Source organism: Suricata suricatta, chromosome 5, assembly GCF_006229205.1.
Source record: "Suricata suricatta isolate VVHF042 chromosome 5, meerkat_22Aug2017_6uvM2_HiC, whole genome shotgun sequence".
Lineage (NCBI taxonomy): Eukaryota > Metazoa > Chordata > Mammalia > Carnivora > Herpestidae > Suricata > Suricata suricatta.
Genome location: NC_043704.1, coordinates 67,736,092 through 67,798,788, shown reverse-complemented (window position 1 = coordinate 67,798,788; position 62,697 = coordinate 67,736,092). Strand labels below are relative to the sequence as shown.

General features: G+C 39.7%; 2 protein-coding genes and 1 long non-coding RNA gene across 5 annotated transcripts in view; 1 reads left to right on the top strand and 2 right to left on the bottom strand.

Moving 5' to 3' along the window:
- The first annotated feature begins 4,089 nt into the window (after positions 1 to 4,089).
- On the top strand, positions 4,090 to 18,655 carry LOC115291807. 2 transcript variants are annotated; one of them, XR_003908682.1, is made up of 3 exons: positions 4,090 to 4,200; positions 12,292 to 12,499; positions 18,468 to 18,655. It is a non-coding gene; the product is annotated as an uncharacterized LOC115291807 (long non-coding RNA). The 2 variants fall into 2 exon arrangements; XR_003908681.1 differs by lacking the exon at positions 18,468 to 18,655 and having other exon boundaries at positions 12,292 to 12,530.
- PARP15 (poly(ADP-ribose) polymerase family member 15) lies at positions 4,845 to 33,579 on the bottom strand. Its single transcript, XM_029939434.1, has 12 exons — positions 33,495 to 33,579; positions 31,263 to 31,379; positions 27,614 to 27,853; positions 26,417 to 26,638; positions 25,142 to 25,220; positions 22,519 to 22,668; positions 19,852 to 19,914; positions 16,642 to 16,809; positions 13,668 to 13,874; positions 9,193 to 9,326; positions 5,869 to 6,043; positions 4,845 to 5,558 (listed from the first exon to the last, which is right to left on the bottom strand). The coding sequence occupies exons 1-12, from the start codon at positions 33,528 to 33,530 to the stop codon at positions 5,269 to 5,271; spliced, it is 1,881 nt and encodes a 626-aa protein (XP_029795294.1). The 5' UTR covers positions 33,531 to 33,579; the 3' UTR covers positions 4,845 to 5,268.
- A 22,416-nt stretch (positions 33,580 to 55,995) lies between these two features.
- Positions 55,996 to 62,697, bottom strand: part of DTX3L (deltex E3 ubiquitin ligase 3L) — a 10,056-nt gene continuing 3,354 nt past the window's right edge. The window contains exons 2-5 of one of the 2 annotated variants that reach the window (XM_029939433.1): positions 62,595 to 62,670; positions 60,534 to 62,072; positions 59,899 to 60,116; positions 55,996 to 56,083 (exon numbers count right to left, since the gene is read on the bottom strand). In XM_029939433.1, coding sequence (XP_029795293.1) covers positions 56,014 to 56,083; positions 59,899 to 60,116; positions 60,534 to 62,072; positions 62,595 to 62,670 — 1,903 coding nt within the window. In that variant the 3' untranslated portion in view covers positions 55,996 to 56,013. The remainder of the gene's footprint in view (positions 56,084 to 59,898; positions 60,117 to 60,533; positions 62,073 to 62,594; positions 62,671 to 62,697) is intronic. The other variant, XM_029939431.1, reaches the window with a different exon arrangement.

Genomic DNA, 62,697 nt, shown 5'->3' with positions numbered 1-62,697 from the left:
GATTCTTCGTATGTTTTATTTTCTTCACTCTAGCAGTTCTTTCTTAGTGTTCCTGAAAATTTCCCATGGCATACCTTGGGATTAGTCTTTTTTTTTTTTTTATTTCTGTTGTACTGAGTACTAACTATAGACTTTCAAACTGGAAACTCATATCCCTTAGTTGGGGATTTTTGGAATAATTTCTTTCATTGATGATTTCTTCTCTGCTTTCTGATCTCTTGTGCTGGAATTATTATTAATCCAACATCAGGCCCTTTGGAGTGGCCTCCTAATTGTATCCTTGTTTTCTTTTTTCCATTTTTTGTGTGCTTTTACTTTCTGAAATTTCTTCAACTTTATCTTCTGTATTTTTCATTTCTGTTATAACACTTTTTAATTTTAAGACCTCTTATATCTTTTTTTAATTTATTTTTGAGAGAGAGAGAGAGAGAGCACGAGGGCCAGCAAGTGAGAGAGGAGCAGAAAGAGAAAGGACAGAGGATCCGAAGCCTGATGTGGGGCTGGAACTCACAAACTGTGAAATTACAACCTGAGCCAAAGCTGGATGCTTAACTGATTGAGCCACTTGGGCTTCCCCTCTTCTTTCTTTCTGTTTCTTTGTTTCTTTCTATTAATTATTGAAGGAGAGAGAAGCAGAGGATGAGCAGGGGAGGGGCAGAGAGAGAGGGAGATACAGAATCTGAAGCAGGCTATAGGCTCTGAACTGTCAGCACAGAGCCCAACATGGGGCTCCAACTCACAAGTCCTGAGATCATGACTTGAGCCAAAGTCAGATGTTTTGCCGGCTGAGCCACCCAGGTGCCCCTCTCTTGTTTGTTTCTTAAATATTCCTTGTAACAGAATTCTTTTTTCCAATAATAGTTTTTTTCTTTAAGTTTTACATTCTGTGTTAGGAGCTTTCCTAAAATGTTTGATAAATCTTGGTTGTCTGTTCTTAGGAGTCTACAAAGCTATTGGAGGCTCTGAGCCAGTGAGTGGGGCTTATCGCCTTCAGGTTTCACTGGATGACTGGATGTGCTTTGGTGATCTGTACTGGGGAAACTGTGCTGTCAGTATCTTTTTTTTGTTAATGTTTATTCATTTCTGAGAGACATAGAGAGACAGAGCATGAGCAGGGAAGGGGCAAAGAGAGAAGGGAGACACAGAATGTGAAGCAGGCTCCAGGCTCTGAGCAGTCAGCACAGAGCCTGACACAATGCTCAGTCCATGAACCACAAGATCATGACCTTACCCAAAGTTGGACGTTCAACCAAGCTACCCAGGTGCCCCTGATGTCAGTGTCTTTAGGGTAAAATTCCCTCTTGACATGGACAGGTGCAAAGTAGAAATGTCCAGTGTCTTGCCTGAAGAGCAAAAGTCTGGCTTCTGCTGTTTTGGGAGTCGAACAGGGAAGGGGCTTTGGGAGAGATGTCCTCTCAGGATTTAGTATTTGGGATGCATTTGGCCACTGGCTCCTCTGTTTTTGCTATAGTACATAAGACCTCATCTTTTGTTCTAAAATTTGGTCTTTGACCCTAGTTCTTGACACAGAGTTCCTAAATACCTTGGAATTTCTTGCGTGTGGCAGTAAGTTTTGTTCTCACGAAGTGACTTTTACTGATTTCCTGGATTAGAATGAAACGCTGAAAAGGTCAAGCCATTATTAGAAGTTTGGAGCTTTCAGGGCTCCTGGGTTATCAAACTCAAGGAGGGGGATGTGGGCACCCTGGCTGTAAGTCAGTAGAAGCACAGTCAGTCAGAAGTACAGGTAACAACCTGGGTTTTGAGACTGGCATCTGAAGTGCAGGGGAGGTGAAACAGTCTTGTGGGGCTAGGCCCTTGTGGGAGGTGATGCTATTTCCAGGGAGATAGTGTCAGAATCGAGTTAAACTGTGGAGCCCCCAGATAATGCTGTAGAGAATTACTTATCTTGGGGAAGACACCTGTTGTCAGAAGTGTTCTGAGTGTGGAAGCTGTGTAAGTAAAGGAGAAATAGAACGCAAGAGTTTTTCCTACACAGCTTGTAAATGTAATAATTTAATCAGGCAAGCTCATAAAGCATGTTTACTGCAAGAAACTCTATTAGTTCTAATACAGTTAGTATTAGAAATTAGTTCTAATTTCAGCAGAAATTGAAATGGTTCATATTAGTTGTAATTGATCTTACCAGCATTGTGATAATTAGTCCACTAGCTGAAAATGAATTCACAAACCCTGTGTTCAATTAACCCATCAGCATCTATACTACATGGAATCTGTTTCTCTACTATAGATTAAGAAAAAAACTAAAATGTTTTTCTTGATGTCCTCATCTTCCCACAAGTGAGGGAAAGGATTAGAGGCAAAAGAAAAGATGAGAAGGAGAAAGATGCTAAGAGAAGTAAACAGAGAAAAGGAGAGAAGATACATGGGACAGGAAAGCCATCTGGCTGCCAGTCAGAACTGTAGTTTAGGGTCTCTGGTGTCAGATCAATCAGGTGCCATCATCCTGACCTCTGGAAATCCATGGAAAAGAAACCTTTTTCATCAGTAATTAGCAAAGTTAAAGACTTCTGAGTTTGGTTACCCTGAAACAGCAGGTTATTAAGAGAGAAGTAGAGACTATACTAGTCATATGGTTAGAGAATGCCAAGCCAACTGGGAAGAAGAGAGACATAAAAAGTGGAAAAACATCATTTGGCTTCAGACTGATGGAAGGTAGGATTTATAATAACTATATAATTATTGGGGTGCCTAGGTGGCTCAGTCAGTTAAGAGTCCAATTTCAGCTCAGGTCATGATCTCGCGGTTTGTAGATTCGAGCCCCGTGTTGGGCTCTGTGCTGACAGCTTGGAGCCTGGAGCCTGCTTTGAATTGTGTGTCCCTCTCTCTCTCTCTTCCCCTCCCTTGCTCACACTTGATCCCTCTCTTTTAAAAATATAATAACTATATAATTACTGATTGGCTTATATTTTATTCCTCAAGAAACCATAGTGACTTTAATAACATGGGTGTATTATATTCAAGACTTCTATGTCCTCTATTGATGTGGGAGTGTTTCAAAATAAATTGGAGAGTCTTTAAATACTGGGGGAAACAGAAGACAGCAGTTTACACTGCAAGTAAACTACAGTGTAGTTGCAGTATGACTACCTAACTTAAGTAAAAAGAGTCCTTCCGTGTTTCAACCTGGCTCATTAGGATTCTACACTGGAGTTGGGAGCCAAGGGCCATGGAGTAACAGAGCATTATTTAACCTTGCTTTGTTCTCTAGGTCTATATTTCCCTCAAGAAGTTCAGGAAGTAGAGTCTGGCTGAAGGTAGATTATGGTCCTTTGCATCTCATAATCCAACCATATCTTTATCTAGAAATACAGGGCACCCTCCTATGACATGACATTTATGTAGAAACAATGAAATACTATGCAATCATAAAAATTATATGTAAGATATTTAATGATGGGGGAAATGATACAGCTATATTACAAAAGAAAAACTGGATTATTAAACTATGAGGAAAGATGACATTTCAAAACTTTATAATTATATACACATAGAAGGAAAACATATAGTGGAATAACTGGCCATTAAGATTATGTTTACAGTAAAAATTAATAACATGAGAGTAATACTTATAAGGTTAAATGAAAAAAGGTAGATGCAATATTGCATAATGAAGTCATTGAATAAAGTATGATTTTGACTTTGTTGAAGGTAGATTTAGAAGAAATTAGAAGGGAATGCATAAAAACGTTGGCAGTGGTTTCCTCTGAATGTGGCAGTTATGGGTGATAAAGTAAGGTGAAGAGAGTTAGTTTCTTTATACTTCACTCTTTTTAATGTGCATGTGCTTATTTGTGATGATGTAAACCCTTCTTAATAGTCTTCAACTCTTAAAAAGTGGTGTTTCAAGATAAATAAGCTTCTAAACATTTCAAGAATTTACCTCTAATGTAATAGAGGGAAGAGATGAATCTGAAGGGCCACCATCTGTAGAAGGAACGAGATATGTACTGTGTCCTCCAGAAGGTTGGAGAGTGATCAGCAGGCAATAGACACAGAACAGATTGAATTCAATGTAAATAAGAGTTTTCCAACAATTGGAACTGTCTCACAATGGAATGTTCTCAAGATGTGGAATGTTAGAAGTGGTCAAGCAGATGCTTAAGGGCTTTTGGCCCTGGGAGTGGGAGAAGGTGATAGAGAAAGAAGAGATGGACTAACTGCTAACATTTTATCAAGGTATTAGTCATTCACTCATTTATATAGCCTCTAAGATGGTCCCCAGTGATTCCTGCCTATGGTGTCCGTACCCTTGTGTAATTCCCTCTTACACTGAGTGAGCCGATCTATGTAACTAATAGGATACTGTGGAAAAGATGAAGTATGACTTCAGAGGCTAGATCATAAAAGACATCATGGCTTCTTCCTTTCTCTCTCCTGAATTGCTGCCTGTGGAGTAAGCTAGCTGCAAGCAGTCAAGAAAGGAGAGGACTCCTGCCAACAACCAGCAAAAACTGGCTAGCTGTTTGAGTGCTTCGCCTTAGAAGCAGATCTTCCAGCCCCAGTCAAGCCTTCAGATGACTGCATCTCCTGCCGACATCTTGACTCAACCTCCTGAGTCAAGAGACCCTAGATCAGAATGACCCAGCTAAGCCATGCCTGAATACCTTACCCAAAAAGTCACTAACTTTTGTAGTAATTTGTTATGTAGCATTAGATAATGGTACAACACATTTTTACCTGGTTTATTCCACAACAGATTTGAGGTAATATCCTTTGATTCAGCCATTAAACCTGAGCTATTGCTGATAAGTATTCTTAAGGAGGCAAAATTCACAACTATTACAAATTCACAATAGTAGCCTATTCATTTAATAGTACAGTTGTGCTCAACACAGTTAGATGTCTTAACATGTTCTGTAAGAACAACATCTTGGTTTTAAAGTGATCCATCTTATTTCTTCTCTGCTAGAAAAAAGTAATGTGATATTAGTTCTCCTACAGACTTGGTATCTGTAAATAGTTGTAGCTATAATTGTGTTTTCTACATTTCTTAGCTTCCACCCATCAATATGCTCAGAAAAGAGGTATGCTACAAATTGCAACAGAGCATTTTTAAAAAGCTGTTTTCAGCATTTTAGCACCTAACAGACAAATTTTTATCTATAAAAGCAAGCCAAGGGCAAAGACAAAAACCCTATAAATTGTTTTTGAATAGATGAGTAAATCATCTCTGTGAGATAAACACACACACACTCACACACACACACACACACACACACACACACACACACACACACCTATTTTTTAACACCTAAATGTTATGAGATATTCTGGGTAAGCTTGATTATCAGAGAATACCACAAATAGCTTTGGATGTTGTATATCATCTGTGACAGAGTCAAACAGATCTGTGGGATTGTCAGGGTCCTTTGATGGAGGGGTAACTAATCCTGCATATCCAGTTGTGTAGGTTCCTGTAAGTACTCGTACAACATAAATATGCTTTCTCCCATTACTGTCTGGTCTGGAATATGCATCATTAGCAGAATAACAGGCATCAACAGCAAAATAAGTTCCTTGTCCATAGGTTGCCCCTGTAAAGAGAAATACAAAAGCCTTCGTAAGAACATAAAATTATCACAGCATGTAGAACTATGCCCAAATCTGACACACAAATTTTTTAATACAATTCTTGCCCACCAAAACCACTTTTCATCATTTCTAAAATTTACTCCATCTCTCCTCAGAAGGTTGCCAACCTCCTTTCTGATGAAACACAATGAGCTTTATCCTGGTGATGACAGTATAGCTGCCATATATGGTCCTACACTGCTTGGGTGTGAATAGTCAACGCTACAACTATCATTCGCCTCATTCTGATCAGCCAGATGACTCACTCCTTACCATTCTTCCCAGCATAGCTGCGATTAAAGCCATGCTGATTGACATATGCCACTGAGTCTGCAACTGTCCCATGAAATAGGATTCTCTCATTATCTGTATGGCCATTCTTGGTGTCCATGTGCTTTTTCTTTATCTGGTAGCTTCTCCAGAGCCATACATTCTGTATCCTCTCTATCTGCAAGTGACAAAAAAGTAAAGCATTTTGAAAATGATTTTATAGCTCAGAATTTGTGTTTGTTGTGGATTTTAAAAAAGCAATTTGGAGAAGAAGATAAGAGGAGGACTTAAGGAAAAGAAAAAGCAAATGCAAATACACAGCAAATTCAGAGTAGGTAGTTTTCCACCTTTGGAAAAATGCTAGGTTAAGAGTACCTATACATTGTAATAGTGCTGATTATTATCTATCTTATATAACAGAACTTAAAAACTTATATAAAAATGTTTACCTGAAATTTCTGGAGATTCACTAACATTCAAATCCCTCCTCAAAAATGTATCATCATTCAGTAATGATTTCCTTAACTCCCTCTGATCTCTAAACCCATTCCATTGGCTTCTTCCAGTAACAGTTCTCTTGCATTGCTCTAATTATGGTCACAAATCAACTCATAACTGCCTAACCTAATGACTAATTCTCTCTAGACCCTAATAACATTTCAAACTGTAAATAATCCCCTCCTTGAAATTTTGCCTTTCTTGAAATTTTTTTCAAAATATCATTCTCTGTGGTCCTACTTCCTTCTAGAAAATGAATTTAACATGCATTCAGTAATCATCTATTGAGCATCTACTATGAATCAAGCACTGTGTTGTATCTCTGCCCTCAAGAAACTTTTAGTCTAGTGGGGGAGAAACACAAGAAAAAAAAATTACTACCTCCCAGAGTGATAAGGGGTGGTTTAGGAGAACACACATGGGTACAAAAGCATAAGAGGATCCAGATAATCTAGGTCCAGGGAGAGAGGAGGAAATCTGAAAGAATGATGTTCTAGAAACAAAAGAAGAGCATTCAAGAAGAATCGAGTGTACCTCCATGTTCACTGCAGCAGCATTCATAATAGTCAAGATATGGGATCAACCTAAGTGTCTATTGATAGATGAATGGATAATGAAGATGTGATATATATATATTCCATAATAGTATTCCATTATATATTTATATATATATATAATTCTATTATATATACATATATACTTGAATCATATATGTATATTCTATATATAGGACTTTACTATATATATGTGTGTATATATGTGTGTGTATTCCATTATACACACACACACACACACACACACACACACACACACACACACACATAATGGAATACTATTCAGCCATTAAAAAGCATAAAATCTTGCCATAGATCTTGAGTGTATTATGCCAAATGAAATAAGTCAGACAAAGACAAATACCATATGGTTTCACTTTTATGTGGAATCTAAAACAAATAAAACCCACAAAAAACAAACTGAAGCTCAGAGATACGGAAATAGATTAATTGTTGTCAGTGGCAGGGGCTGGGGGGTAGATAACATGAGTAAAGAGGACCAAAAGGTACAAATTTCTAGTTATAAAAGAAATAAGACATGAGGATGAAATGCACAGAATGGTGACTATGTTAATAATACTGAATTGCATATTTGAAAGTTGCTAAGAGAGTAGATCTGAAAAGTTCTCATCACAAGAAAAAATTTTTTTCATAACTATGTATGATGATGGATGTTAGCTAGACTTATCATAGTAATCATTTTACAATATATATAAATATCAAATCATGTTATATACCTGAAACTAATATATGTCAGTTATTCCTCAATTTCAGTAAATAATTTAAAATAAATACATAAATAAGAAGAAGGGAGTGGTAACCTGTAGCAGATGTTGAGGAGAAGCCAAGTAATAAAAGGAGGGAAAGTTGTTTTGAGAGAGATGAAGACCTCAAGGAGAGTGTTGAAGTTTTGCGGTGGAGAATGCATGAGGGAGTTGACTGGAGGGAGCAGTAAAGGACTTCAGACACCTGACAGTCCAGCAGCAGTTGGGGACCATGAAATAATAATGATTTTATACAGGGGCAGAAGGAGAGAAAGTAGGCTATGGAATTAATCCAAAGTTGAGGTGTTTCAAAATGGATAAGATAGAAGGATAAGAGCCAAGAAAGTTGGAGATGCTGGGTAAACACAACTGAACGAGGTTCTTGTTCTCTCAACAGCTTTTAACATCAATGAAGCATCTCCTCCTTTAAATTCTCTCCTTTCTGCAGGACTCTCTTGTGATTCTCTTTCTTTCTCAGGAGTTAAGTTCATTTAGTAGGTATTGTGTCCTACAGTATGCTAGGCACCGTGCTAGGCACTAGGGATGCAACTCCTACTTTAAGAAGCCCACTGTCTAATGGGGCAGTCAGGCATGTGAAAGCTTGTGAAACCACAATTTCTTAACTGCTATAATATGGTTAAGTACACAGTTTTATGGAAGTAGTAGCTAGATTTTTTAAAGACTAGGATGGAAATATCAATTTCCACACCCTACTCTGATATACATGGTATGATAATGACCTTCTAATAAATTCCTGTACTGGCTAAAATTTTTATGCAGCATAATGGATGTTGTGGGAATCTCTGAACATCCATTCCACTTCATCCCCATTGTACCTCAATTCCTTTTGGGGGGAGTGGGCCTCACCTACAGTTCTCAGGTGGAGTCTAATTAGGTTTAACGAATCTGGATAATCTTATGATGGGATCACACAATGATGGCATCTGATAGCGGAGGTACAAGCCAATCAGCATGTAGCACTCTCCCAACACAGACTGGTTGGAGTGATACATTCAACACAAAGTCTGGGACTCTTATCCGGTGGTTGTAACCTTTCCGTGGTATGTGAGTGGAGGGTATAAAACCCCCCTGATTGCCACCAGCAGCCATCCCATGATTAGGAAGGGAATCCAGCCTTCAGATGAAGCTGACAAAGCCGGAGAAACTGGATCCATGACATCACTGAGTCACTGGTTTCGACTGTTCCAAACACCATCCTACTTCTGGACTTTGCATGAATTTCAAATACATTTCTTCCTGTTTAGCCAGTTTGGATGAGTTTGTTTGTCACTTGTAAGTGAAAATATCCAAACATATATATGTCACTTTTGAGAGTCTCCTTCATTACTGCTAATGAATGAACCATGAGATTTGAAGTCTAGGAGCTTGAGTGAGTCAAATTAAAATAAATCTAGTAAGGTATAAAGGAAGGAAGAGTGTTATTTTAAAAAGATGGCTTTTATGTTAGTTCTTTGATATTTAAAAGAAATAATTTTTTAGCAGAATGTTACCTTCTCTATTTCGTAAGAAAAACAGGTCTCAGAGAACTTGTCCTTTACATTGCCATATTCTGACTGTCCAGGTTGTAGCTCGATCACACAGGATAGCTGCTGATTCATGTCAGTCCAGGTTTCAGGAATATTACCTGGAAAGTCAACATTTGGTGAAAACACAATATCCATTTCCAGGGACCACTGAAAATCACCGAACTTCCTATGCTCTTGTTTCTCATCCATCTAATCCTGGTCTTTGAAGAAAAATAACCCTCAAATAGTTGCTTTTTTTTTCATCCTCAGTGTGCCAAACACAGCTGGAGTGAATGGTTCTGACACTGACATGACATATATTAATGCCTAGCTAAAATATTTAGGTAAACTTAGGTTCACCATAGCTTGAAATTATAATTTCCCTAGAGAGCAATATGGAATTAATTCCATAAGAAACTGATGTATAAACACGAAAGCCAATTTATTGATGTTTTCATGTTTATGAGTTTTATTTAGTGTAGTTCTTTATTATTTTTCTTTTGAAACATGTACCTTGCCAAAGTTACTTAAAACACGTTGTTCTGTACCCTGTCTTCTACACTAAATAGAGAAAGCACTATATAAAGAAATAGTGGAAATACTAAGTGAAAACTTTCATATAAGGTGATGATGCTCAAAATTTTCCTTTGTTTCCCAATGGCTTCCAGAACCTTCTAATACACTGAAGCTACACATCAAGCTGCTGAGATGGCGTGACTAATAAAAATATGGACAGACTGTATTAGAGAAGAAAATGTCAGAAAATGGCACAATACCACAGATAAAGGGCAAAGGATTTCTCTTTACAAACAAAGCCAGGATTTGCTCACTTTTAGTGAAAGATATAATACACAGGCCAGGAACTCTCTTCCTGTTTAGCGAGTCCATCCAGGGAATGAAGTTCTGATGACAAAAAGAAGCATCAAACCCTAACCTAGAAGCTCTTTTCAAATTCCATTTTAAACAGGTAAACAACAGTGTATGTTGTTTCAGCAAATTAAATTCTTTCCTTTCTCCCACAGTCCACTCCCTCCAGATCTTTTGGCCTAATCATGTCTAGTCTTAGGTCTTAGAGGCCTCTTGGACCTGCTACATTCTTTTCTCTGAATACAGCAAGGAATCCTGGGAAGTAAAGGAAGTTTTTCTTTGGGCTCTCTCTTCCTTTCATGGCATCGGGTTGCAGAGCAGAAAATACCAGGGCTTGGAATCAGAAGACCTGATCAGCCTCAATCTGTGACCAGCCATAAGGCGTGGAACAAGTAATACCATGTCTGAGTGACTTTTCATGTTCTCTTTTGCAAAATGGAACCGATAAAATCAGTTCTATTTATCATCTCCTGGGATTGTTTCAAGTTTGAAATATAATGTAGGGTGTGAAAGCACTTGTAGGGAATGCCAACATGGTTTTTATTCTTAAAAAAACAATTAAGTTTGATCTTTCCTACATCCCAGAGGTATACTAAAGAAGGAGTAAAGTTTAAAACAAGGGTATTTTCTTTTCTTTTTTTTTTTTTAACACATATTTATTATTGAGAAACAGAAAGAGACAGAGCATGAGTAGGGGAGGGGCAGAGAGAAGGGGAGACACAGAATCCAAATCGGGCTCCAGGCTCTGGGCTGTCAGTGCAGAGCCTGATGCGGGACCTGAATCCACAACCGTGAGATCATGACCTGAGCTGAAGTCCAACGCTTAACTGACTGAGCCACCTAGGCACCCCAAGGGTATTTTCTTGAGAGGTACAATTTAAATCACACACTTAAACCACACCAAACTGTGGTACTTACTCTGTGGACAAAAGATGACTCTGGCTGGACAATTTAGAGATGAGAGAACCTAGTTGGAGAAAAGCTGAATATTCACACATCCAATGTTACATGGAAGGCTGCCATCCAAAGAAGGAACAGCACTGTGTTCCACTGACTTGCAGCCCAGTGCTTCATGGGAAATAACACGATGGCTGCCTTTCTCTAAGAGTTTACCATGTACCAGGGACGTTCCCAAGTGCTTTTCCTATAAATCTCTTTTAAAAGATAAATGTCACTCTACTTCCCCACTCCTGATGTTTGGGATAAATGCCCCCTGCACCTCTCCTTGTGCACCCGCCTTAGTTTCCTCTCCACAGGTGGAGGGGGGATTATACACCCAGAATCCTGACTCTGCGTTCAGCCTTCCCTCTTTCCACCTTCAGTCTCCATGGATAATCCAAAAAAATCCACACTCAATGGCTTCAACTCCCACCTACTTCCACGACTCTCAAGTCCATGTCTCTAGTGTCTGAAATTCAGCTGGTGCTTAGTAAAACTCTGAATCAATGAATAGTTTTAATGTGCATTGGAAAAGCAATTGTGGACCATCTGCTCCAATGAAACTCTAAGTTGTCCTCTGTAAGTTCTTTTTTAAAGAAGTCCACATGATAAATTCTTACTAAAATTCAAGTTTGTGTCTGCCAACAAACTTCCTTTTATCTGACACTTTATCTGCATTATTACTTTCATCTAACAACAAAGATTAGGTAAGACAGTTCTGTTTTTGTTTGTTTTTGCCCCCAGTGCCATAGGGTCACTGGTCTGCTCATTTTAGTTATCTTTTGTTTGCTTGTCTCTTTAACTTTCCTGTCTATTTTTTAAATTTCATAAGTCAATTCAAATTCTCAGTGTAGGCAGGGAATGGATGAATCAGTCTCACTTAATTTTTTACTTTACTGATAATGACTTACTGCTCTTGTATTTAAATACAAATTTTCCTCTACAAAGACCAAAGTGGGGGGAATGCTAATTTATATATCCCTAGATACCCTAATAGGTATGTATAATTTTAAACTACCCAGCACCCTTTCCCCCCTCCTTTCTGGTAAAAGCGTCCTGAATTTCCTTTGGTGAACAGCTCTTCCCATTGCTTCAGAGAGTGATCCCCTTCAGTTCAAGAATAGAGCATATCACTCTGTATTGCTAATTAGTGCAATTCCAACTCCCTAGCTGTAAGCATAACCAAAGATGATTCAATCAGAAGTAATTTCAGCTTTATGTGAACACCTCTGTTCCCAGACATCATGTTCCTGATGATAAGTGTGTATACTTCCACAGGATATACCCTTTCCTATTGGACCTGACCATTTAGGAATGTGAGCCTGAAGCTGCTAGCAGCCATCTTTCACCATGTGAAACCTGAGCATAAAGACAACACAGCTGACAAGAGAGTGAAAGATGAAGAAAGCCAGGGTCTAGAGTATATAATATGAGCACCTGGATCAAACTGGACCTGAAGTCAGATATGTGTCAACTTTAAAGTCATGTGAGTCAATTAATTCCATTTTTTTGCATAAGCCTGTTTAAATTGGATTTTCTATTATTTGTTATTGCAAAGTATTAACAGATCCAACTATTGTTTTCATTTCTAGTGTGTATGTGTGTGTGTTTGTGTGTGTAATTCTTTCATGTGCTGTATATGGAAGCACATTGAGAAGAACAATTGTCAGAAAATAGGTGTAAGAAGGGTGCCTGGGCAGCTCAGTAGCTTATGTGTCCAACTTTAGCTCAAGTCATGATCTCTTTATTCCTATTTCCCAAGTTTGAGCCCCATATCGGGCTCTGTGCTGACAGCTCAGAGCCTGCAGCCTGTTTCAGATTCTGTGTCTTCCTCTCTGTCTCTGCTCTTCCCCTGCTAGTGCTCTGCCCCTCTCTCAAAAATAAATAAACATTAAAAAAATATTTTAAAAAGAGAGAAAATAGGTGTAAAGAGAACTGAAATTCCTACTGGTAGTGTCAGACAACAATTTGCAGTTTAGGGAGGCTCCTGATGATAGGTATACTTCATCACTACTAAAACTCACAGTGCTCTATGAGTGAGTGCTCAAAATGAACCAAAATAGTGATCACAAGAAGAGGCTGTTTTCCTAGGCAGTCACAGAAGCCACAAAATGGGGGACAGGGGAGCAAGTCAGCACAGATACTTAAACATAATGCATAAACACACACCTTACAGAGAAGCAACTGGAAATCTGCCGGCTTATAAAGTAGCAAAACCAAATGACGCAGACCACTCCCTTCTTCCATCTGCGTCTATTCTCAGGCTAACTTGTCTAGCTGTGGAGAATCAATAAACCAGTATTGGTCCACTGGTTCACAGCTACAAGGGGCACTGAGGGTCAATACTAATCAATAAGTATGTAATGAGATAACTGGCTGAGAATTTCAAAGCTTATCCTCCTCTTTCTGCTTTTCACTTCCATCCTCCTCCTGGTCCTTCCTTTGCTATTCCTGTTTCCCAGGATTTATTTTGCCCCTCAGAAGAATAATTAGCTGACAGGAGGCTGTGTTCCATAGTTCTTGCACTTTTCCCACATATTATAGGAGGCTGTCTATAAAATCCTAAAACTGATAAAATGCTGAGCCTTAATATCTAAATGTTTGCTAAGTGATATGAGAGAACCACATGATCTTTTTAAAGAAGAACATCTTACATGGAATCTCGAAGAATGTGGGCTGAAAGGCGAGTAACATGAGATTGTCTCTCTTTTTCATGTTGTCATAGAATACATCTAGCAGTTCAGACAGAAAGATGACAATTTTAACTTTCTGTAATGATGGGGTGGAATGTTTCCATGCGAAGTCTACAATAGCACTGATCATGTCATCAGCAACTTCCACTGGGTTTTTTCCGGCATTGCCTGAAAAAAAAAATTTTTAAGTGACAAAAAGAAGCTTTAACGGTGTTATTCAAGTGAAGGCAAATGCAGTTTTTGGTGCTCAGAAAGAAGAAAGCAGCCCCTAACAGCCAGAAACAGATCTGACGCTCATAGCTGGGCACTGGTGTCTCTGGCTGAACTCAAACATAGAACATGATCAAAGGTAACCACTCTGTCGCTGTGATAAGTTAAGTCAAAAACCGCCACTGAATAATCATGTCTGACCACAGATCAAAACATGAACACCAGCTAAACCACAAAGATGGCCAAACACTCCCCATCCTGAGTAATATGAGCCAGTGCTGCCTCATTTATAATCGTTGCTTTGGCCACACCTCTCTCCCCTTCCAGGTAAGATACCCTGGTGTAGAACTACGTCTGCTTCCTTCAAGTGTCCAATCCAGAGCAAAACCCCACTAACCTAAGACTTCCAGAAAGTCACCCAACACAAGCTCACATCCCTAAATGATTCCTTAACAGCCCCTTGGGGAGATGCTGCATGGTTCCTTACAGTGTGTGCTCCTGGTGGTCTCTGACAGAGGGGATCTGGCAGCACAGAGAAAGGAGCAGGTGATTGGGGTACAGAAGATCTGGGTCTATGTCCTGGCTCTCCACTGATTGGCTGTGTGATCTGAGGAAGTCATTTGATCCCTCATCTATTAGTTTGCTAGGGATGCCATAACAAATTGTCATGACTGGTGGCTTAAGCAGCAGAAGTTCCTTTTCTCACAATTCTGGAGCCAGAAGTCTGATATCAAGGTGCTGGGAAGAGTGGCTTCTTCCGAGGCTTCTCTCTGAGGCTCGTAGAAGGTGGTCTCCCCGTGTCTTCATGTGCTCCTCCCTCTGTACCTATGGGTGCTCTGGTCTCCTAGCAAGGACACCAGTCATACTGGATGAGGGAGAACCCTAATGACTTCACTTTAACCAAATTACCTCTGGAAGACCCTATCTCCAATAGTCACATTCTGAGGTACAGGGATCAGGGCTTCAGCATATGAATTTGGCAGGGGGTACACAGCACCTTCAAGCTTCAGCTTACTCATCTATAAAATTGGGATGATAATTGAAGGTAACCGCTAAGCGAGATAAGAATGTGGCAGCTAAGAATACAGTAATTAAGAGCATAAGAGGAATAAAAATCACATAACATTAAAAAGTGTAATTGTTGCAATGTACAGACCAGGTTTCCTGGGTTTGAACCTAGTTACATTGCTTACTAGTTATATGACCTTGTGCTTTAATACTTCAAGTTCTTATCTGCAGGATGGGAAAACTAGGAGTCAGGGATGGGTCCAGAGTTTGTAGGATTTGAAACATACATCTCAGAAAAAGAAAAAAAATAAAATAAAAATATAAAATTGGGCATACAAGTGAATATTTACACTAAAAAAGAAAATCACAATAAAGTATAAATTTAAAATGTTGAAAATCATATTCTCAACTTTTCCTTAACTATATTCCAAAAATGCTTGCAACCTCTCCAATGCCCAGTGCCAGGGAAGGTCTGAGGAGTCAAAGTGGGAAGAAATGGTGATCCTAACCCACAATGGTTAAAATGCCTTACTTTTGAAGCTTTACTAAGTCATACAACCATATGATGGCTTTATTAGGGCCCTCCCAGTCCATTTTAAAAAGGCCTGTGTAGGGGTGCTTGGGTTACTCAGTTAAGCATCCAACTTCAGCTCAGGTCATGATCTCGCAGTCCATGAGTTCAAGCCCCGCATCAGGCTCTTGCTGACAGCTCAGAGCTGGAGCCTGTTTCAGGCTCTATGTCTCCCTCTCTCTCCCTGCCCCTCCCCTATTCATGCTCGGTCTCTCTCTGTCTCTCAAAAATAAATAAATATTAAAATAAATAAATAAATAAAAAGCCTGTTTAACTGAGCACGAATGAATCAAGGGATGGGCCATTAGTGTCACCTTCAACTGAGGGCAAATTACAGTATGTTATGATGGAGACGGGGTGGAAAGTGTTCCTCAAAACTGTGAGAAGGATGGACCTGAACTTGTTGCTTAAAGGATGGCAACTGCATTCTTCTCACTGATTTTATTCCTAGGAACTTGCAGTGGGTCTGGGAAACAGCGTTTCAATATAGTGAATGTGCCAATGAGGAGCCAGTGGGAGATGCTGCCGTAAACCCGATGGAGGAGGTGTTAAGGTTTTGGAAAGGAAAAGGAAGGTTGGAAAGGAACAGCCCCTGGAAGATTTAGTAGAATGTGCTGACTGTGCAGTCTGGGGGCACAAAGACGCAGGGTGCAGGACAGCTGGGAGCATCACGGCACCCCTGAAGGAGGAAACCAGGAAATGACACTGCAAGAAAAGTGACTGTCTGCAAAGGATGATGATGATGATGATGAATTTGGATTCTGATATAAAGTTTCTGGTAACTGAAATCTCCCAGGAGATCTGGGAGAAGGAGAAATGCTGGTCTGAGAGTCAGTGCAGAAAAGGCAACTGATATAATATGAGCAAATTATCACCCAAAGGAATAAAAAATGAACAGTAAGAAAACCATCAAGTTAAGGACTGAACATGGAAAGATACTTAGGGAGCATACAATTAAGAATAAAGATGTATGAGAGAGGCAAGGCCCCAAAGATGGCCCTCGGGGTCTGAAAGATTGCCTACTCTGGTTTAACACCCCTGTTGTTGCCTGGACTCATGGACTCACCACAGAGTTCACGAACAGTGAGCCTAAATCTAAAGGAATCTGGATTATTCAGAATCTCTGAGTGATGAGAGGCTACAAACCTGTTCCGATGGCTGGAAGGGAAACAGAAGTGTACTTCCTCTGCTCACACTCTTCTAGAACGGTGGAAACTGTTCTCCTGACATCATTTTCCCCAAAAACATGAATTATTATCTTGCACATTAAGTATCCACCTTGTGTAATTATGAAATCTCCGTGAGGCTGTGCAGCTGGAACAAAAGAAGGAAGGAAACACAAAGCACGTTACTTACAGGAAGCAACATGATGATCACGGAGAAATGAAAACAGCTGACATCAGAAAAGCTAGAATGATTCCTGACCAAGTCCAGCCTCCTTCCACCTAGCTGGCTTCCCAAACTGGGACTGTGACAGGCTCATTTCCTTTACAACCAGGATCCTTTTTTTCCTCCAGTTTTATTTATTTATTTTTTAAATTTTAATCAAGTTAATTAACACATAGTGCAATAATGATTTCCCAAATAGAGTCCAGTGATTCATCCCCTTTGTATTATGCCCAGTGCTCACCCCAAAAAAGTGTCCTCCCTGATGCCCCTGACCCATTTAGCCCATCCCCCTCCCACAGCCCCTCCAACAACCCTCTGTTTGTTCTCTGTATTTAAGAGTCTCTTATGTTTTGTCTCCCTCCCTGTTTTTATTTTAGTTTTGCCTCCCTTTTCCTATGTTCATCTGTTCTTTAACTTAAATTCCACATATGAGTGAAGTCATATAATATTTGTCTCTCTCTGACTAATTTCACTTAGCATAATACCCTTTAGTTCCAGCCACGTTATTGCAAATGGCAAGATTTCTTTCTTTTAGATTGTGGAATAATATTCCATTTTGTGTGTGTGTGTGTGTGTGTGTGTGTGTGTGTACCGCATCTTCTTTATCCATTCATGTGTCTATGGACATCTGAGCTCTTTCCATACTTTGGCTATTGTCCATAGTGCTGCTACAAACATCAGGATGTATGTGTCTCTTCAAAACAGCACACCCCTATTTTTTGGATAAATACCTAGTAGTGCAATTGCTGGGTCATAGGGGAGTTATAGTTTAATTTTTTGAGGAAACTCCATACTGTTCTCCAGAGTGGCTGCACCAGTTTGTGTTCCCACCAGCAGTGCAAAAGAGATCCCCTTTCTCCTCATCCTTGCCAACATCTGTTTGTGGCCTGAATTGTTAATGTTAGCCTTCCTGACTGGTATGCAGGATTCTTTTACTCAACAACTACATTGTTGAATATTTGGGGTGCTTTTTGGAAGCAATGTACTTGCATTAATCCACTCAGTCCTCAAAAGAAGGCTATCAGGCAGGTACTGTTTCCTTCTTTCACAGATTAAACAGAGGCTCAGAGAGGTAAGGTCCATAGCAAAGGTTGCCTGCGATTTGAACCTGAGCAGTCAGTGTCCAGAGCTCTTAACCCCCAAGCTGATGTCCAGAAGAGCAATTTGTGTGCTCATTTAGCTAGATTAATTTATCTAGGAGACAAAAGCAATGCATTCAGTGGTGTGGAGGTGTGAATGAAAACTCCTCCCTCTCTCTGGACCCTGAGAGCTCTTGAACACCTGGAAATCACCAGAGCTTATTTTAAGGCACTTGTAAGTACTTGAAAAAGGCGAGCCTCTGGCAAACACAGGAGGAGGAGAGTGGACCCTTGCCCACTCCACCCTGCCCAGGCACTCCCGGTTGCCCCCGGGTGTCCCAATTGCTATCCTATCCCAACCAGCCTCAGTTTCCAGCTTTTTCAATATCCCACTTCATCCTCTGCTTCTGCCTTCCAAGGCACAGCTAGCTTTTCCAGCCCACAGATTCCTGCTAACATCCTCATGTTAGTGATCAGTACTCCCTTCCTCTGACTCCTCTCCAGGAATATATTCATTCCAGAGAAAACGTCTTAATCAGAGGAGAGCTATCAAGATAAGAGTTTCAGGCACAAAAGCAAGTCAGTTGTGGGACTGTTTGTCAAACGTGGGACCTTGTGATTTCTTTAAATCACACTCATAACTAACAGTCTCCTTGTCAAGGCATGAGTCCTGGCTTCGAAGGATAGCTTATCATCACTCTTACAGGTTCTCCACTGTGATATAATAAAAAACAAATATTTGATCTTTGTTCGTGGTTCTTGGCTCAGAGTTCCTAGAACACTTTGGAATCTCCTGAGTAACAAGTCTTTTGTAAGTGAATGAGATGACCCTTGAGGGCTGTGGGGCTAGATAGCTTCAGAATCGGGGCTCATCTCCGGAAAGACCAAGCCATAGTCAGAGCCCCACCCCCTGACCTCTGCGGACCTATATCACAAATCCAATGATTTTAATTAATCACGCCTACATAATGAAACCTCCTTAAAAACTGCTAAATAACAGGATTTGGGAATTTCTTGGTTGGTAAACACATCTGGGTGCTGGGAGGGTGGTGTATCTGGAGAGGGCATGGAAGCTCGACGTCCCTTCCTGTATACCTTCCCCTTTGCGTCTCTTCCATATGGCCGTTCTTGAGTTGTATCCTTTATAGTAAACTGAATAATGTAAGAAACGTGTTTTCTTGAGTTCTATGAGTCATTCTAGGGTACTGTCAAACCTGAGAAGGGGTTTTTGTGGATGCCTAAATTTATAGGGGATGAGTAAGAAGTACACGTGGCCCCTGGGACTTGTGGGGGAGTCTTGTGGGACTGAGCCCTTTACCTTGCAGGATCCAATGCTAACTCTACAGGTACATAGTGTTAGAATGGGAGAATAGTTGGTGTCAGGAAACACCTCAGACCCACCCGGGCTCCACATTCCTTTATAGCAGGTAGATGTTGGGCTATAGGAAGTAGAACAAGGTTGGGAAAAGTGAAAGATAATTTATACAGCACTTTGCAGTTTACATACTTTTCACATTCATCATCCTGATCCTCACAACCATGGTAAGACAGCCATTACCATACTCTGTAAGTTTACCATTATCATACTTACAGATGAGGGAAACAAAGCTCTTAAAGATTAGATGGCACGCCCAAGGGCCTTCAGTAAAGGGTTGAGCCTGGATTGTTGGGACCTAGTTCTTTTTAATAGTCACAAAGAGACAGGTGGGATAGTGGGAGAAAGAACCTCTTCCTTACCGCCATAAAGTTATACCATCAGTATCTGCTCTCCCAGGGAATCGACTTTTTTCCAAAGCACTCAACACTTACTTCTCCCATAGGTCCTGTTAGAGTATCCCAGCCCTTTAATCTGCAGTAGACTGTAGCCAAAAGTAACATGTGACCATACCTAGTACAGCACATTCATTTTCCACATCTGGTCCAGCACCTTCAAAAATTGCTTTCGACACCCCTAAGTAAGACACGTTAGTGGTAAAAAGCATTAGTTAAAAATCCAATACATGACTGTAGCTTTTGTACATTAGACTTTTATTCAGCTCACCCTTTGTGTGTAATTCATTGATATCCCTCACAGAAAAACCCACCTTTTCTATAGCAACCTCCATGCAGTAGCTGATCCATAAGCCATCTGAGCTACAGCATGATGGCACTGCCCGACAGCTGACAGTCCCCCGTGTCTGCAGTTTTACAGGCTCTACTCATACAGGGATAGTTTTGCAGTTGTGTAAAGTTGTTTGCATTCTACCCTTACTATCTTATAAAATTGAAAAATAAAAACATGAAAGTTCTGATGCTAATAAGAAGCATGGATCTCAAAACTGAAATAAAATTGAGCACTTTGCATAAATTCTTTGGTTTTAATGTTTTGTTTAGCTTTGTTTTTCATAGATAGGCAGATTCGGTCCAGTGAACCTTCCAGTCAAGGTTGTGGCTTCACCGCTTTGGTCATCGCTAATGACAGCTGGGTTGAGTGGCTGAAAACACAACCATGCATTTTGACAGACTGTTAGAGTTGCCTCCACCACTTACTGGTTAATATGTGACTCGTCACTTTCTCACCCATTGCACAGAGGCCAACACAGTACTTCAAATAACACAGGGTTATTTGAACATTAAAAGAGACAATGCATATAAAATGCTTGGCATGGAATCTGGCACACAGAACGTACTAAATAATTATTAGTTATCATTTTAGTGATCTATCTTCTATCTATCATCTATCTACTTGTGTCTCCTTGATTATGTATGTACATTATGAATTGTTTCTTTTTTAAAAAAATTCCTTTTTTCTTTGTTTTGGTCTCAGACTTTGTGATAATGGAGGTGTTCCCCAAACATCAGATGATCTTCACCAGTCCATTCACATTTAGGAGTAAGTTTGGGAGTACCATGTAAAGGACACTTGCTGACTAGTAGGCTTTAGTGTAAGGTAAGCAGGCAGTACATACTAGACTTTAAGGTAGTTGAGTTTCTCCCCAGAAGGATCCTCCAATCTCATGTCTTAGAGAGCATAAGCTGGTGTGCTGGACCTGGACCTGGACAGGGACAGGGGCTGGGCACTCAGGGTTCAGTACAGAAGCTTTTACTTGAACACTATCCAGCTCCCCACTTTCGTCTCACCTGTGCCTGCTGCTCTAAGTCCAGAATCTCTCTAGTTCTGTTTCTCCAGAGAATAAACCTCCCATCTTTGGTCAAGGAGAAGCAAGGGAAGTTACTGGTGCATTGGATGGATAGAGGATCGAATAAAGGATGTGAGTGCCACTCAAACAGAATTGCATTGATTCTGTTTTCATCTCTTTACTTGTCTCCTACCTTCCCAGGTACTTGCTGCCTCCAACTCTTGTGTCTCTAGGGTCTACCATTCTCTCCTGCTGATGCTAAGCTTTCAGCACTGGCTAGCGGCTTCTCATATTCTAAAAATACATTGCTGTCTCTTGTTCATTATTGGCTTCCCTCCAACTCCCCTTTTCCTTGTAGGTTTAGGCCCTTTTATCTCCTTTCCTTTTGCTTTTTTTTTAAGTTTATCTATTTATTTTGAGAGGGGGGGCGGAGAGAGAGAGAGAGAGAGAGAGAGAAAGAGAGAGAGAGAATATGCTCCAAGCAGACTCCTCGCTATCAGCACAGAGCTCAATGTGGGGCCCACTCCCACAAACCTTGAGATCAGGACCTGAGCCAAAATCAAGAGTTGGAAGCTCAACTGACTGAGCAACCCAGGTGCTCCTCCTTTACTGTTGCTTTAATGGAATTTTAAAAGGAGGATGGACAAATGTATACATTCAATTTATCATGTTTCACATAACCAAATGTTCTTTATGTCTACATTTTGAATGACCAATACATTGGATGAATGTTCTACATATTCACTTCCACATAGTAAGTTCTATAATATTTTGCAATTTTGAAAATATTTAAACTGCTATTTCTATTTATGTTTTATCTTACTCTCTTAATTTCAGATTTATTGCTTTATAATAAAAATATATTAACATAAGCTTATATGTATGTAAGTTATAAACAAATAGACATGTGGGAAGAGCATGCTCAGAGATGTTACATCAGTGGAGGTGGTCAGATAATCTAGGAAAAATCATTTCTGGATCAGTGTAACATAGAGAAGGGAAGAGTTACAAGAGGTGAGATATGAGTGCCAACTGAGTTACACAGAAAGGGAAATAAAAATAGAACTTAAACTTGTTAAATTATAAGTGGCATTTTGATAGTTCAGGGCTAAAGCAGGGACAAGAGCTAACAGGGACAGGTCTGATGTGTCAGTTACACCTAACCTTTACATCGTTACTCCCTGTCTAATCCCCCTGTGGGAAATCAATGTTTGACAGGCAAAGAAACTGAGCCTCAGAGAGGTTAAGTGATTTTTTCCAAGGCCACACAATGGCAAGTGGCTATAGTAGGGATTTGAACCTAGGCCTTTTTAATTCCAGGGCCTACCTGTGTTCTGCTATATCTGTCTATCTACCCAGGCAACACTGGCCACAATTTCCTCCTAGACATAGTCATGTTAACAGTTACAGCCAGCTACATTGCTTAAATAAAATACCTGATTTCATATTAAATGTCCTTGATGTTGAGTTTACAATCACATCTGCCTTTTCTATGGTAATATCTCCAAGAGCAATCTGGAAAGTAACTGCACCAATTTTCATTTCATATACTGTGAACTCAGAGTTGAAGAGAGTCTCGAAGATTCCTGAAAAGCAAGCAAGCACATGAAAGAGTAGCTGGAGAAAGAACAAAAAGAATGGGGCCTTATTCCCTTCCCAGTCCTCTTTCTCCTGGATAAACCCAAACAGTACCATGCCTCCCAGCCTGTTAAGCTGCTGCGTTTTCTTTTTTAGGAAAATTAGAAAATAATGCTTTGTGGCAGTAGGAGTATCATGTTCTGTTAACTAGGATAAGGCAGAAACATCTGATTGGACCCTCTGCCAGTTTGCAAAAGTTGCTATAGCATCATCAGAAAGGCGGGAGGAAGGATGGAGGGCAAATGCTCCCCCGTGTCATCCCGACACCTCTTGGAGACTTCTGTCAGCTTTTTTGAAGTATGATTAACAAATACAAATTTTAAATATTTTATGTGTACAATGTGACACTTTGACACACACACGTTGTGAGATGATTATCCACGTTTCCTGTGTGGGGGTGTGTGCACACCCCACATATGAAACATTGGGGGCACTGGGGCGACTCTGGCAGCTAAATGGCCAACTCTTGGTTTCAGCTCAGGTCATCGTCTCATGAGTTCAAGCTCCACGTCAGGCTCCATGTTGTTGGTTTAGAGCCTGCTTGGGATTCTCTCTCTGTCTGCTCCTTCTTTGCTTGCCCACTCTATCTCTCAAAATAAATAAATAAACTTAAAAATTAAAAAAAATACAAAACATTGTTACTAGCTATAGTCCTATGCTGCCCACTTGATCTCTAGAATTTATCCATCTTATGACTAAGAGTGTGTACCTCCCAGGTGGTTCCTTTATTACCATTTTACAAAAATGGAAATGGTCTTGGTGGCTAGGTCATTTGTCTCATGTTCAACAACAGCTCACTGACTCTACAAAGATGCGCTTTTCCTGTTGCTGCACATCTCCCTGGGGTAGCAACATCAAGCCTGCTCAGAGGAAATTACCTTGACTGTGTTGGCACATTACTGTCCACTCTACACTCGGAGGCTTTAAAACTTAGCTGCACCATTTCTGTTTGTCTCTTAATGCTCTTCAGGTCTCCCTTTCCACATGACACGGCGGCAACAGAACTGCCTGCCCAGGCAGCCATTGTGTAGATTAAATAATATGTATGAAGGGGCACTGGGTGGCTGAGCCTCTGACTCTTGATTTCAGCTCAGGTCATGATCTCACAGTTTGTGAGATCAAGCCCCGCATCTGGCTCTGTGCTGACAGTGTAGAACCTGCTTGGGATTCTCCCTCTCGCTCTCTCTCTCTCTCTCTCTGCCCTTCTCCCCACTCCTCTCTCTCTCTCTCAAAATAAATAAACATTTAAAAAAAGCTTTTTAATATATGAAAGCAATCAGTGAAGTTTAGTGTGTCATACACCTTTTAGTTATGTGTGTGTGTGCAGTTCTTCAGAGGCCTTTACTGGATGAGTCCTTCAAAGTGGAGGACACAGGCCCAGGGGGCTGCTGTGGGCAAGCACTGCACCCAGCTACCCACGCTTCAGTGGAATGAACTCTAGGCAAGGCAGGCTCTGGCACATTCTCCAGGGGCACGGCTTCCCATCCTATACATGTGAGCCAATAGCAGGTGGAGGTGAGAGCAGGGCTTCAGGCCCAGCACATCCAGGACATCCCCCTCAGTGGGCTATGCCCACAGCAGCCCAGGTGGGCCTCCCACCTGCTGCGAGGATCTTGCCGCAGGTGAAGCAGCACATGGGGATGATCAAGGAAGCCACCAGGCAGTCGCTGGTCCCACCCCTGACTACTGTCTTGCTCCTCCATCTTCAATTATCTTTAATTATCATACCTTAGAAACACTGGCCTCATTAGCAGTGATTGTTTTCATATCCTTATGGTACATGTTGGATGGCTGGTTTGTGCAAGCATCCCCTGAATGGCCCTGTTAATCACTATCTTGAAAATGTAGAGATCCTGTTCTCCCTCTATATTCCCATCAAGCAGAATATGCAGAAGAACTTGTTCAGTGTTCAAGGTCAGGGACTGCATGTGGAGGGGTGGCCGGCCCTGAATGTCTCTCTTATAATGAAGAGTTTCCAAGTGTCAGGACTTGATCTCCTTGGAAATGCTGGCCACGCAAAGAGGGGAGGGCCACTGATAATTGCTAGGTAAGTTGCTGTGATATGAAAACTTGCTGCATGTAGATCCAGCACCAGAGGCTTTATCCGGTTGGCCGCTCTTAGACTCCCTGTACATAAGTTTCCCCAGTAAACCTATGTCTCAGATAGTGTCTTTGGGTCTTTTCTTGGGTCTCACTGGACCAACACCCACCCTAGGCTTAGAGTTTGCTGGGGTGCAGGAGCACAACATTCATATGATTTATTCTTTGTGTGCTCAGACAACGGAACATGCTCTAACACCCCCTCCATCACTGATTTGTTCCTCATGTGAATTAGCTTTGTCTCCTATTGGTCTTCAGCTGCCACTGAAGAGCTACTAAGCAGAGGGAAATAGTTTTTTCAGCAGAATAACTTTGCCAGACCTTGGCCACTTCCAGACATAAGAATCTTGTCCTTATTGGGATTTCCTCTCAACCATTTAGTGAATTCATCTAAAAATGCCTGAAAATAGAAATACAGTTACCAACAAGAACAATATTCTGTAAAAATATTAATCCAAATCTTTGGAGCACTGATCACCAGACATCAATTAGGAACAATAGTTCTCCCTAGATTTCCAGTTACCCAGAGACTAATTACAGGATTGCAGTTCAACCTAGGACTTTTCTCAGTAAATACCAGTGCTGATTTACTTTATTTCATGGGAAGCCCACAATTCTATCTCAGATACCTGAGAATAACTAAGAACTTAGAAAAGAACATTATATTCGATATCTTTTTAAAGTACTCAGGTTAGTAGTTTGTGGCAATAGCCCTTAAAGTCAGGTAATGAAAAGGTAATAATAACGACTTCTGCAACCAGTTTTGAGGTATTCTATATGCTAGAAACAATGCGGAACATTGCAAATACATCCTCTCTTAATTCCCACATCAACTTGAAGAGGTATTATTCACTCTACACATGATAAAACTGAGATTCTGAGAGGTTGCCTCACTCAACCTTTAAATGGCACAATTGAAATGCAAACCTAGCGGCACCTTTCTTCTTTGTACCTTCATATTGTTTGCACTTTCGCTATAGCTATGTACGATTTACATAAAACCAATATAACTTTTTCAAGAGTGAAAAACAGATTTTGGCACTCAGAGTGGGCCAATCAATTGGCTAAGGAGTGCATCTCAAGGAATGCCACCTTACCAAGGCAGGTGTCAGGGGTTAAGTATTTACGAAATGTGCTTTGATTGCTTCTCTGAATACTGAATACTGTACTGCTATTTTCTAGCTTAAGACCCTCATAGACTTAGGTAGACTGTATTCTAGCCAAAACAAAACAAAAAACCCACAACAACAAAACCCTAAATTCTTGAGGTTACTCTTATTTGGTCTTTTCCCTATAAATAAAGCCATGACTTAGCTTTCATTCAGTGTTAAAATGTCTGGGCCACTTTTATGCCAAGAACTTTCTGCTACTTCCTAAGAATTTATTAAGTACAAATTATCTTGTCTTTTGCTAAACTATCTGGGAAGGATTATATGACTTCTCAGTGTTATATCATAAGTCTTATGACAACTCCCTATCAGTAAACAACACTTATGGACAGGAAAGTGAAAACATTATTATTTGCAGATCTACAAAGATATTTGATTGCACTTAGGTTCACTTGCCAGAATGACCAGAAGAGATACTTAACCATACCTGATGGATTTCATCATCATCTGGATGTATCAGAAAGTGAACTTCTTGTAAGGTTTCCAGCCATTCATTGCTACTAAATTTGAACACTTCTGAAAGGATTAGTTCAACAAAAATAGCTTTGGGAAAACTCAAATTTTCTGTTCCAATCATGGGAAATGTAATTGATGAAAAAGATAACTCTTCCATAATTGTCAAACAGTTCCTGATTATATTTGCCATGATCTGAAATGTACAAAATACATTTATATAAGTTAGGGAGTAAGCTGGTGAGAAATACAGAGAGCTACAGCTCCAGAAACTCTGACTACGCCTTCTCTGCTATGCTTGGCTTTGTCCAGAGCTAGGGTGTCAAAAAGGGAAATTGAGAGGGAGAAGGACATTGCAGAGAGATTCTAACTCATGCAGGAAGAAGGTTCTAATAGTATGGGAACGGTCACACGAACAATGGTGTCTTGTTGCAGTTAAAAGAGATGTTCATGAAGAGTTTCTAACAACATGGGGGATGTTTATGTTAAGTAAAAAAAAAAGGCAAAACTAAAAAATGTTTGGAGAGGAATCTCAACTAAGATATAAGTATGCATAAAATTGACTTGAAGGGATTACAATAAAATGTTAACAAAAGTTAACTCTAGATGGCTGGATTATAATTTGTATTTTTATTTTTGTCTTTGTACTTCCTGTATTTCCTCCAATGTACATGTATTACTTTCATATTCTAAAAAAAAGAAAGTGGGAGTTAAACTGGGAATTGAGGTGAGAAGTCATCAAAAGAAGGGCAATGACCCTTCATCCTTTACCACAGCTCTGGCTGCATCTCTTTGTTATACTGAAGGATTATTACACTAATTTTCAGATAACATTCCCAGAGAACCCCAAGGATTGTTACTATTTTCAAGGTTAGTTATACTGTAATAACTGGTAGCTATGATGGACTGTTCATGGAATGTAAAAAAGACTTCAGTAAATAGACAAGGTTCAGCCAATACTAGGGTTTTTCAATCTGGGCCAGAAAAGTCTGTGTGATAGGGGTTCATGTGCGCTTGGTAGTAGGCTTAGCCTCCCTGGCTGTCAGTAGCCAATGTAACAAGCCAAATTTCTCCTGGGAATAAATTCACTTTGCTGAGAACCACAGATCTAGGCCCTGCCTAAAGATCACCAGAGCTATCAATGAAGCAGAGAGCTAAGGATCTTCTCTACCTGCTGAGAGGACCCTTCTCCATTATCCCAGGCTGGTGCCACAACATGGAGCACAGCTTTGCAGTTCAGATTGCAGCCACTTGTCATGAATATGCTACCTATATTCTCCTCCGTTTCTTGCCTGGTGACATATAACTCTTCCTGGAGCTTTGGACCAGCATTCTGTAAAAGAGCCTGAGATAGTGGCCCTCCTCTTTCAAGCTGAAGATCCACTGGAACATTGTTGACAATGACCTCAGCCTTAAGCAAAACAGCAAAAGTTTGTTAGAGTTCAAATCAATAGTTATTAAGCACTTATGAATTGCCAAGTATTATGAGGTAATGCACAAGATATGTTTTGTCTGTCATATTGACCTCTCAGCCCTACCCTCAAGGGGCTTCCAATCTGTCGTTAGTACTTAGATAATGTAACAAGGTGAGCCGCAAAACGTAGAAATTAAGGAAGTATGGCACCCACTACTGTTAACATATGATGGGTCAGAGTAGGGCTATGAAGATGAGCAAACAGAAAGGAGAGTCAGAATGAAGGATAGAAGCAGAAACAGAAAGATAGCTAGACAGATGGAACCAAAAATTGAACTCTGAAAGAGACCAGTGAGGAAGAAAGAGTTGCTTTTAGACTGGAAGGAACTGAGAGTAATTGTTCTGTCTTTATTAACATACCTAAAGAAAGAACAGGTCCCTTTGAAGGGCATGGGCAGGGAGGGGGGTGCAGATTCTGGTAAGCCCTGAAGGCCTAAACAACGGAAGGTCATGGAAGTGAAGGTAGGCAGCATCCACTATAGCCTGTCCAGGAGTATGGGTTTCTCCAATGCTTGCTGAGGCCATCCCTTTGGTGAGATGTGGTCATGACTTGATGCTGACAGATATTAAATATTCAATCCATCCAATTCCATTTATTCTGATTTTGTATTCAAATTTGGAAGGCAGAATGCTTTGCTCATGTGGATTTTGAGTATTCTGGTTCCTTGGGAGCTCTTCCTTATTGTAAATTAAAAGGTGTCTATGTCTTTGGGCCACATAACAGTTATATTTCTCACCATCATAGGTCCACCTCAGTCTTACATAGGTTAGTTAACATAAACTAATCTCAGGACCTGAGAAGCTTCCTGCAGGGAAAAAGTCAGTGAGCCTTTCATGGGGCAGTTGGTTAAGCGTCTGACTCTTGACTTCAGCTCAGGTTATGGTCTCATAGTTCTTGGGATTGAGCCCAGCGTTGCGCTCTTCACTGACAGCACAGATCCTGCTTGGGTCTCTCTGTCTCTGTCTCTGTCTCTGTCTCTGTCTCTGTCTCTTTCCCTTTCTCTCTCTCTCACTCTCTCATTCTCTCAAAATAAATAAATAAATAAACAAGTCGGTGACCTTTCCAAAAAACCAAGATCCAGCCCATTTTCACTCTACTCCCTGCTTACTGATTCCTACACAGTTTGGGGAAGCAATATATTAACATGCAAAACAGCAAAATAGTCTTAATGTTTACATCAGTTCAAGATAATCAAAAGAAACTGTGTTAAAAATACAATTAGTAGTTGCTATAGAATTTTTTTAAAAAGCAGAAATCCTTCAGACTGGACTAGTTAGTAAAGTCTTTACAAAGAGTATAAGGTATGAATCTGGGACAGTGGAAAAGAAGGCAGTAAGCCTTCTAGGTGGGTGAGTATTTAAGAAAACACATAGGATTGAGAAAGGTCAGAAAGCAGTCCAATTTAGCAAATGGAGAGTGTCAATGGAGAGAGATAGGGCTGGAAAGAGATTTGGGGCCAGATGATTGATAGAAGACTCTGTAAGCTCACACTTGTTTGGGCTTTATCCTGCAGGCAGTAGGGAGCACCTGATAAATATGCATCACACAGCTGTGGAGAGGACAGAAAGGAGGGCGAGACTGAGGGTGCCGAAAGACGAGTTGACTGTGGGAATGGAAAGGAAAGGGCATGTACATGGGACAGTGTGCAAGGAGGCTGGGAAAACATTTGGATAGGGAAAGGAACTCAGAGAAGAAAGAGTTAGAGGATTCCAAAGTTTAGATGGCACCATCCAACCACGAGAACAAGTATCCTGACAGGGTTGATGAGAGTTTAACAACGAACAGACATGTCATGAAAAGACCTCAGTTTCTTCATCTTATAGATGTACATGTAATATCTCTCGCAGTTAGATTGTAGCACTAATTGGGTGAGGTAAACTTTCAAGTGGTCTGTCCTAAGTGGATAATGATGATAGCTATCATTTTTTGAGTCTTCACTATGTGCCAAGAAGGAGCTAAGTGCTTTATGTGGATTATTGTATTTTACCTACCTCACAAGAACCCTATCATGATCATTCATAATTATAGATAAGGACACTGAGACATAAGGGGGAATGTTGACTGAGATCAATGGCTGGTCAGTGGTGGAGTGGGATTTGAACCATGCCAGGACCAGCTTTGGAGTTGGTCTGCATAACCACTACACTATGCCTTCTTCTAGCAGAAAAAAAGAAACTTTCTATACTTGTATGTGAGCCAATTCTTTCCTGGTCTGAGTATGCTCACCAAGCAATCCCATAATAGGCAGCTATAAAGCTATTACCCATAGCCATGGCAATTAGATTCTTCATTGCAAATTAAGTAATTACAATTCCAGTTTTATAAATAAGTCTTCTGAGCTTGATTAGTGTTACCTTTCTGGGTAAAATTATAATATTCAACTTTCCAACTTGAAGCTCTGAGAAAAAGGTCCTAAAACCATGTGACAAAGGAATCTAAGGACTCTAGCTACTGTAGAGAACATGAAGAAACTGGCTGGCCACTTCCCTGCTGCTATCTCATTAGCTGCAGCAAAAGCAAAGAATATTTCCAGTGACTTATAATCCATTAGTCTCCAAATTTCTCAGAAGAATTCTTTCCATTAATCTTGAGAGTATGCCATCCGGTAAATATCAAGTGTCAAAATGGTGTAAGAATTCTGAAGAAGAATCCAAATCAGTAAATCTCTGCATATAAGAATCACCTGGAATTCTTTTAAAAACTAGTGCTATCCCTCCCCACCCCCATCAGACCACATACCTGACCAATTAAAATCAGAGTCTCTAGGGGCTAGGTCATCGACATTTATAGTTTTAAAAGCTTCCCCGATGATTCTGGTGTGCAGTCAGCATTGAGTATCATAGATGTCAACTACAGATGGGATATAGCACCTGTAGCTCCTGCTAATTGGTGATTCTAAGGAGGAAATAGCAATAGGAGGGGAGGCAGCAAAAGCCAAGCTGAGCATTTAAGTACCTGTACTGGTAATCTTTCTCCTTTCTTGTTCTGCCTGTGTCTCAGGAAGTGCTCAGACAGGAGCAACAGGGTATTTGTGAAGGATAATATAATAGGATTATAATCCATAAATGCTGATTGGAGCAGGAGAGAAAAACAGAACTGGGTTGAAAGTAGGTCAAGATAAGTTATAGAGAAATAAAAGAGGTGGATATGCACACCCTGGCTTGTGGTCAACCTGGATCTCTTCACATGAGAACATGTGGAGTACAGGATGGTAAGTATAGCCCTACTTGAACCTCAGGTGAGTTTAACTTCCCAAATTTATATGGTCTTCATCTTTGATCTTAAATCACAGCAGCAATTAGGCCCCATTGTCTCTTGACGGATTTACTAGATAGCAACACTTACCTGTAAACAAGTAACATCTCCACTTATCAACAAAAGCTTTAGACCTTCTTCGGTTTGGGTTGAGGCTACCACATTTCTGTTGAAAAGATCATTTTTCCAGCTGGCTTGGTCTCTTGACTGTGGAGAAAAACAGTAAAAATAATTACCAGGCAATGCTATTAGGAGACTTTCCTCATAGGTGTCCAAACAGAAACTATTAGATTCCTCACCTCTCTAATTCAACTCATAATCCAAGCCTAAGATTCAAAAGCAAATCATGTATTACCCCAGTTTTTGAGTATCAACTGTATTTAACACTCCAAAAGAGTGAGCTCTTTTACCTATTCCACCAAGAATTCTAGCTTAGCAGACACTGCTCATATTTCCCTGGCTCTTTCTGTTTAAGGGCACCTGGGTCTTATTTCCAGCTCTATTTCTGTTTTTCCTTTTAATTTTTTAATTTATTTTTGAGAGAGAGAGCAAGGAGGAGAGGGGCAGAGAGAGGGGTAGACACAGAATCCGAAGCAGGCTCCAGGCTCTGAGCTATCAGCACAGAGCCCAATGTGGGGCCCGAACACCTGAAACCATGAGATGGTGACCAGAGCCTAAGTCAGACACTCAACTGACTGAGCCACCCAGGTGCCCCTCTAGCTGTATTCCTTGTCCGACGACTTTCTTTAGTGCCAAAGCTTGCTTTGCTTGCAGATGTCGCCGAGAGGTATCACAGGGAAATCACGCAGCCCTTCCACCACCAGCTCCCCCCAAGCCCTCATCAGATGATTGACCAGAATTCCTGTAAAATCATCCCCAGCAACCTTGCCTTCCAGGTAGGACTCAGTCTGAGTTTCCCCAGTGGGATTAAGTGATAACAGATTTGATAACACACCTTATCAGTATCTTTTACCTCCCTATTTAGATCATTTGCACTTGAATCCTGTCTCAGGTACTCTTCTGAGGGAACCCAAACGAAGGCACACCCCTTAGTTCTCCACAACAACACATTTGTAGCTTGACTATTAATCAGTCATAGAATTTTAGAAGTTAAAGGGTCATCACAGATCATCCAGTACAGAAACTTCATGGGGGGGGGGGGGAGGAACCAGTCTGCAAAAAGATGAAACCACTTACTCAAAGTCAAATTATTAACTGATAAAGGACACAATCCTTGAATCTGTTCTTCACAGAATCTACAGGAGGAGCTTATCTACCTGACAGTATTGTCACGCTTACCAATGGTAAAACATGGGACACATCACCACCCCATTCCATATACCTTGTCATCCACATCTGTCACAGACATTAATTGGTATCAACACTCATTTTCAATCAATCCAGATAGAGTTTCAGAATCGTGTTCAACACAGAGCTCCAGGCAACAAATGTCATTTGATCAGAGGTAACCCGTGAAATGAAATGTATTTTCCATGCCTGATCTAACTCAAAAAGGATATGACTTTTCTTTGCTTAAAATAATCTTAAAGAATTTTCCACACTCTACTTTCTGTAACAAACAGAAAATTCCAGAAGGACTGGAAATGGGTTTCTTGAACAGTCCTCTTCACTTGCTCAAGAATTTCATTTTTTATGCTCTCCTGCATGTGCTGTGATATGTTTGGTGCAAGCATTATCAATGACCTCCCACCTTGGTGAGCAGTAGGATAAATGGGTATTAAGGAGGGCCCTCATTGTGATGAGCACTAGATGTTATACGTAAGTGATGAAACACTAAATTCTACTCCTGAAACAAATATCACACTCTGTTAACTAACTAGAAAACTAACTAGAATTTAAATAAAAACTTGAAACAAACAAACACATGACCTCCCACCCTGAGAATTCCTTGGGTATAGACTCTTCCAAAGCATTGGAGTGAAGACTAAAAAACCTTCCAGAAGCACCAGCCACATTCTTTATCAAAATTTGTTTTTTCCTTTTCAATGTTATGATTGGTGTCTTGTGTTAAACTCTTTTCACATCCTCCAAACAACCTGCTATTATGATCACCCCCTTGACTGTATCAGACTCAATAGAAATCTTATCATCTTCTATGCTGTTTTTTATGTCTTCCCATACTGCTGGCTTCATATTCAATTTGGTGACTTGATATTTAGAGATGATATGGCAGAAGTTTTTAGAAATGTCCTCAGTCCAGGTCTTGATGACATTGATTGTTGTTCTTCCTTGAGTGAATTCAGTGGCCATAGACCTGACTGTTACCTCTAGCCTCTTATAGTTGACTTGGTGTCATGTTACCTCACAGCGATGCCTTCCCCTTTTATAATTTATCATTCCAATCAGGTGATGCTTCTTCTGCAAGATCCTCTATATGAGAGGATGCAGCAAAATAGTGCTGGCAACTTTCTCTGGGGCTTCTCCTTTCCATACAAGGCTATGCCCAAAGTCACATAATATGGAAACACAGTAATGGGCCTTTCATTGAAGACAAGCTTTTCAGCCAAGTAGGTGTCCACCACTAAACAAAATAAAAAGTAAAGGGTAGGTATTCAGACAAAATCTTTGGCACAAAATGAAATCCTGATACTAACGAGACTCTGAAATATAGTATATCTACCTAAAATGGTACCACTGTCAGACAGCTCAATGAAAGATGTAACATTCATGAATGCAATGGACCTAATTCTTACTGAATGTAATAGGTCTATTCCATTCATGTTTACTTTGCAGTGAGGTCTGTACAATTGATATGATATTTCCATTGACATTCATTATAATGTTGGGGAGGTGATTTTTTTTCTGGAGAAAAAAACTTAGCTCTTAAAAAGTCAATAAATACAAACAATAATGCATGAGCAATTAAAAATAAATTGTTAGAAGTAAAGCCAATACAGTTTTTATTTTTTATTTTTTTATTTTTAAAAAATTTTTAATGTTTATTTATTTTGGAGAGAGAGACAGAGAGACAGAGTGCAAGTAGGGGAGCACAGAGAGAGGAGAAGACACAGAATCTGAAGCAGGCTCCAGGTTCTGAGATGTCAGCACAGAGCCAGATGCGGGGCTCGAGCCCATGAACCTTGAGATCATGACCTGAGCTAAAGTCAGATGTTTAACCAACTAAGCCACCCAGGTACCCCAAGCCAATACCATTTTTAAAAGAAGAGTTATAATAGTCAAAAATATTTAAAACAATTGCATGCTGTAATAAAAATTTTTCATAAAATAAGATCAGATTCCCTAGAAGCAGAGCCTGAGATGAAGATTCATTACAAGTGAATTATTCATGTAGTACTCTCAGGAAAAATACATAGGAAGTGAGAGACAAAGACAGAGAATATGGTTCAGGTTCATCCCGGCTCCTGCCTAATCCTGCAAGGAGATCTGGAGTATATAAGTTGCATCATGGTGCTATCCCAACGTTGAGACTGGGAGCTGGGTTTTTTAACATCATACCAGTAGTCATTTATTGTCTACAGGTCATCCTGGTTGGGTGATGAATGTCAACTCCCAGGGACCTCCAGTCTCCAGACCTTTAGTCTCCTGAAGGCAATCCCTCTGGAGAAGGTTGTGAGTGTCCTCTACAGCAATACATGCAGCAGTTGTATTATGAGTGAACCTAATACATAAAAGAGACCCCAGGACATTTGGAGAAGCACCAAAGGAAAGGAAGGGCACTAAGGAAAGTCCCAAGAATAACTGCACAAGTTTGGGAAAAAGATAATGTGGCTTAGCAGCTAATATAAAAATATCTAAGGGATTTTGGTTGTAAATAAACTCTGTATAAATTAACAGTGATGTAGCTGTGTTTAAGAACTAAAAAAAAAAAAAAGGGTGCCTGGGTGGGTCAGTTGGTTAAATGTCTGACTCTTGACTTCAGCTCAGGTCATGCTCTTACAGTTTCATGAGTTCAAGCCCCATATTGGGCTCCACGCAGATAATGAGGAGCCCACCTGGGATTTTGTCTCCCTCTCTTTCTGCTCCTCCCCAACTTACACTATCTCCGTCTCTCTCAAAATAAATAAATGTAAAATAATTTTTTTTAAAGAAGAAAAAAAGTCACCAAATGCTTGGAAGAACATGGAGCAGTATGAACTCTCATTCAGTACTGATGGGAATGCAAAATGGTACAGCCACTTTGGAAGACAGTCTGGCAATTTCTTACAAAACTAAACATACTTTTACCATAGGATCCAGCATTTGTACTTTATGGTATTTACCCAGATAATTTCAAAACTTACATCCACACAAAACCTGCAAATGAATGTTTACAGCGACAATACAACTTTATTCATAATTGCCAAAACTCAGAAGCAACCAAGGTGTCCTTAAATAAACGAAAGGACACAATGCATATGATGCCTCCATAAAACAGATTATTCAGAGATAAAAGAAATGAGCTATCAAGATACAAGAAGACGTAGAGGAAATATAATGCCTATTGCTAAGCAAAGGCTGAAAGGCTACATATTATATGATTCCAACTACATGACATTTTTGAAAAGGCAGAACTGTGGAGACAGTAAAAATATCAGTGGCCCCCTGCAGTTTAGAGGAGGAAGGGAGGGATTAATAGGGGAGCAAGGGGGATTTTCAGGGCACTGAAATTATTCTGTATGAAACTATAATTGAGGACACATGACATTATGCATTTGTCAAAACCCAGAGAACCATCCAACACAAAGAGTGAGCTTTAATGTGATGGAATTTAGTTAATAATAATGCAGCAATACATTTTCATCAATTTTAGCAAATGTACCACACACTAATGCAAGATGTTAATATTAGGGAAATTTGGGGTTAGGAGGAATTCTCCTTACTTTCTGCTCAATTTTTCTGTAAACCTAAAACTGCTTGAAAAATATAGTCCATTCATTTAAAAAAGGGTAGTAATGAGATTTGGGGCTATAATAAAAAAACATAGTAACAGGAATATGTATGATGAATAATAACCTTACTCTACTTTGACTGGTAAAAGTAGGCAGTACCTGGGGTATTAGTTCAAGGTGCCAAGTTTTGCAAAGGGATTATGAAAACTAGCTATGGTATTCTGAAGAGGGAAACTGGTGCTGTAAAAGGACTCAAAACCACATCCCATTAGGACATAAAAAAGGACCTGAATATATTTACCTTGTAGAAGTACAGATAATAAGTAGGATGGAATTCAAAGAGCTGCACATAATAGTTGTCATTAAACATTTGAAGGGCTATCTTATAAAGGATTTATTTCTACAACTTTAAAAGGAAGAACAAGGACTAATAAGTAAAACATGTTTGGGCTTCATATGCTGCTAAAATTATTTTAAATTTTTTTAATGTTTATTTACTTTTGAGAGAGAAACAGAGTGTGATCAGGGGAGGGGCAGACAGAAAGGGAGATGCAGAATCTGAAGCAGGTTCCAGGCTCTGAGCTCTCCGCAAAGAACCTGACGCAGGGCTCAAACCCACGAATGGTGAGATCATTATCTGAGCTGAAGTCAGATGCTCAACTGACTGAGCCACCCAGGTGCCCCCTAAAATTTCTTTTTTAATAATTAGAACTGTCCTAAGGTGGAATGGGTCAACTTGGGGGATGGTGAGTTCCCTGCCAAGCAGAAGATGGACCATCACTTAGGGGTGGTTTTATATCTAAGGTAGCCATTTTGCTTGGGTGGGGGGGACAGGGGAGATTTTTCTCTTAATTAAATTCATTAGCCTATTCTTTCTTTCTTTCTCTTTCTTTCTTTCTTTCTTTCTTTCTTTCTTTCTTTCTTTCTTTCTTTCTTTCTTTCTTTCCTCCTTCCTTCCTTCCTTCCTTCCTTCTTTCCTTCCTTTCTTTTTTCTTGAGAGAGAGCATGCAGGTGTGCAGGAGTGGTAGGGGACAGAGGGAGAGGGAGAGAGAGAATCTACTAAGATTCTCATGACCCTAAGATCTTGACCTGAGCTGAAACCAGGAGTTGGATGCTTAACCGATTGAGCCATCCAGGCACCCTGACTAGCCTATTTTCAAAGACATGTTACCCAGTAGAAATAGTTTGTTACAGTACTTTTATGTTAGAGGTGATAACAGTATCAAAATGAAGGACGCTGAACTATTCAAACATCACTTAATATCTAGAACACAATTCATATCTATTATTTCCCAACAAAGTAACTTATGCTTTCCATTCTTTCCTAATTTGATAATTACAGTAACTTTATTTATTGAATAATGTTTTGTTTCAGGCAGTGTATAAATATTATCCTACTTAATTGTCACAACAGCCCTGTGAGATAGATTTTATATCCCACATTTTTCTTTTTTCTTTTTAGTTTTTTTTAATGTTTATTTATTTTTGAAGGAGAGAGAGAGAGAGAGACGTAGCATGAGAAGGAGAGGGGCAAGAGAGAGAGACACACAGAATCCAAAGCAGGCCAAAGGCTTTGAGCTATCAGCACAGAGCCCAACATGGGGCTTGAACTCACGAGCTGTTAGATCATGACCTGAGCTGAAGTCAGATGTTTAACTGACTGAGTCACCCAGGGGCCCCTATATCCACTTTTTAAATGAGGAAAGTAACATGGCCATCACTATTGAGCTAGTAAATTCTAGAATTTAGGTATATATTTTTGGGATTCTAAAGGCCAGTGGTGCTCTATTTCTATATAGAAGGCTTAGGAGTGACAATCTGGCTAGAAGTAGGGGGCAGTACATGGAACTTGTCTTGAAGCAGTATTTCCTTGGGTTGTGTAAGTAAGATGGCACCAATGACCCCTGGTAATTGTGCCTTCCATCTTGCATCAGAGTAGGTCTCTGTGACCAACAGAACACGGCACAAGTGATGCTGTGTCACTTCTGAGGCTAGATTACAAAAGGCACTATAGCCCCCACCCTGCCACCCCCTCTTTCTCAGATAACTCAGTGTCGGGGTAGCCAGCTGCCATGTCATGAACAACCCTATGGAGAAGCCCCCATGGCAAGGAACTGAGGCCTCTGGCAGCAGTTATGTGGATGAGCCTAGAAGAAACTCTCCAGTCTCCATCAAGCTTTCAGATAACTGCAGCCACAAAGAACAGGGTGATAGCAACCCCATGAGGATCCTCATTCAGAATCACCCAGTTAAGTTGCTCCCAAAGTCCTGGTCTCAGAAAATATGAGATAATAAATGTTTGCTATGTAAAACCACTAAATTTGGCATGGACCAATAGATTGTATGCTTATTTAGGATGGCTTTAAGAGGCAGCCTGGTGGAGATAGTGGAGGTTAAAACCCCTACCCCTAATCCTTTGTGTCAAAGTCATTGCTGAATGCCAACCTCTAATAACTATGCCAACAATATAAATTTTAAGGGTCTTAACAAAAAATTATAAACAACAATAAAAACAAAAGCCTCAAAACCAATAGAATAGAAAACAGAGTATGACAGTTCCTTAGCAAGAAATGCAAGTTGCAGGAAAACATTTTTTCCAAATTGCAACAAATGTTTTTGTTTTCGTACAATGTATGGGTTGGGATATAAAATACCTATTCCTATGGTGCCTTATGGTTTATAAAAAAATTTGTAAAATGCTGCACTACACTGTAGATCACTCTGCCTCCCTGTTGGCTTAGCTCACAATGGCTGGAGTGCAAACTGAGGCTTTTAGCTAACCCAACTTGCAAGTTATCTCCAGAGACATTGAATATGCTTAGCCATTAACCGTTTACCAGAGTATAACCATAATTAATGGTTAACAAAAAAAGAAAAAGCTCTTTAGATGCCAACACTACCTAAGGACTAGGTGACAAATATGCAGGAGAGATGGGACCTTAATATTTTGCAACTTTGGGAGGTTGGGATGAGTGAGAATTACACAGTTTTAAATGTAGAAGTCTACTAAGTGAGGAATACCTGTACTAAACATTTGTCTTCTCACAAAGTACTAATTAAAAATGTCCAGTAGTATGGGGTGCCTGGGTGGCTCAGTCAGTTAAGCATCAGACTTGAGCTCAGGTCATGATCTCACAGTCTGTGGGTTCAAGCCCCACCCATGTCGGGCTCTGTGCTGACAGCTCAGATTCTGTGTCTCCCTCTCTCTGTCCCTCCCCCCACTTGCACTCTTTCTCTCTCTCTCAAAAATAAATAAACATTAAAATAAGTCCAGTCCTATCAATTCATTGCTGTATGAAGAATAAGATATTATTTCAGTCTAGTCCTAAAACTATAAGCTTCTTAAACCACTATTGAAAGTTAAGCTCCTTTTCTTTCTAGAGAGGATCTCAATTTTTGGCTTTCATGATTGACTGGTTTCCTTCAAAGCCGTGTGAGAAAGATCCTAATTTTTGCTTCTCTTCTCTTGACCTCATTCATTTCCACCCCCAGCCTTATATCTCTACCTATAGTTTCAGGGATATTTTTTGGCTTTAGCAAAAAGCCAAAAGGATCCTAAGGATCATAGTTGGGAGGGGATGTGCGGGTGAAATATGGCCATTACTAAAAGTATGTAATTAGTCACATATCTAAAACATAAACTACTCTGTGGCATAAGCTCTTTGGGAGATTGTTATGACCTTTAAAATGGTTCACTTAATTTTCCAAATTCTTATCGTGCCCTTTGAAAAGTGATCAGGTTCTGAATACGTCTTGAAGCTATAGTGAACAGGATTTCCTAAAATACTTAGGCATGGTCTCTCATGAGACTCCCAGGTTTTGGCCTGGGCAACAAGTGATGAGGTTTTGGGGTTAAGGGCGGGTCCAGAGCCAATGACCAAGAAAGAATCCTTGAAGATGTCTTTGTGCAAAAGGTGATTTTAGGGGCGCCTGGGTGGCTCAGTCGGTTAGGCCTCTGGCTTCGGCTCAGGTCAGATCTCACGTGCGTGGGTTCGAGCCCCGCGTCAGGCTCTGTGCTGACAGCTAGCTCAGAGCCTGGAGCCTGCTTCCTGTTCTGTGTCTCCTTCTCTCTCTGCCCCTCCCCCTCTCATGCTCTGTCTCTCTCTGTATCAAAAATAAATAAAATATTTTTTTAAAAAAAAGGTGATTTTATTAAAGAACAGGGATTGGACCCGTGGGCAGAAAGAGCTGCGCTGGGGTTGTGAAGAATGGCTGGTTTTATACTATGGAGTTGGGGAAGTAAAGTCAAAAGGGAGGCCTCCAGAGGGACTTTGATATGCTAAAGAGGACTCTTAAAATACCGGAAGCCCTGCTATTGTCAAGCTAAGGTTGTTTTCCTTCTAGTGAGGCATTAACATTAGGATGGTAGGGGTTCTAGGAGAAATGCTATACTCTGTGTTTGCCTCAAGTATTTGTCAATGGGCTGCAGGTTATGAGGATATTTAATTTTATCTGCCATTTTCTTCTTGGCTTTGTTCCCCATATCACTACTGAGAGGTGATGTTGGGGCTCCAGGAAACAGAGTCTAAATTTATGGAGATTAGGCTATTGATAAGATTGCCTTTTTCTTATAATTTACCAAGACATTTGTAAACTAATGGAGACCATGTCTTGTATGACTGTGATCTCCATCAGTTGGTCATTTGTTTTCTTTCCTCTCCTTTGTCCTTGGGTAGCCAGGAGTGCCCGAGGAATATCACACATATCCCACCTGAAGTGTGTGTGTGTGTGTGTGTAAAGAACTAAGCTCTAAATTAAAAGTTGAAGAAAAGAAGGTAAAATGAGAAAAGAATGAGAATTAGCAGCTACCGAGGCATGAAAAAAACCAAAGTGTGGCATCCTAGCAGCAAGTGAACAAAGTGCACTTAGGAGTGATCATTGAGTTGAATGTTACAAAGAATTCAAGTAAAATTAAGCCTGAAAAGTGGCTAGAGAGTTTAGTTTAGGAGGTCATCGGTGACTTTGATGAGAGCAATTTTGATGGAGTGGTGGGGGTAAAGCTTCTTCTAGAATGGATTTAAGAAAGTATAAGAAGAGGGGAAATGGGGATGAGTGATGACAAACTCAACTTAGAAATTTTTCTGCAAAGGGAAACAAAAAATGAAGCAGAAATTGAGAAGAAAATGAAGAGAAATTGAGGTCAAGAGAAGTTTTTGTTGTCTGGGTTTTTGGTTGTTTTTTTTTTAACTGCACAAAAAACAATTCTTTTGGCTCGGTCTTCACAAAGACCTGTTCAAAGCCTTGAGTTAATTCATGGCATGTTCCAGAAAGAATAAGTGGCTTTGATGGATTTCCTAACCACTTGTGTGGCCTCTAATTTGGCTTCATCTGTGCATGAAATAGTTAATAATAACTGCAAAGATCTAGAAAGAAGAGAAATCAATTACCTTTGTAGTCAGAAAACTCAATCTGGGCTGAACTCTTCTCTGGGAAAAGCTGCACAGTGGTTACTCCTTCTCCTCCATGTGTGGGGTTTTCTAAGAAAACTGTTATGTAATTTTATCAATATGAGGTGACAGATTTTCAACCCAAATGGTTCTTGTCAGTTCCAGAAGTCTTGGGAAAATCTGAAATTGCTGAACTCTAAAGCGTCCGACAGAAACATTAACAAATGTCTTGACATCTACAAATAAAAATGAGTTTATTGGTACTATAATTTCATCTCGTAGCAAAAGAAAACAGATTTTAAATAATAACTTGATTTAGAGGCTATAACTAAGAATTAAAATTTAGATACGATATTTCTACATAAAGTTAAATTTCACAGTGTCAACTTCAACCTATCCCACATTGCTTACCATGAGTGCATGAGTGCACACTGGCCTCCACGTAAGATTCTTTTAGGAACATGGATCAAAAGCTATCTCCCTAAATGAAATCAAGCGTGCAGCCATTTTGTAAGCTGATCAAAATGATGATTATAATACAATATTGTTTCCTCAATCTAATTTCTCTCTGTCCCCTTCCCCCCACTAATTTCACCATATCTTTGTCTCTATTTGGACATGTCATTGTCATAAAAATAAATTTGTATATGCTCATAGGAAATTTGAGGGCACAGTCACAGTGGTTGAGAAAATACACTCAAAGGGTGCCTGTCCGACTCCTGATCCCCAGTATTGTGGGATCGAGCCCCATGTCATGCTCTGCACTGAACATGAAGCCTGCTTGGAATTCTCTCTCTGTCTCTCTGTCTCTCTCTCTCCTTCTGCCCCTCTCTCCTGTTCTTTCTCTCTCTCTAAAATAAAAAAAAGAAAAGAAAAAATGCAATCCAAAGTCAGAATATTACTAGCGGTGTGACTGTGACCAAATTATTTAATTCTCTCTAAACCGAGATTTCTTTATCTTTAAAATGGGGATAATAGCAGTACCTATCTCATAGAGCTATATGTTTTAAGATAGAGTAGTTAAAAATTTAGCGCAATTCTTAGCATAGAGCAAAGCACTTGATGAATGCTACTTATTAGAAGTACCAGAAGTAATAATACATAAATATTTGTAATTGTCTTACTGGGAGTTAGAAAGAGCACAAATTTTAAACAAAACCCATTATGGGATACCTGGAATCTCAAAGTAAGATACAACCACAATTTGCAAATGAAAGGGTAAAAGATATTGTCTGTCTTACCAATATTTTTGAGAAAAGTCATGACAGCAACTTTAATATGGGTATTACTTCTGCTTCAAAGTCACCATGGGCTTCTGACTGGCCTCTAATCAACTCCACAAGCGAGGAGAGCACATTCTCAGGCAGGTGTCTTAGATATTGTGAAATGCAATAAAAAAGGAGCCTTGTGGAGGTATTTTGAAAATTCCTCTGTTTTATCCACTTCCATTTCATTCATTTATCCAGTCTTCTGAAAAGTATTACTTCGTACCGAGGTCTTCCAACTTAGCAATTTTTAAGGAGACAGAAATGCTTAAGATGTTAGTTTTTATATAAGCTTTGGCTTTTATATTACTTTCCAATGTTTTAAATGCTTTGGAAGAAAATAGATTTCATTCATTGCCAGAAAAAAAAGAAAAGAAAGAAAGAAAAAAAAAAAGAAAGAAAGAGGGAGGAAGGAAGGAAGGAAGGAAGGAAGAGAGAAAACAGTAACTCTGGTTAAATAATCGTGTAAAATTAAATATATTCTTTGTAAGGTCAGATCTTCTCACCAAATCACAAGGAAAAACAAACAAACATGGCAATAAATGATGGTACTCATCCATGGACATAAATTACTAGAGCTACAACTTGTTACTGAAAAGAAAGAAGTTTCTGTTATTGCATAATGAGTCTATAGATAACTTAAATACAAAAATACTACATATTCACAAAGAAGACATGGTATGGGGTAGACATTTATGGGGAGAATAGAGACTATTAGTTTTATTTTCATTGTTTTTAACCCTTGAAAGAGAAATAAAGGAACTTTAAGCATTATAAAGAAGCTTACTCTGAACTCAGAAGTTAAGAGTATTCACAGTGAAGTAACATGACAGTCACTCTCCTTAGAAGTAGTAAAAAACAGACTAAAACAAAAACTAAAAGGTGCTCTGTTACCACCTCTATTTTCGATATATTTTTCAGAATTCTTCCTGGTCACCAAGATAAGGTGGTTACTAATAGGATAAATAGAGAAATGGAAAAGATACCAAAAACAGTCATTCTTTATAAATACTACAAACACATATTGTGAAAAAAATTTTAAATCATCAACATCATGAAGAAAATGAAAAGACAATCCACAGAATGGGAGAAAATATTTATAAATCATAATTGATAAGGGACTTGTATCTAGAATATATAAAGAACTCTTACAACTCAACAGTAAAAAAGAAAATAATCAAATAAAATAGTCAAAGGATTTGAACAGACACCTCTCCAAGGAAGATATATATATATGGCCAATAAAGGCATAATAAAATGTTCAACATCATCAGTCATTAAGAAAATGCAAATCAAAACTGCAACGAAGTACTAGTTCACACCTACTAGAATAACTAAAATTTAAAAAGATAGACAATAACAAAAGTTGACAAGGATGTGGAGAAATTAGAACCCTCATACTTTGTTGGTGGGAATATAAAATGATACAACTACTTAGGAAAACACTTAAATTCACAAAGACTAAAGTATATTAGTCATTACCAGGGTCTTCAAGGAGGAGGGAAAGGGGAATGACTTCAAATGCAAATGGAGTTTCTTTGGGGTGATTAAAACTTCTAAAAATAGGTAATGGTGAACACTGAATACACTAAAAATCACTGACTTATACACCTTTAAAGAGTAAATTTTATGGCATATAAATTTTATCTCAATAAAATTATTTTAGGGGCTCCTGGGTGTCTCAGTCAGTTGAGTGTCTGACATTTTTTAAAATGTTTTATTTATTTCTGAGAGAGTGTGAGCAGGAGTGGGGTGGGGGAGGGAGAGCGAGAGGGGCACAGAATAACAATGCAATACTACTATACACCTAATGCAATGGTGACAGTACCAAATGCAGACGAGGGATGTGAAGCAACAGGAACTCTCATCTATTGCTGGGGGGAATGAAAATGGCATTCACTTTGCCAGACAGTTTGATAGTTTCTTACAAAACTAAATATTCTTCCCATACAAGCCAACAATCATGCTGCTTGTTACCCAAACAAGTTAGAAATTTATGTCTACACAAAAACCTACACATGGATGATTATAGCAACTTTCTTCATAATTGCCAAAATTTGGAGGCAACTAAGATGTTCTACAATAGGTAAATGGATAAATAAACCTTGGTACATCCAGACAATGGAATATTACTCAGTGCTAAAAGTAAATGAGTTCTCAAGTCATGAAAAAACATGGAGGAAATGTACAGGTATATTACTCTGTGAAACAAGCCAAATCTGAAAAGGCTAACATATGATTCCAACTACATAACATTTTGGAAAAAGCACAACTATGGAGACAGTAGAGAGATCAGTGGGTACTAGAGATTAGAGGAGAGGGAAGGATGAATAGAAGAGCACAGAGGATTTTTAGGCAGTGAAACTATTTCATATAATACTATAAATGGTAGATATATGTTACTAAACATTTGTCAAAATTCATAGAATGTAGTATACCAAGAGTAAACTCTAATGTAAACTATGAACTTTGACTGATAATAATGTGTTAATGTGGATTCACTAACTGTAACAAGTGTAACACTGTGGTGTGAGATGTTGATAATGGGGGAATTTGAGGGGGCCAGGTAGTATATGGGAACTTTCTGTATCCTCCACCGAATTTTTTTAAATGCATCTTAAATAGTAATTATATAGCTAAATAGTTCTAAATTAAGAATAGATGATGTGACAAGAAGTGTAATAGAAATTCCAGATATAAACCTTAATTTATCAAAAAGCTTAACATAAAGTACAAAGAGGAATAAGAAAGTGAAATATTGCTGGGAAAGTTAGTTTTCATTATGAAGAAAAATAGATATTAAGTTCAGACCGCATAATCAACATCTAACCACGATAAGATTAGCCCTGATGAGTTAAAAATGTTAACTTTTGGGGTGCCTGGGTGGCTCAGTCAGTTAAGCATGGACTTCAGCTCAGGTCAGGATTTCACAGCTCATGGGTTCAAGCCCCATGTGGATCTCTGTGCTGACATCTAAGAGCCTGGGGCCTGCTTTGGATTCTGTCTCTCTTTCTCTCTCTCTCTATCTCTCTCTCTCTCTCTGCCCCTCCCCCACTCACACTCTGTCTCCCTCTCAAAAATAAATAAACGTTGAAGAAATTTTTAAAAATTAAAAAAATGTTAACTTTAAACACTCTAAAAGTAACAGAATAAAAGTTCTATATTTATATATTTCTATAAATGTATAATGTACAATATATAAGTACATAATATATGTAATATATGATGTAATATCTGCAATCTATAGTATTAATTTCTATATATAGATTTTATATTTATATATTTATAAATGCTTATAAATATAAGAACATTTATTCTACATATTTTGGAGTGACAAATAAATAGATTCACCAAGGGGAATTAACAATCCTATGCATGTGTACAGCTCATACCAGACTTTCAAAGTATATGAAGCCGAAATTGATAGAACTCCAAGGAGAAATAAATCTATAATTATGCTTGGGAATTTCAGCATCCTTTCTCAATTACTGACAGTACAACTGGTCATTACATGTGAGGACTTGAACAACACTTTCAACCAATGCCGGAGTCCAACTCCAGCAGGTCCAGGGCTCCCTGAAGGATGGACGGTGTCAGCAAAAGGGAGTGAGAGAGCCTCAAGTTTCTTTCTGATCACCAGGCAGACATCTCTGCACTGTCTGATTCTCTAGCTTTATTAATAGTGAAAGGTACAAGGAGTAGAAAGAGCAGTATGTGTTTAGTAAATGATTTCACATTGATAATTTTTACAGTTTTCCAGAACATGGATTCTGCATAAATTACAATTCTAATCTTAGTAGTAATGATTGTCATAAAAAACTCAGCTACTGGCACTCAAGCTATCATATGGGAAGGGCTGGTATTTTTTTAAGCATACATTTTTTTCCATAGGATGCATAAGACCAAGATATACAAAACCTCAGGTATAGCCCTCACGAAGGGACCTTTAGCCACGGGGCAAACAGCATTATTTAGTAAAGGTCATTTTTTTATGAGTAAGGGTCATTAGGCTGTTTATAGTGCTAAGAGAAAGTTTCCAGAAAGAGTCCCCAAGAGACATAATGTCTGCTCTCACAGTCCCAAAGACAAATGATACATTTTTGACACATCGCAGGAGTGACTTTTGCAACGACGTCCAGGCTTAGAAAGTAGTGAGTTATCAGTTAATTACTCAGTTAGGAGGAAAATTATATGTTGCTTGCCTTAATCACATTAGGGTGTATCTAGTTTACTCATCTTTTCCCTGACCAGGTGCAATCACGCCTCAGGAACAGGGCAAGGGTACAGGCCGCTCCTGACACTAATCAGCAAAGCACTCTGAGGTTTGGTGCCCAAGCAGAAATGAAAGTTACAAGAGGGTAGATTTTGGCCACTGCCTGGTGGCAAGAGACTGTGCAAACTTGCTGTACCCTTATCAGGAATTTTTACTCAACTGTTGAGTTCAGATAGCTCCCAACAAACCAACTTAATCTAACTGACATTGACAGAACATTTAACCAAACAACAACAGAATTTATCAAGATGGACCATATTCTGTCTAGAAAACAAATCGTAATATATAAATTTAAAAGGATTCAAATAACACAAAGCATGTTCGCTAACTACTGTGGAATTAAAGTAGAGAGCAATAGCAAATTAGTAATAGGTCCAGCTATGTGGATCAAACTCAACTGCATTTTGCTAAGTAGAAGAAGCAAGGCCCAAAAGACTATGTGCTGTATAGTTCCACTTATATGACTTTCTGGAACTATCAGCACCAAAATCTGTCCAGTATTTGCCAGGGGCTCAGCTTGGGTGAGCTTGATTCCAAAGGAACTGGTGGAAATTTTGGGGGGTGATGAAATTCTTTCTTCTTTCTGTCTTTGTATCTTTTATATCTTGTGGCTGTTACACGATTGTATACATTTGCCAAAACTCACAGACTGTACAATAAAAATCATAAATTTGCTGTATATGAATTGTACCTTAATTTTAAAAATGAAAAAAGGCAATAGCATTCATATACACAAATTAAAGATACAGTGAATTAAAAATCTCATTTGCAATAGCAAAAAAAAAAAGGATAAAGTATTTAGAAACAAACTTAACAAGCAATATTCTATGTAAGAAAACTGTAAACACTCTTGAAAGACACAAAAATAAACCTGAACAAATAAAATGGAATACTTTGTTCTTGGTTAAAACATCTCAACACTATCTCAAGATGTCAGCTGTCTATAATTTATAAGTTTAACACAAATCCAGTAGAAATTCCAATGAGCTTTTTTTGACACTGATCATAAATCAGAAGTCAATCCTAAAGTTCATAAGTAAAGATAAGAAGAGCTAGGAACACAGCAAGAAGGAAGAACTCTTAGGGGAACTAGCCCTGACATTAAAATTTGTAATAAAGCCTCTCTGCAACAGATGAATAAACATGTCAATGGAATAAAACAGAAGTTCCAGAAACAGTGAAAGTACATATACAAATGTGATATATGACAAACGTATCTCAAGTTACTGAGGCAGTGCCGATCTTTTTAATAAATGGCTCTGGGACAACTGGATACCCATTTGGGAAAAAGATAAAGTTTGATCCATTCCTCAAATAAACAAGAATAAACTCCAAACGTATCACAGATCTAATGTAAAAAATAAAGCATTACAAGTAAAATGTGTGACTATAAACTGGGCGATGAGGAAAGCTTTTAAAATATGCCCCAAATTACAAATGCAGTAAAATAAAAGATTAGTAAATTTTTCTATAAAAATAAAAACCGTTTGCATGGGGAGGAAAAGCCACCATAATAAGCAAACTCAGAAGACAAATGACAAACTGAAAGGTAATAGTCATAACATAACATATTAGTGATAACATTATCACAGATAAAAGATTAATATCCCTAATTTATAAGGGATTTTTGAAAATGGAGGGCAAAGAGACCGAAGATTCCAAGGAAAATGATGCCCCGGCACCCTACTCTCTTCCGGATCAAGACCGGGCGGTAAGCTCTTCTCTAGGAAGAGAGGATTCGAAGTCAGAGCCATCTCCGCAAAGCCCGGGTTCTAGGGTCGCACGCCGCCCACCACACCCCCGCCGGTGGCGTCCCTCACCATCCTCCCGGAGGAAGAGGGCCAGGAAGCGGGTCGGGCCCTGCTCTGCTCCTGGCCGCCCTCAGGCTCCCGGCCGCCGGATCTCTTGGGCTCTGTTCTCACGGCCTCAAGTTGGTGCGCAAGTTCTTTGCGCACCCAGGCCCAGAGAAGCAGGGCGCCGCTCTCCCCAGCTTCACTGGTCCACTGTCACCGCCCCGGACCCACCCAACCTGCGTGTGCCTTTTCTTTCACTTTCTTTTATGTGAAAAGCACTTCTGTCTACGTTGTGGTCTTAAGGTCACAAACAGCTGCCTAAAGATTGTATCACCCATTTGGGACAGATTTGTGACAAATTTGGGGTCTAGATTCCCAGTCGACTGCATCTGCTAACAGTGGGCATAGCTACCTTATATTATCATGGGGATTAAATGAAGCAAAGTATGAGATACTCTTCAAATTTCTTTCCAGTAGTGAAAACAGGTACTCATGTTGGTCTGTCATAAAAGCGAAGTATCTGTAAAGGTGAACTTTCCACCTGGAGGGCTCAGTGGGTGGAGCATACTAGTCCTGATCTTAGGGTTCTAAGTTCCAGCCACAAGTTGGCTTTAGAGCCTACTTTAAAAAAAAAAAACTTAAAGGTGAACTTTCCAAAAGGCGTTCGGGCCACCTGTGTACTCAAAATAGGTAAGCAAAGAAAGTTAAATAAACTAATTACCTAGATCGGTGGAGTCAAAGGGTTAAGAGAAATCAGTGAGAAATGTTGAAGCAGCCTCACCCTCCCCTTACCATCTAGGCTGAAGGGAAGAGAGTGTGTACTGAACCTGTTACAGGTTAGAAAGGCCAATACCCAAGAGAGGAGCTTTGATTGAAAAGGAATATTAGCTTTATTCAGGAGGCTGGCCACCTGGGAAGAAGGCAGACTCTTGTGTGAAAACCAACTTGGGTTTTTGCCTGGCCAGTAAATTTTTAAAGAAACTGTAGGGAAGTTAGTAACAGGAGAGCACAGTGGTCTGTAGTCTGTAGCACTTCTTTTTTTATTTTATTTTTATTTATGTTTGAGACACAGCACAAATATGGGGGATGAGGGGGCAGCAAGGAGAATCCAAAGCAGGCTCCATGTTGACAGCAAAGAGGCTGCAGGGCTGAAACTCAGGAACCATGAGATCATGACTTGAGCCGAAGTCTGAAGCTTAAGGACCCAGCCATCCAGGTGCCCCTTAACACTTCTGGATTGCAGGCAGACTCTATGGTGCCAGTTACAGTTCTCAGAGGCTGTGTTTTGGGGTGTGTGTATGTGTGTGGCCAGGTTGTGCAAGAGGGTTTGGTTCCAAGTCTTTCTAGGAAACAATGCATGATCTTAATCAATCACATGGGCTAAAGGTGGTTGCTAAAACTTAAAGACTACTAAGTTGGCTGGAGGGGTGGAGCCAGTGGCTTCAAACCTGGTACGAGCCATATACCTATAGGAGAGAGCCATTCCAGGGGAGCCATAGCTGCTTTCCAGAGATAGCAAGAGACATAAGTTCCCCAACCTCTGGCTCACCTACCTTCCCATCTCTTACTGGTGCTTTCCACTGCTGAACTGAACCAACAATTGGCACAGAATGGAGTTGATTCAGTCCCAAGGTAGTGGATTTTGATATCACATCTGTATTAATAAAGATTATATATGGGGCACCTGGGTGGCTCAGTCAGTTGAGCATCCGGCTTCGGCTCAGGTCATGCTCTCGTGGTTTGTGAGTTCGAGCCCCGCATCGGGCTCTGTGCTGACAACTAACTCAGAGCTTGGAGCCTGTCTTCGGATTCTGTGTCTCCCTCTCTCTCTGACCTTCCCCCGCTCACGCTCTCTCTCTCTCTCTCTCTCTCTCTGTCTCTCTCTCAAAAATAAATAAAACATTAAAAAAATTAAAAAGGATTATATATAAAGTATTAGGACACAAGGAAATAGGGGATTTGTAATTTGAAGACAAGGTTGGAGCAAAGTCCCCATAGTAGTGGCATTTGAGAGAGACCTGAATGAAGAGTAGGGAATTTCTAAGTGGAGAATGAAGCAGAGTAGCATTTCAGAGGGAGAGAACAGGTCCAGAAGAAGCAAAGGCATAGACTGTGGCTTGGAAAAGCTGGGAGTCTGGTGTGAGCAAACCACAGTAGCTTGGTGGAGAGGAAGGGACAGGAGATTAAGCGAAATAGAATGAGAAACCCCTGGGGCCATGCTGTGGAGTTTGAACTCTGTTCTAGGCCAGTGATCTTCAAAACGTGGTCCCCAGATCAGCATCGTCAGCATCACCTGGAACTTATCAGAAATGCAAATTTGAGGTCCAATCTCACATCTTGGGGGAAGGGGATGTGTCTTAGCAATCTGTGTTTTATTGAGCCCTCCAGTGATTCTGACCCAAGGTCAAGTTGAAGAAGCACTGTTCCAGGTATCAAGGAATTAGTAACTAAAGGCATCTTATCAGAGGAATGATGAGATCAGAGGTATTGTTTTTCAATGAAGTGACAGGAGGAAGGGAGGATGGGACAGAGAGAATCATTAGAGGGTATTTTAGTCGTTCTGGAGAGAGAATGATAAAGCTGCCAAGTGGGCGGGAAGATGTGAAGTGAGGCAGGCTGGTTAAGATAATGGATGTGCAGGAAGCAGGAGAGGGAGAAGTCAAAGGTGCCACTAAGGCTACGCTTGTGCTGTAAATGTAATATATTCTACATTGTCATCTTCTCAGGAAATAAGACGGAGTTTCTTCCCCTATGAAATAAGGCATTTAAAATGTTTTCTTCATTCTTTCTCTGACAAGTGAATGAAGCTGCTGAATGCCCTGCTAGATGTTTTCACGGCTCTCTGTGGCCTGGGCAGTAACCTGCATCGCATCGCATTGCTCTTTGGTTTGCGGGCTTCCCTTTTTGTTGTCCTTTCCTTCCCCTATCTGGGCTGCATCTCCCAAACAAATTGTTAACAGTTTGATTTGGAGGACTCAGGACCCCAATCAATAGTAAAGGAAATAGTGCACAACTCCTAGAGGGAAATCAAAGTGATAAAGTACTAATCCATAAAATAAATATAAGGCAGCCCAATAAAGTTTTGATTTTTCTCCTAAGGACCACTTTGGTGTTCTTTGTGATGTATTTAGTCTTTGTCTGTTTTTGGCATGGGGCTCCTAAAACCCTTGGAATTTTCTAAAGGCTGAGAGCAATAAAAATGTCTTTTTTTATGCTAATGAGCTAAGAATGGTTGCCAGAGGAACCAACTGTATGAAGGAAGGATTGGAACCTTCTGTCCCAACCCCTGACTTCTGAGGAGAGGTGAGGGGGTGCAGGCTGACTTCAATCCTGCATGGCCGATGATTTAATCATATTGCCTACCTTTTGAAGCTTCCATAAAAACTTAGAAAGGATGGGATTTGTTTGAAGAGCTTCCAGATGAGTGAACAGGTGGAAATTTGGGCGTAGTGGTTCGCTTACAGGGTGTGGAAGCTCTATGCCCTTTGCCCGTACCTTGCCCTGTGTGTCTCTTCCATCTAAAAGTTGATGAGTTAGTTATATCCTTTAATAATTAACCAATGATCTAATGAGTAAACTGGTTTCCCAAGTTCTGTGAGCTGTTCTAGCAAATTAACCGAACCCAAGGAGGAACCAGAGATTTATAGCCCTTCAGTCATAAGCACAGGTAACATCCTAGGCTTGCTTTTCCCTCTAAAATGGAGGGAAGTCTTGTGGGACTGAGCTCTTAGCGTGTGGAATCTGATGATGTCTCTGGGTAGAAAATGTCAGAATTGAGTTGAGCGACAGGACACCCAATTGGTGTCAGATAATTGCTTGGGTATATGGAGGGGAAACCCACACATGGAAATTGGGTCCAGAAGCTTTCTCTTTAGAAAAACATCAAATGTTTTATAAAATTTTTTTAATGCTTATTAAATTTTGAGAGAGAGAGAAAGAGAGAGAGAGAGTACAAGTTGGGGAAGGGCAGAGACACACACAGATTCTGAAGCAGGGTCCAGGCTCTGAGCTATCAATACAGGGCCCTACGTGGAGCTCCAACTCATGAGCTGTGTGATCATGAGCTCAAGTCAGACGCTCAACCTACTGACACCCAGGCTCCCCGAAAAACATCAAATATCTTGATATTATTTTCAATTCTCTTTTTCCTTTGGAGAGAATGGTACCCTGATTGGCTGGTACCCAGTGAGCCACCTGCGTGATCCAGCGCTGATGCTGGAAAGGGGAAAAGAAGCTCTAGGAGCAAGGAGGGGGCAAGTGTAGTTTGATAGGGTATTGCACATGCTCTCTCTAGAAGGAGAGAAGAGATGAAGGCTGCAGCTTACTTAATGTTTGTAATAACTTATGTGTTTTTCTAAGCAACGTGATTTTCATGGCTGAAAGTGGCAGCTGTAAAGTCAATCATAGTTGCGTTTTGCTGTGATGCTACTTAGCAAATAGAGCTAACACAAAATCAACTGCAGACGTCTGCACACATGGTATATTGTTGTACACTGTTTATGTTGTAAAAAAACTCCCAGCGTCTCATTGTAAGGGAAAAGAAAAAAGGAGTAAAGAACACAATCTGTTCCTAATATGCATATAACTTTATTTACTTATTTAAGTTTATTTATTTTGAGAGGGAGAGAAAAAAACAGTGGGGGAGGGTCCGAGAGAGTCGGGGGGAGGGGACAGAGGATCCAAAGTGGGTTCCGTGCAGACAGCAGAATCCCGATGCAGGGCTCAAACTCATTGATCATGAGATCATGACCTGAGCTGAAGTTGGAGGCGTAACCAACTCAGCCACCCAGGTGCCCCGAATATGACCTTATTTAAAACAGATACAAAGAAATAATGAAGCAGATACAGATGATAATACCGGCACAGAACAAGAATGGTAATCCAAAGGCTCTCCAAACCTGCCTTTGCGCACACATTGCAATCAAGGATCCAGAACTTAGCAGGAACCAAACTTTTGCTTTTTTGAAGCAAATTTAGCCAATAGATCAGTAGACACAAAACAATCCTAACAGTAAAAACTTGAATCATCAACAACTGAATGTATAAGCTGATTTTTTTAAAAAAGACATATTACTTAACTCTTTGGACAAAGGAAAAGATTCTGGGTTCTTAAGTTCTTCACATAGGGCCTCCTTGGAGGAAATCTACATTGAGCACTGTGCAGGATCCATTTCTGAGAGAAGCCCAGAATAATGGGAACGCCTCAGCCTGCTCCGCGGGAAAGTCCGCTGTAGGGGGCAGGGTGGCTCTGGGGTGCGGGAGCCTTGGAACCAGACTATCTTCTATAAATCCCAGAACTTCTACTTAGAAACGATGTGACCTTTGTCAAGGTACTTATCATCTCTATGCATCAGGTTTCTCAGTTATAAAATGGGGATAGTAATAGTATTAATCCCAGGTATAAAGCTCTTATAAAGAGGATAAAATAAATCCATAATAAATATTAGCTATTACCATCTGATTATAAAGTGTATATGTGTGTGTATGTGTATCTTAAGGAAAAGAAAAGACTTCATCTTTTTTGGAGAGGGGATGGGACATAGATAACCAGATAATTTGCTAGCATAATTTTCTTCTGACTTGGAAAACCATTTAAATGTGCATCTTGGCATGTCATATATTCTTAATAGTAGGCTCAACTCGCCTTGTCTCTGTTCAGAGAGAATACCAGGGAGAGAGATTTTTAGAAAGAAAACATGACTTGGTGGAACTTAGTAAAAGAATGGAAAAGCTACTATTCTGGGGGCTACATAACTGAGAAAATGATAGTCTGTGGACACATGGTAAGCTTATTTATCCGTTCAAACTGGAAGCAGGGTATACTTAAAAAGTATAGTAATATCCAGAAGGGGGAAAATGTTCAGAAGTGTGTAGCATTAGTATGACAGGACAAATGTACCCTATTGTAAGAATCAGGAGGGAGCGAGGACGAAGTTAGAGGGCTGCTCAGAGTTCAGAGTTTAGAGGCTAAGTGTTCTGGAGTAAAGAAACTCAGTTTTCCACATCAGTGGTAAGGTCTCCAGATATGGCTTCCTTACTCCTGCCTCTGTCAAAGATTTAGGAAGCAGATCTCCCTCTGCTGGGTTATTAGCAACCTGAGTCAGGCAGCAAAACATTATAAGGCACCAACTGTATACCAGGCTCTGTACTGTGAAAAATAATAGACTTATTCCACTTATTACCAAAGGTTGCTCAATCTCTGCTTCTGGCCACTTTTCTGACCATGAGGGAGGAAGGGGAATGTGTGTTTCTAATTTTCCATAACCAAAGCCTTCCATTTGTGCTAGGATTTTACTTTTAGGGTAAAGAGAAAACAGAAAAAAACACACCAAAAGACTACCTCAGAGATAGTTGTAAAAAGAAGATCAGTTGCTGAATGGATCAAGAAGATGTGGTATACATATACAATGGGGTACTATATGGCAATGAGGAAGAATGAAATATGGCCATTTGTCGCAAAATGGATGGACCTTGAGGGTGTCACGCTAAGTGAAATGAGTCAGGCAGAGAAGGATAGATACCATATGTTTGCATTCATAGGTCTAACAGGAGAGACCTGGCAGGGGACCATGGGGAGAGGAAGGGAGAAAGAGAGTGAGGAGAGTGAGGGACACAGATCAAGGGAGACTACTGAATACTGAAAATGCACCATGGACTGAAGGGGGAGGGAGGGGGTGATGGTCATGGTAGGGGGCACTTGTGGGGAAGAGCACTGGGTGTTATATGGAAACCAATTTGACAATAAACTATTTTTAAAAAAGAATGAAAAAAAAAGATCAGCTTCACAGCTACTATTTCAACTGAAGAACACAGATAATTTCAGACCCCCAGTAGTCTACTCCCTACTCCCCCAAAGATGATACAAGTATAAGGCACAACTCTGCAGCAAAATCGCACTGATTTTGGAGATTAAAAAAATTTTTTTAATACTTATTTTTGAGAGAGAGAGAGTGCAGGGGAGGGGCAAAGAGAGAGAGGGGTGGACAGAGGACCTGAAGCGGGCTTTGAGCTGACAGTAGAGAGCCTAATGCAGGTTCAAACTCATGAACCGTGAGATCACAGTCTAAGCAGAAGTTGGATGCTCAACCAGCTGAGCCACCCAGGCACCCCTGAAGCTTTTATCTTCGATAAAAAGTAGCATTCCAGAAATGACAGACCAGTAGAATCTTACTTTTTTAAACAGACCACTTCTTGAGATTAAAAAATTTTTGAAGATGTTTCTTCAACTGTGTCTTTTGAAAGCTTGGCTCAAGACATCCTTCTGGCTGTGTTCTTATTCAATTCCTTTATCTTTCAGCTCCTGTTTAACACGTTTCAAATAATCAGGATCAGGGTAGCCAAACCTACAGAAAGAAAAAGCCCCTTAGCTTCTTCACAAATGGTCTTAAGAAATCTGGACAGTAGATTCCTGGCATTAACATTTAGTGTTGCAAACATGAAAAACAATCTTGAAGGCAGATGACTTGTATCACTTGTAAATGTGCAGAGGTGAGTCATTTACTGGCAAGTGAGCCTACCTGTCTGCCCAGGATCTGCCTTCCAACAGATTCCAACCTTTTCAGCTTATGGTAAGACTCTCCTAAAGACACATTATACTATATTTTTATGGAGATAATAATATTCTACAGGAGAATTTTCAAATTTGGGACATTTTTAAAAGTCTCAATATGCATTCACTTTTGAACACTAAGGGTCTGAGGCATTCTACCTAAGTTTCATAAAGGAGCAAATAAAGAACAATTGGATTACCTATAATACAATTTCCACCACCATTAACTGAGAGTTTTTTCTAGAATACTATTGGCCACATAAATTTGGGATCTCTAAGGACCATTGGGAGGAGAGGTAAAAGACAGGGTGATCTTAAAAGAAGGCAACATAAATAACATTCCCAGGATCTATCCTCAAAATAGACAGGAAAACTGAAATTAAATCATCCTAGCTTCTAAAGCTCCCTCTCTTTGATGCAAAATTTAGTAACTGTGTGATACTTTGTGGTTGGGAGGGTAGTAGGTGATAGGAACAGTATTTGTGCCTTTGATATTATCATTCCAGATTAGCATCTCTCAAAACTACTTTGCTGTAATTCAATAAAGTTGCAAAATACAAAATTAATATGCAGAAATCTATTATATTTCTATATACTAATAACAAAGTAGCAGAAAGAGAAAATAGAAAAATCCCATTTAACAATTGCATTGAAAAGAATAAAATACCTAGGAATAAATTTAACCAAGAAAGTGAAAGACCTGTACTTTAGAAACTATAAGACACTGATGAAAGACATTGAAGATGACAAAAACAAATGAAAAAAATATATACCATGGTCACGGATTGGAAGAATTACTATTGTTAAAATGTCCATACTACCCAAAGCAATCTACAGGTTCAATGCCATCCCTATCAAACTACCAATAGTATTTTTCATAGAACTAGAACACTTAATCCTAAAATCTGTATGGAACCACAAAAGACCTCGAATAGCCAAAGCAATCTTAGGAAAGAAGAACAAAGCTGGTGGTATCACAATTCCAAATTTCAAGCTGTAATACAAAGCTATAGTATCAAAACTAATCAAAACAGTGTGGTACTAGCACAAAAACAGAACAAAGATTGATGGAACCAATTAGAGAGCTCAGAAATAAACCCATACTTATATGATCAATTAATCTACAACAAAGGAGACAAAAATAAACAATGGGGAAAGGCCATTTCTTCAATAAATGGTTTTGGGGAAACTGGACAGCTACATGAAAAAGAATAAAACTGGACTACTTTCTTACACCATACCCCAAAATAAATTCAAAATGGATTAAAGACCTAAATGTAAGACTAGAAACCAGAAAATTCCTAAAATAAAACATAGGTAATAATCTCTTGGACATTGGTCTTAGCAACTTTTTTCTGGATGTGTTTGGGCAAGAGAAACAAAAGAAACAAGGAACTACTGGGACTATATCAAACTAAAAAGTTTTTGCAATAAAACAAAAAGGCTAAATACTGAATGGGAGATGATACTTGCAAATGATAAATCTGATAAGGAATTAACATCCAAAATATATATAAGAACTTATTACAATTCAACACCAAAGAAACACAAATCATCTGATTTAAAAATGGGCAGAGGATCTGAATAGACATTTTCCCAGAGACATATAGGTGGCCAACAGACACATGAAAAGGCACTCAACATCACTAGTTTTCAGGGAAATGCAAATCAAAACCACAGTGAGATATCACCTCACAGCTGTCAGAATGACTAACATCAAAAAGACAAGAAACAAAAAGTGTTAGCAAGTATGTACAAAAAAGGGAGCCCTCATGTACCGTTGGTGGGACTGTGAACTGGTGTAGGCACAATGGAAGACACTATGGAGCTTCCTCAAAAAGTCAAAAATAGAAATACTCTATGATCCAGTAATTCCACTGCTGGGTATTTACCCAAAGAAAACAAAAACATTAGTTTGAAAAGATATATGCACCCTATATTTATTGCAGCATTATTTATGATAGCCAAGATATGGAAGTGACCAAAGTATCTATAGAGAAAAGAGTAAATAATATATGATATGTATATGTATGCCAGAGTCCAGCCCCAGCAGGTCCAGGGCTCCCTGAAGGATGGACAGTGTCGCCAAAAGGGAACAAAGGAACGAGAGAGCCTCAGCTTCTTTCTGATCACCAGGCAGGCATCTCTGCACTAACCAGAGAGTCATCTTTATTTATTGAAAAAAATGTATGGTGTACAAAACAGAAGTGGCAATTGCCTTAGACAATGATTTCTGATAACAAATTCTTTGGTATGTAAAAATTTCCCAGAACATAGATTGGTAGAAGACTCATGCATAACCTTTATCAATAGTGACTGAAGTAGGTGACTAGATGCTTATCACATGGGGAAGAAAGGTATCTTTAGCATTCAAATACAAGGCAATGTTTTTAGCATACAAAGGCAAGAGTTAGTTATTTTGTGAGCAGGGGTCAATAGCCTGTTTTCTCAAGGGGAAGAAAAACAGGTTTCTTGGGAAATGTAATATTTGCTCCTATTATCACAAAAGAAGAAACTCCTATAATAAGTTTTTTCATAAAATACAATCCAAATATTTTTAGCATAAGAAGGCAAGTCACTCCTGATATCAGTCAATCAGGTGCGTTGGGGGTCAGTGCTCAAGCAGAAATTGAGTGGGGGTTGAGTGCATATAGATGCCTGTTGCCATCTGACGGTGGGAGGCCTTGCAAACCTGCCTTACTTCAGAAATGGCTCCCAGCATATATACATATATGTGTGTATGTGTACATATATGGTATGTAATAAAATATTACTCAGCCATAAAAAAGGATGAAATCTGCAGCACTTGGTTGGCTCAGTTGGTTGAGTGCCCGACTTTGGCTCAGGTCATGATCTCACGGTTTGTGAGTTCAAGCCCCACATCAGGCTCGCTTCCATCAGCACAAAGCCCTCTTTGAATCCTCTGTCTCCCTTTCTTTGCCCCTCTCCCACTCACACTCTCTCTCTCAAAAATAGATAAACATTAAAAAATTGTTTAAAAAGGATGAAATCTTGCCATTTGCAACAACACAAATAGACCTAGAGATGATTATGCTGGGTGAAATAACCTAGAGAAAGACAAATATACCATGTGACTTCACTTACATATAGAATCTAAAATGCAACACACACACACACACACACACACACACACACATACACAGAAACAGTCTCATAAATACAGAGAACAAATTGGTGGTTGCTGGGGAAGGAGGGCTGCTGGTTGGGAAGACAGGCAAAAGCAGTGAAAGGGACTAAACGGTACAAACTTCCAATTGGAAAATAAGTAAGTCACAGTGATGACAAGTGCAGGGAATATAGTCAGGACATTATATATAATATATATGTAATAAATATAAATATTATAACAACTTTATATGGTGATAGTAACTACACTTGTGGTGAGCACCGCCTAATGTAGAATTGTGAAATCAACCGCCCCACACCTGAAACTAATATAACATTGTATGTCAACTATACTTCAAAAAAATACTTTACTGTATCCAGTCCCACTGCTATAAGGTCTCCTTATAGCCACATCCTCAAATTGCCACATTTTATAACCTCTAAATCCTATTTAGCAATCATTACGTTTCAGAAGGTTCTCACCTTTCTGGGCCCCCGTAACGGGAGGTTTTGTGGTGAATATCATTCCATGTAATGACATCTGATTTTCCTAATGTTCGAGACTCCCCCACTGTGAAAATCAGCTTTTGGTCAAAGGCCCTACGAAGCAGTGTCAAAACCTCCTTTCCTTCCTTATTATTGGGCAGGTATGCCGTTCGCTGTACTCCAAGGTATGCCTTTCCTGGGTTTGGGTGCTTTTCCTGTATGAAGACAAGAAAATACCACCTGAAAACACTCCCATGTCTAAATTTTACTCTACAGATAGACATGCATATTTGCAGATAAGGAAAATAAAAAAACCAAAAAAAAAGGAAAATTTGCACATATTCCCAATAATGCATATTTCTCCTCTCTCCCTGAATTCATGCTGGAAACACTATCTTCAGACTTGCCCCATTCTAACACATAATCACCACCCACTCTTTCTCTGCCTTAATAGACACAAAAGATACCTAAGTTATAAGGAAACATTGCTACCTTTATCACTGTTTAAAGCCCTTGCATATATAACCATGAAAATAATTCCCTGGAAAATCCAATAATTGGCAAGAGAACAGTCTCTTGCTCTGTAATTCTAACATACTGGAAAGAAACCCATATACCTTAGAGAAACTTACTGTTTGTATGCCTCCTTTCATGTTATAATTAATCACAATGGAGCCATAAGAGTTATATCCTGGAAGTGACTCTTCTACGACAGTGAAAGTCATGGTTCCCTCCGGCTGATTGCCTTTCTGGACACCATAGAAAGTCAGGCACACAGGACAGACTGGTTTATAGGACATGGCTTTGTTGATACATGGGGCGCAGAATGCGTGCTTGCATTTCGGTAGCACTTCTTTGTTACTAATCAGGTCCATGCAGATGACACATTGGCCCTCTTCCTTGTCCATGCCTGACACCCCAGGGCCAGCAGACTGCTGGAATGTGGGTGAAGCTGTTTTTGAATCATTAGCCTTGACATCCATGGATGTTTCCTGGTCCTCATTCCATTTGTCTCCAGCTAATGGAGACATCCGCACTTCTTTAAAGATATACTCCTCTGCCTTTGCAAGGTGATCTGGCAATCCAATCAAAGTCAGCGACTCTTGATTTAGTACAAAGTGTATATTTGGATGCTTTTTCCTAAAGTCATCAGTGAACTTGGTCCCGTGTAAGTGCATTCTCTCTTTGCCCAAAGGTTTCAGTGAAAGGACTTCTGTCATTAGCTGACATGACACATGTTGATAGGCATCAATGAAACTTGCATAAGCATGGACAGACAGATCTAACTCCTTGTCCTTAGGTTCAAATAGGATGCAGGTTTTCTCAGTGTTTACCAGAACCTCGCATTGAGTGTCATACTTTTTTTCTATCTTTGGTATCTCCTGGAGTATTTCAGCTTCTAAAAGCTTATACTGAAAAGTATCAACTTTAATTCCTTTCATCAAGCATCTGGGAGTTGATATTTTCACGGGTCCCTTGACAGGACTTTTAGAGTCTTTTAGAGCAAAAATATATCTGGCAACTGAAATGTCATCTTGAGTCCCAAGAAGAGTTAATTCTCCTCCTTTCTCCTTTACAAGGAGTTTTGGAAACTGGTGATTCAATTCCTGTTTGATTTTGTTTGCCTGCTCACTGTCTGCGAAAGGAACACATTCTTGCTCCAGAAATCCTATGGTTTCCTGAAATTCACTGACAAAAAAATCTTGAGCTGCTTTGAGGTCACCTGATTGATTTGAGGTGAAGTCTAAGTAGACTATATTCGAACTCTGCTGGATTGTTATTTCTACACCAAATCTTTTCTGTATTGAGTCTATTTTATCAGGATAGATTAATTGGAAGTATTCAAAGAAAGTCAAGGGAACTTCATAAGGGTCACTTTTTGCTTCTGCCTGGTTGTTTGGTTCAGAGGAAGAAATGTAGCCATTCTGGTGCTGATGGACTGGCTCCTTCTCTATTGTTAAAGAGGAAGATTCATGTTTCTGCCCACTTTCCTGGAGTTGCTTTTTCAAGAAGTGATGTATTTTTTCAATATCTCCGAAGGTACCACACACCTTCTCAATTCCATTGGGCCCATCCATCTTTTTGATGTTGGGGCAGACGGCGGTTATGTGTTCCCTCTGCTCTTTAGAGAACAGGTCGCAGTTCAGGTCAGCTGTGACACTAAGAAAGATCTGAAATTTTAAAAGGAAAAAACAAAATCTCTCAGGCATCAGCCCAACAGTCTCCTGTCAGGACAATGTCTAGAGACCAGACAAATGCCATGATGTCTTCCCTTAGCAGAGGGTGACGTCTTTCAAATCCTTTTTGTAGAGGAGGCGGCATGCCCAGAGGTTCTCAGCTCTATCTGCACATTAGAATCACAAAACAAAACAAAACAAAACAAACAAACAAAAAAGACAAACAAACAAAAAAGCTAAGTCCATCTCCAGAGAGTCTGATGTAAATGTAGAGTCTGGGCATGAGGTGTATTTAAAAAGTGATATGGACAAGAACTCTGGATTCTAGAGCCTCCCACTCTCTCCACTACTGGGAAGGTACTTCTTTCTGGGCCAGCCGCTGTGGTTCTCACAAGAGTCTGTGAGCTTGGAAGGGAGCCATAAATCTGAGAAGGATGTTTTTTTCCTATGTACAGTTTTTTCACTTCTTCAATTCCCCTCCTTTTTAAAAACAAAAACAAAAACTAAACACCTAACTGCATGCAGTATTGCTGGGCCCTCTAAATCCTGTCCTTGAAGAAGCTCCAATATAGGACAAAACCAGCAGATTAACCTAAAAAGAACAGAGGCAAATTGAATG

Excerpts from the sequence above, each read along its gene's own strand:
- PARP15 (XM_029939434.1), bottom strand. The coding sequence starts at position 33,530 with ATGATAAATTATAAAAGGGGAAGGCATCGCTGTGAG. Across the intron at positions 27,854-31,262 it reads GAGATGTTACTTGTTTACAG|GCTGAGGTCATTGTCAACAA; the intron begins GTAAGTGTTGCT and ends GTTTTGCTTAAG. Across the intron at positions 6,044-9,192 it reads TTTCTTACGAAATAGAGAAG|ATAGAGAGGATACAGAATGT; the intron begins GTAACATTCTGC and ends TGTCACTTGCAG.